General features: G+C 33.1%; 6 protein-coding genes, 1 long non-coding RNA gene and 1 pseudogene across 27 annotated transcripts; 4 read left to right on the top strand and 4 right to left on the bottom strand.

Annotated features, from left to right (window-relative positions):
* Positions 1-284: 284 nt before the first annotated feature.
* On the bottom strand, positions 285-3,020 carry LOC146942003 (14-3-3-like protein B). Its single transcript, XM_085755971.1, has 4 exons — positions 2,371-3,020; positions 2,166-2,288; positions 652-768; positions 285-510 (listed from the first exon to the last, which is right to left on the bottom strand). The coding sequence occupies exons 1-4, from the start codon at positions 2,866-2,868 to the stop codon at positions 490-492; spliced, it is 759 nt and encodes a 252-aa protein (XP_085612097.1). The 5' UTR covers positions 2,869-3,020; the 3' UTR covers positions 285-489.
* An 829-nt stretch (positions 3,021-3,849) lies between these two features.
* LOC146942002 (uncharacterized) lies at positions 3,850-10,655 on the bottom strand. 5 transcript variants are annotated; one of them, XR_015032542.1, is made up of 7 exons: positions 10,161-10,655; positions 9,489-9,697; positions 8,981-9,081; positions 7,929-7,988; positions 7,037-7,143; positions 4,734-4,789; positions 3,850-4,166 (listed from the first exon to the last, which is right to left on the bottom strand). It is a non-coding gene; the product is annotated as an uncharacterized LOC146942002 (long non-coding RNA). The 5 variants fall into 5 exon arrangements; XR_015032543.1 differs by having other exon boundaries at positions 9,541-9,697; XR_015032541.1 differs by having other exon boundaries at positions 9,489-9,540.
* A 9,128-nt stretch (positions 10,656-19,783) lies between these two features.
* Positions 19,784-24,142, bottom strand: LOC146942001 (rho GTPase-activating protein 7-like). Of its 2 annotated transcripts, none has more exons than XM_085755968.1 (8): positions 23,871-24,142; positions 23,687-23,723; positions 23,049-23,125; positions 22,201-22,259; positions 22,011-22,089; positions 21,660-21,753; positions 21,155-21,253; positions 19,784-20,477 (listed from the first exon to the last, which is right to left on the bottom strand). In XM_085755968.1, the coding sequence occupies exons 1-8, from the start codon at positions 23,898-23,900 to the stop codon at positions 20,131-20,133; spliced, it is 822 nt and encodes a 273-aa protein (XP_085612094.1). In that variant the 5' UTR covers positions 23,901-24,142; the 3' UTR covers positions 19,784-20,130. The 2 variants fall into 2 exon arrangements, with proteins under 2 accessions (XP_085612094.1, XP_085612095.1); XM_085755969.1 differs by having other exon boundaries at positions 19,784-20,417; positions 23,871-24,139.
* Positions 24,143-25,830: 1,688 nt separating this feature from the next.
* LOC146942000 (Pentatricopeptide repeat (PPR) superfamily protein) lies at positions 25,831-30,342 on the top strand. Of its 4 annotated transcripts, none has more exons than XR_015032536.1 (3): positions 25,831-25,996; positions 26,127-27,831; positions 28,998-30,342. XR_015032536.1 is itself a non-coding variant. In XM_085755967.1 (2 exons), exon 2 carries the CDS (start codon positions 26,195-26,197, stop codon positions 27,698-27,700), a length of 1,506 nt encoding a protein of 501 aa, XP_085612093.1. In that variant the 5' UTR covers positions 25,839-25,996; positions 26,191-26,194; the 3' UTR covers positions 27,701-27,927. The 4 variants fall into 4 exon arrangements, 1 of the variants encoding a protein (XP_085612093.1); XR_015032535.1 differs by having other exon boundaries at positions 25,838-25,996; positions 28,982-30,342; XR_015032537.1 differs by having other exon boundaries at positions 25,839-25,996; positions 26,191-27,831.
* A 2,735-nt stretch (positions 30,343-33,077) lies between these two features.
* Positions 33,078-43,851, top strand: LOC146941999 (rho GTPase-activating protein REN1-like). 12 transcript variants are annotated; one of them, XM_085755961.1, is made up of 24 exons: positions 33,078-33,309; positions 33,396-33,495; positions 33,835-33,915; positions 34,205-34,241; positions 35,051-35,127; positions 35,914-35,984; positions 36,084-36,162; positions 36,441-36,534; positions 37,029-37,148; positions 37,309-37,386; positions 37,793-37,848; positions 37,996-38,065; positions 38,208-38,292; positions 38,638-38,881; positions 39,054-39,257; positions 39,373-39,690; positions 39,870-39,919; positions 40,305-40,365; positions 40,456-40,539; positions 40,621-40,677; positions 40,804-40,973; positions 41,160-41,214; positions 42,467-42,580; positions 43,067-43,851. In XM_085755961.1, the coding sequence occupies exons 2-24, from the start codon at positions 33,466-33,468 to the stop codon at positions 43,412-43,414; spliced, it is 2,583 nt and encodes an 860-aa protein (XP_085612087.1). In that variant the 5' UTR covers positions 33,078-33,309; positions 33,396-33,465; the 3' UTR covers positions 43,415-43,851. The 12 variants fall into 12 exon arrangements, with proteins under 12 accessions (XP_085612087.1, XP_085612084.1, XP_085612086.1 ...); XM_085755958.1 differs by having other exon boundaries at positions 33,173-33,309; positions 43,013-43,851; XM_085755960.1 differs by having other exon boundaries at positions 33,173-33,309; positions 36,441-36,585.
* A 1,039-nt stretch (positions 43,852-44,890) lies between these two features.
* On the bottom strand, positions 44,891-46,438 carry LOC146941998 (mitochondrial uncoupling protein 4 pseudogene; annotated as a pseudogene).
* A 4,977-nt stretch (positions 46,439-51,415) lies between these two features.
* LOC146941997 (uncharacterized) lies at positions 51,416-53,473 on the top strand. The gene has a single exon (XM_085755953.1). It carries the CDS (start codon positions 51,989-51,991, stop codon positions 53,165-53,167), a length of 1,179 nt encoding a protein of 392 aa, XP_085612079.1. The 5' UTR covers positions 51,416-51,988; the 3' UTR covers positions 53,168-53,473.
* A 2,295-nt stretch (positions 53,474-55,768) lies between these two features.
* LOC146941996 (serpin-ZX-like) lies at positions 55,769-58,665 on the top strand. 2 transcript variants are annotated; one of them, XM_085755951.1, is made up of 3 exons: positions 55,769-55,891; positions 56,110-56,539; positions 57,678-58,665. In XM_085755951.1, exons 2-3 carry the CDS (start codon positions 56,114-56,116, stop codon positions 58,464-58,466), a joined length of 1,215 nt encoding a protein of 404 aa, XP_085612077.1. In that variant the 5' UTR covers positions 55,769-55,891; positions 56,110-56,113; the 3' UTR covers positions 58,467-58,665. The 2 variants fall into 2 exon arrangements, with proteins under 2 accessions (XP_085612077.1, XP_085612078.1); XM_085755952.1 differs by lacking the exon at positions 55,769-55,891 and having other exon boundaries at positions 55,943-56,539.
* The last annotated feature ends 2,283 nt before the right edge of the window (positions 58,666-60,948 follow it).

Genomic DNA, 60,948 nt, shown 5'->3' with positions numbered 1-60,948 from the left:
ACAACTGATAGTGGAAACATGGCAGAGCTACCTCGACGAGTATACTGAGACTGATTTTAGCATTAAAGTATCATTTGAAGATACCTTCCTCTGAATCAGTCCCACCGCCGCATAGGCTACCCACAATAGTAGATATACCTCCCTCAAGGTTCACTCATGTTTTTCCAGCGACAACATATTTTTCAAGAAATTACATTTTACCAAGTATGAGGATTAACCTTTGATGTTATACTCTATAAAATTGTCAAGAAAACTGTACGAAAAAAAGAAGATTGCGCCAGATATAATTTAATTGGATCTCCCATTCAGACAATATATCCAAATCATGAGACATAAAAAACAAACATAAAAAAGTCTGGTCCATACGACACTATATCACAAATTGCCAATCAATTTATAAATTAGGGTGATTCTTAATCGAAGCACAAATGACATTCATAGCCCACCTCCTTCAGAGGAAGAATACAACCCGTCAACCTATAAGGGATATCAAGGCTCATCTAGCTGGTCCTGCATAAGCCAAATATAGCTTAACTCAGATTATGATCAATTTGGAGCAATATTAGGAAGAGAGGCCAATGATTATTAATCAAAATGCTTTGACAGAAAAATGTTCTGAAAAGGGTGGCTTCTATGTTAAAAACATTTTACCTGGACATCAGAAGTCCAAAGGGTGAGGTTGTCTCTCAAAAGTTGCATTATAAGTGTGCTGTCTTTGTAGGATTCTTCTCCTAATGTGTCCAGTTCAGCAATTGCTTCCTCAAAAGCCTATCCAAAAGGAAAAGAAAATTGTTTCAGTTCAGTAGATTGTAGAAAAGAAAAGAGAAACACAGAAGGAATAACTTACGTCAATATAAACTTGATAACACAACCAGTATGGTAAACAACACTCTTTAGCATTATAAAATTAAACAGAGGGGGAAAAAAGGTCCAAATTTGTTGCAGATGAATAATCCTTTTTTTTTTTCCCTAGCAAGTGAACTTGAAGTTATCTATAATATCATTGCAGATAAATAACAATATTTCATTACCAAAGAGTAAAGAGAGAATTCTTGAGAAAGCATGTTTGTTAAGTTCGAGAAAGAGAGAGAATTCTTGAGAAGTATGTTTGTTAAGTTCCTTGCAAATGAATAACAATATTTCATCGCCAAACAGAAAAAAAAGAGAATTCTTGAGAAAGTATGTTTGTTATGTTCCTTCCATGTGCAATTTCCCCATTCTGAGTTAAATTCACTCATTCAAGTAAAACAATACCCAGCTTCATGAGCAAACTTTTAAAACCAATATAGATTTCTTTAATGCAGCATAACTCTCGCCAAACACAAACCTTTTTTAAAAAATTATAAGTTTTCCCCACAATAACTTAACCATGAAACTACCAATATCCATATATTTGCAGTTAGACTACTATGGGTTCATTGTTCATTCAGGTCTGTTACCACAGCCATGTAAAAGAAAGAGCGTATATCTATTTTACGGATCCAAATTTTCTGCAATTAGAATTATGCATTCAACGCCAACACACTGTGTAAATCAGAATCAATTATAAACATCCTATGATTTATATTTTAAGCTCGGTAAATCAGTTTTTTTTAAAAAAAACTCAGAATTTGAATAGTCAGATCTTCATTCAACTGCTATGACAGACCAACTCCAATAACTATGAAATTTTTTGACTAGGAGGGAAACTATAAACATGAGTTGTCAAGAAATTCACAGCATATCTAGGAATTTCCAGCTTTCACACATCCTTTCATAAGATACATAGGCACAAACACCAAAGTCAAACGGATTTCTTACTAGTCAAAATCTAGTCCAAACATGTCAATTGCTCATTCTTAGTGGTGAGAATGCAGCCCATTAGATTATAATAACCTCAGCAATTAGTGTTGAATTTTTCAACATAACAGAATCTTTGTGGCTTAAAATTGCTTGACCAAACAAGGTCAGAAAACTTCTTATCAAGTTGACCTAAAATTTTCAATATAATAAATAAATCACAAATTAAAGGAAGCATATAGGTATTAGTATAACTTCATAAATCATTAAAACAATAACATTGCAGATAACAGCATAACATTCATAGCTCAACTGAATAACACATAAACATGAACAAGTTATTTTCAACCAAACAAACAAAAAACCAAGATCAGATTAACACAAACCTGTTTGGCCATGTCACAAGCTTTGTCAGATTGATTGAGAATTTCATAATAGAAAACAGAGAAATTCAGAGCCAAACCCAATCTTATAGGATGAGTTGATGGAAGATCCGCAGCAGCAATATCCTTAAACACAAAACACAACAATTAATCAATCTTTCAAACATAAAATTAACAAAATAAAATAAAATTATGAAAAAACAAAAACCTGTGCAGCTTTGTAAGACAACATAGTATCCTCAGCAGCAGATTTTTTCTCATCACCAATCTTAAACTCAGCCAAATACCTATGATAATCACCCTTCATCTTATAATAAAAAACCTTACTTTCACTTGAAGAAGCAGAAGGTATAAGATTCGAATCCAACAACTCCAGAATACTACCACAAACATTCGTTAACTCTGATTCAACTTTGGATCTGTAATCCTTCACAAGCACAACATGATCTTCGTTCTTTCTACCTTCTTCCTTCTGTTCAATCGAAGAAACGATTCTCCACGCAGCACGTAGCGATCCGATCACGTTCTTGTAAGCGACGGATATGAGGTTCCTCTCTTCGACGCTAAGCTCTGATGATGGTGTGGACCCCACTACAAGCTTCTGCATGAAGGAGACCATCTCCTCGTAGCGTTCAGCTTGTTCTGCGAGTTTTGCTAGGTACACATACTGTTCTCTGTTTAGGTTTTCTGGAATCGCACCACCCATGATTCTCTCTTCTCTCTTTTTTGTCTCTGTGTGAGTCACGATGCTGATATATATATAGACTCGACTGAATGAACAGGGTCCAATAATTTTCGTATTAGATAAATTTTTTTTTTTTTTTTGAGGGAGTATTAGATAAATATTTATTAGAAGGAAAAAACAATTATAAGATGATATAATTTGGTTTTTTAATATGATATACTCGACAATCATGTGTGGTGTGGTGTACAACCAAAAAAGAAAAAAACAATCATGTGTGGGATTGAGCTGTCATGTTCCTTACTCTTTATAATCTACTCTGTTAGTCCCGTGAGCTTAGCTAAGCTGGTAAGGACAATGCATAATATATGCAAGGTTCAGGGTTCGAACCCCGGACACCACCAAAAAAAATAATCTACTCTGCTAGACATGTTTCTTAAGTTTTCGAAAATTGTTTGTAAGTTTTTTTATTTGTTTTTAGAGACCTTAAATTGAACGAAAATATTTTCAACGGAGTTTTTTTTTTTTGAACAAGAAAATTGTTGGAAAAAGAAATTTTCAATGGAGTTAAATATCGTTTGCTTGTCTACATTAGTTAAATGTTGTGTCTAGAACAGTAGTTAACTGTCCTATGCACCTACGGTAGTTAACTATCAATTCCAGAGAGAAAACACATTTTCAAGTAAGAACACGGACAAACAGGTATTCAAATACCATTTAAATTACATGGACAAAGGGGTATTCAAAGATGAAACAATGTTTCTGGTCATAATTGAATAATACCACTCAATCAAAACCCTTGCCTTTCCCATTATTGGTACAGAACTGTTCACTGTTATATGAATTTTCTCAGAATTTTCAATTTTTTTGTGTTAAAAATAATTTTTATAGGGGATGGCCCAATGAAAACTATAGCCTGGCTATAATAATAGAACTTAATTTAATAATCAACTGATTAGATGGTTTTAGTCTTTCAAGGTCATTCAGAATGGGGAAATGGTCCGCTAGCAGAATTTATTTTATTTTATATAGAGCCTGCTGCAGTATCTATAGCCTATGTTGTATTATAAATATGATATATTTAGTTCTACAAAATAAACAATTCAGATTTCTTTTGTACAATTGTTCCTGAAAAAAAAATTTACACACTATAAAGACTTATTTTGTTTTTATTGATTTGTCATATCTTCACTCGTCTCCCATAATCTTCATTGTGTTGGATTCAACATGTTTCCTTTTTTCCTTTCCATTTCTTTCCACTTGATTTTTATTGCTTTGTTGTATCTTACTCTTTTCCCATGATCCCATTGTGCTACCTTTTCCTGCACATTATTGTGAAGAAAGGGGAGATTATTAGAGAAAGAAGATGATTAAAAGTAACAACAAATGTGAACCAACTACACTATTCAACCACTTCATTCTATTATTTTTGCATATGCCAAGGTATTCATCGAATTTCTGCTATAGATCATTTTATGGTATTCTTTAAATCATACATAAAGCTGGATTTTTTTTTCTCTCTAAATCACTAAATTACACAAAGCTTAAACTGAAATTCAAACTCCAGAAATTAAAATTTACAGTTGGATTTCTTTTCTATAAATCATACATAAGTTATATTTAAACTCAAACTAGAGAAAGAATCATGCAAAGCTGAATTTTTTCACTGGATCATACAACAGTTACACTCAAACTCAAGAAATTATCATGTTAATCTGGTTTTTTCCCACTAAAATCTTACAAAAGTTGAACTCAAACTAAAGATATTATCATACAAAGTTGGAATTTTTTCTTCAAATAATGACTAAATCACAACATCATAATTAATCAGCAAAGAGCTTAATCACAACATCATAAAGATATTAACAATAAGAAATACTACGACTTACCCAAGTTCAAAGAGCTTTTGATGAGCCTCAGTATAATCAGCAAAGAAATCTTCATCCTGCAACAAATGAGAATCATTAGATAAGCATATATCATGAAATCTCAAATGAGAATCCAACAACACATAACCAAAATCAGCAGGCACAAACTCAAAACCCTAGAAACTTTAAATCTTGGAATTTTCAGAATCACAACACCACCAAATCCGAATTCACCAACATTCTCAAAACCTCAAAAAAACAAAACACAGCAACACATCCAAACCGGCCAAATCATAAAACTGTGCCAACTCAACGCCAAAAACCGAATCAAAGCACCAAGTATTAAACCGGAACAGACAAAAAACAAAGGTAGATTTTTTTTGTTTTTCTAGATCTAGGACCATAGGTATTTTTTTTAGAAATGTTAAGGCTAGAAACGGGAAGAGAAGGAAGAAATACATAGGAGAAGATGATTTTTTGTTTAAAAAAATTTTTTGGCGGCGGCGACGCCACCTTGGACGGCCAACCACCGCGTCGTAAGCTGTTCCGGCAGCGGTTCCGCCACCAGCCGGAACCCCACCGGAGAAGACGGAAAGGGGAGAGGGGAGAGGGAAGAGAGAAGTTAGAGAGAAGTGAGAGTTAGAGAGAAAAATGATTTGAGAAATGAATGAATTTGTGAAGGGAGTGGGTATATATACCCCTCTCTGATTCCACGCGGTATGCCTAAGCTATTGCTGTGCACCCTCAGATCCAGGTCGTCTGATCTTAAATCAGACGGCTATCATCACATCACCCGGTGATCAGATCAGGGTCGTTGATCAAATAAATGGCCCAGATTCAATCTCTGTGGCCCAAGCAAATTGAGAACAAATGATAGATCTTCTCTAAATTGAGAAGTTTAATCTATAACATCTTAATGAAGAGGCAAGTGTAAGGCTTTTTAAAAAAAACATGATATTATTTTCTCTAAAGAAAAAAAAAACATGATATTATTTTATTGGTAGTTCTTTTTGTATTCACCTCACAATTTACACAAAAAAGTTAGTAGTCTCCTCGCAAATGTCATTTTAATATTTGTCATACCAATTTAACCTTTTTATTCGAGTTAACCGGATGTCTAACATATTTAACCAACCAATATTACGGTATTGCAATTATAACCTACTCCCTCCGTCCCGAATTAATTGACCCCTTGGCTCATTTCACACTTATTAAGAAAAATGTATAAATAAAGGGGAAAGTGGAATATATTGTATTGGGAATGATGAAAGTTGTATTGAAAATTGAAATGGGTCAATTATTTTGGGACACTTTTTTTTAGAAAATGGGTCAGTTATTCCGGGACGGAGGGAGTATTAGTTTTGGCTTAATTGTAGTTTTGGTCACCCAATTTCAAAATCTTACTGTTTTGGTCCCTACATATTTTTGAACTAAAATTGATGATTTGATATGTTTTAAATGACATAGTATATGACCTAATGATAAAAAAAAATATCAATATTGATTTAATTGTAAGAAAATTTTCTTAAAAACATACTTTAAAACATGTCATATCACCATATTTTTTAGACAAAATAAGTTTGAGGAGTGACCAAAACTGCAATTAATAGTGTATCCTTGTATCAGAAGATAGTTTTGATAGCAAGGACCATGAGATTGGTATCAGAAGATAGTTTTGATAGCAAGGACCATGAGATAACCAGATAATTTGATAGAAGTAATTTATAATTTGACGCACATATGAAAGTAGATATTACTGACCAGAACTTAGAATGAAAAGACTAAAGAATTAAAAATGAAAAATGAGCTGATAGACATTATAGGGTATGGAAATATTTCACGAATGAGGAGGACCAACAAAAACGCATATCATTATGAAGTATGAAACGGTATCAAATAGTGTGCAAGTATAAAATGTAGACGTAAAATACAAGCATGAATCATCTATGTTTCATACTCTTTGCTAGCTTAGTTATGGTTATTTTTGTTTATCCATTTCTCTTCCACAATCAACTCATGGGACTCTTGAAGAAATCACAACAGTAACATGAAGGTACAACAAAAGAATATAATTATTAGAATATCTCAAAAAAGTTCAAAATTTATTTTGAAAGGAAAGATGATTAAAGTGTGAAAGAATAACTAATTTTTTTACTTTTTATGCAATTTGTCCAAGGTGTAGATTAAGTTTAACAGAGTTCTACGGAATTGGAATTTGGAAGCATCTTTACTGCATTGTTTGATGCTTTGAAAACAATTTACAATAACATTCAATAAAATTGAACAAAAGGTTAACATATGATATGTTGGGTGGGTATGATTACCTTGATTATGTAGGAGTTGATCTCCAAACAGGAAGAGATGCTCCATTTACGGAAATAATAGGTGCCATCTTCTCTCCTTGTCATTCTTCTCTCCTTGACACGACCTCCTATATTGTTACATCAATTTTCAGCAATGTATCATTCAGAGAACACTTCTAAAAAGGATTTTCAAGTGCTAAAAATGTGAGCATTTTGCTTTGGAACTTAATCTACAAGTAAAAATATTATGTATCAAATGTTTTACGTGTTTTTCATTATGTTTTTTTTTTTTTGAAAAAAGTAAAAGTATTATGTTCTTCGTTGTGTTGTTCAAATGTTTTACGTGTTTTTTCATTGTTTTTTTTTTAAAAAAAGTAAAAGTATTATGTTCTTCGTTGTGTTGTTCAAATGTGTTTCTTTTTCTCTTTTTCTTTTTTTTTTTTGATAAAATGTGTTTCTTTATTACTACTAATAAACAACTTCGACAATTTATCACAATTTTCTAATGATCAAGTGATCACAGATATAGTCGCTATTGTAAGGACATGCTAACCAATTTGGAACATGATTTCATCAATTAAAAGGTAGCTAATCCTATGATGAATTCCATATGGGACATGATTACTTGAATGTCCTAATTAGAAATATTATCTATAATTAGAACAATTTATTTTAGTGTTCTTCACAAGGTACAAAAGTTATCCAAATTACATTATTCTTACTACTATGCTAATTAGCATTTTGTTCCATCATATCTATTAGAACTGCTTAGAGGCTACAGATACTAAAAAATAAACAGTAGATTGATTGGAGAAGCAAAAATCGTTTGGTGTGTTAACAAAATATCTTATCAATTATATGAAAATAGTAGAAGCAACCTATAACTTCTATAATTAAAATGGTTTCCACTAACCTTCATTGATAAACTTCTCCATTAGCTCTTTCTCATCAATGGTTAGTTGCGTCATTGTTGCTAAAGGGGTATTTGACATGTATGTAACACACGAAAAGAAACCAATTAGAAAATTGATCTTTCAAACAATGGAGATACATTTTTGTTCTGTTATATCAAAAGTATTTTATATTGCTTTATATGGTAACATATAAATCAAATCTGTTACTAACATAAAACCACTAATTCTAATATACACCTCTTTGCATTTTTCCAAATTCATGGGGTCAATAAAATTTCAAGCAAAAACAATTCTCTCTTATAAGTACATTTATGTGTTCAACACAGTACATACAACTTTATAGATAAAAGCTAAATTTTGAGTTCAGTGATTCATGCTTATATTTCAGTTCAGTGATTCATGCTTATATTCTTTAATGACAAATCATGTGGTCAAAGCACTTCAAATACACCAATTTCAAATGGGTTCTGCTAAAGATTCAAGATTTATGTAGCATGAGGTAAAATTAATCACGCAATATTCACATAAATTTGTTCTACCAGAGTCAGTGAAATGGTAATGATGATTCAAATAAAGCTTTGCCTTCACACTATAATCGGAGTACTGAAGGTAAAGATAACGAGACATCAATCAAAAAAGACATGTAGATTGAACTAGAGAAATATAGTACATATTCAAATATTAAAAATTAAAAAATAGACCAAACTATCCTTAGTTTTGATGATATGGAAAGACAGAAATTAAGTGCTTAAACACTTCAACAGTATAAAAAGGTATTGGTGATTTTTTTTTATTGAGCAGTGCTTATATGTTATATTCAGGTTGGTGATTTACATACTGAGCACCTTAAAGCAACCCCGCCAGCAAAACATTTTATTCAAGATTAAATTGTCTTTTTAATTACAAAATTCAATCTATCTAACCACATTTAAAAAGAAAACAAATCACATGATTCCAAGCCATAGAACATATGCACACTTTCTCACACAAATGAATGCCATAAAAAAAAAACATAAATTAATATCTATAATTTGTATATTTTGGAGAGTACCTCTTAAAAAAGCCATTACAGATGACCAAAAGTCAAAAAGCCTACTTTTATTGAAAAAGTCAAAAAGCTTCTTCTTTTAACAAAGGGTGATGCATGCTAACCTGCAAATAAGAGATATTCATATTTATTAATGTGCAAATTAACTATAACCAGGACTAAATCTTCTAACAAATATAATTAATTTAATTTACAAAATGGCACCAGTTGAAAAAGGAATAGAGAAAGTAATTGTTTGGAATGCAATAAACACTGGTATAAAGTTTAGCTCATTCATCAACAATAGCATTGATCAAATGCATTTTATATCATATTTCAAAACAACTAACTAAATTTTACTCTATCATGGACATTTGAAATAAAACCATTTAAATGAATTGAGGAAAATTACTGTTTCTAGATCCTATAACTCAGATTGGTAGCAATTTCATATATTAAAAGGCTTAAGATATTCAAATTTACGATTAATTAAAATAAAAAAAAAATCACACACATAAATAAAATGGCTTACAATTATAGTTTGATAGTATTGCCTGTTAATGGAGTAGTGCAGCAAGATCTACCTGAAATAGGAATATTGAGAATGAGGACAACAAAAGGATGGCACAACAAAGCACCAAACTGCAGAAATATAAGAACCACTATTTTCTCTGTTTTGATTGTGTACATACAGTCATCATGAATACTTCCAGCAACATAACCTTTGCATAGTACCCAAATCTATAATGAAAAATAAGAACAAAACATACATGTAGGCATGACCTCCAAAAGAAATGCAAAAATTCGATTCATTCACTACTACAGTAATTTAAAATCATGTAGCTAAATTAAATTCATTACAAATTGTCATAGCCTCATTGTGTGTTCTAAGCAAGTCTTCCCCAAACTCAATTAAAATTAAATTAACTATGACGATCAAACAAGCAGAATTACACATTGTGTGTTCTAAACAAGTCTTCCCTAAACTCAATTCAAATTAAATTAACTATGACGCATAAACAATTACAGCAATTTCATTCATATCTCGGTAGCAAAAACCTTTAATCGATCATTCATGTTGTTACATCATATTATGTAACCTTGAATTAAATTCAAATTGGACTGGATATGAAAATGATCTTACAGTGGCCAGAGTATACATTTTAATACAAGACGCACAACAGGGTCAACATTTAGGCATTACCTTATATCGCGTAAACGACAGAAAGAATGAAGAAGCGGGAAAATGAATCATCAAGTGTCGTACGAAGATGACGATGATATACCAAAAACTTTTACTCAGCACAGTTCCATTTATTGTTTTCTATCAAAAACAAACCGTAGAAGAAGTTGAAGAAACGACACGGCAGCAGCAGCAACCATGTCTGAGCCAAAGGAGCAGATTCGAAACATCTGGATCTCTGGTCTCCTTGATCCTTCCAAGGTGAGGGTAACTGAGAGATACAGGTTATACATATGTGATCTCGAACAGATGGAGGAAGTTTCAAGGAGAACACCCATTTTTTCGATCTCCTCTTTTTGTGATTCTATTTGAATGAAAAGATAGAGAAGGTTGAGAGGATAAAGATGGTAGGTTTCTTTTGCCCAAACGTGGCCGATCGCGGCGGTGATTGTGGGGAAAAGAGTTGCCGGCGGCGGTAGAGGGAGAGGAGAAGGGATAAGCTTCAGTTAGTGTAATGAGGGAAAGAGGAGAGAGGCCGCGGGTTTGATTAGAGAGATTGGGCTTAGCCCAATTTTGATTAGTGTATGCAGAGTGTATGCTGAAAATAGTGGTGTAAATAGTCATATGTTCCAAATAAAACAATTTCTAATCTTTTTTTTTAATGGATAAACAATTTCTTATCTAGAATTTATATCATATAATTTTTAAAATATCTGCACCCTCAAATATATCGCCATGAATTCATTTTAAAAAATTGTAACATGATTACATATAAACACCGGTGTACCAACACACGTTGGCTCAGTTGGTAAGGAACGGGCCACTTCCTTGCAGAAGGTTGTGTGTTCGATTCCCTCTGCCGATGTGAGGGCAGTGTTGGTGGGTGATCTGTAAGTACCTCTATAAGTGCCCTTTGGGCCCGGAGGCGTGCCCTGACCCTGGTGGTGACCGGAGCCGAACCCACCTAAACTTTTTGTAACCAAAAAAAATATATAAACACCGGTGTAGAGCATTTCGTTGTATTTAACGTGCTTGATCTAAGGGCATTAATCATTAATAAATAATATTACTCATGTGATGTTATAATGAAGTTTCAATTAGATTATATTTAACAGACTTTTAATTTACTGTGCTTACCATTGGAGAAATAGTATATCCAAGACCAAGACCAATAATTGGAGAAAAATTATAGGGGGTGTTATTTTATTTTTTTTGAAATATTTAGATAAATAATTTTTTTTGGTTAAATGTATTTTTGATTCCTATAAATATGTCAACTTTTCGTTTTAGTTCCTCTAAAAAAATTTAACTTTTAGTTCTTAAAAAAAAATTCATCTTCACTTTTGGTCTCTCTTTTAAAGTAAATTCATATGTAGAATTCATATTTTTGAACAAAATTTTACAGAAAAATTTAGGGTTAATTATGTTTTTGGTCCCTATAAAATGGCGACCTTCTAAGTTTAGTCCTTACTTAATATTAATAGCTTTTTTAATCCCTACAAAAAAATTTACTTATAATTTTAGTCCCTGCTAAAATAAATTTTGTTTAATTATCCTTAAACTCTTAAATTTTTTAACGATTCTTTTTATACAAGTTTAGAACACTATGAAAGGTTCATTTACTAGAATCTATAATTTTTTAACATGAAATAAATTAAATATGAATTTTTTAAAACGAAAAAAGTTTAAGATATAAGTAACAAAAATATGGACGTAGAAATCAAATTTTTGCGATATTTTTTCGGTGGACCTTTTAATAACGTTCTTAACATGCCTGTAAAAAATTGTTGAAAAACTTAAGAGTTTAAGCATAAATTAAACAAATTTGGATTGAGTAAGGACTAATATTGAGTGCAGAAATTTTTTGTAGGGATTAAAAATGCTATTAAAATTAAGTAATGACTAAACTTACAAGGTCGCAATTTTGTAGGGACCAAAAACATAATTAACCCAAAAATTTATAATATTATAAGGATCTCTCCCAAAAAAAATTAGAACTTTTTACCAAAACATTAATTAAATGTGAATTTTTTTAATTTTTACGGTAATAAATTCATATTTTATTTATGTTTTGTTAAAAAAATTAACTTTTTTTAGTGATTTTTACAATATTATAAAAGAGATGTGGTCTTTATCAATGCATCGTTAGCATAACAGAGTACAGAAAAAGAGATTGTATTCTTCTTTGTGGATTTCCCCTTGATGGTTAATATTATGTATGTGTGCTTTGGTGGTTTTTGTATTATTGGTCTGCTCACATTTTCGAACTTAAATAAAAATTAACAGGATATTCCAGCCGTGCGTTGCACGGGTTCGTACACTAGTGTTCATGCAAAACAACAACAAGAACATACATTAGACATGATTTCAACAATATAATCCATCAACGTAAAACAACATAATAAACTATGGATCAATCAAACTAACTTCTCCATCTAGTTCCTTCATGTAAGCCCTTATTTCTTCGTCGGTACTGGACCGAATCAAACTTTTTTGAATATCTTCGAAAGATTTGACCAAGGAAGCATCAAACTCGACCGGTCCTTTGGTATTTTGCCTTTGATATTTTACTAACCAAATATTGAGAACATGGTTCTCATGTCGTCGTTGTTCCTAAGATTCGTCTGGGTTAGCTGAAGGCTGCCATCTGAGTCGGCCCATGGACAACGATACTCAACATTGCCCACCGTCATTGTGTCTCTATGATTGAGTCGACGGTTAATTTGGTACAGTTGATCCTTCAAGCCAAATAGTGTGACATCAACCTGAACCTGGAACAAATTGGGTTTCCCACTGTTGTAGTAAATTGCAGCTAACTTGGTTTTCACTCATCTACTAGATAAACGTACATGGTTCTTTGTTGTGTTTTACAAAAAATGAACCAGACATCGTCAATTTATATAAGTTTTCGTGCTTCGTGGATAATGATGACATGCTGTCATTACGTAATTTTTAGGACTTATTTTGACATTTTGATAGAGTTCTAAGCAATATTAAGTATCCAGGAGATGTTAAAAGCAACAAAATTGGAAGAACTGGAAGCTGCCAATCGTATTGCGATTATGCCTGTCGTAATACGATTTCTTGAAGTCGGAGAGCATGTTTTTGAAGGAGTTGGATCGCAGTACGATCCATCTAATCGTGATACGATTTCAAGAAGGGCTTTTAAGGAAATTAGGGTTTAAAGTACCAATCGTGGTACGATTGTGCCATCGTGGTACGATTTTGGGCGATCCAGATTTGCCTATTTAAGCTGAAGTCAGTCTCAAACAAAGGGGATTACGATTTTGGAGAGCTAAAGTGCGATTTTAACACCCAGAAGGCTGCAGCGGAGAGGATTTCATCATCTCTAACCCAGTTTATGTATGTTTTAATTCTTTTATTGATTATGCTATTTGTAAACTCAATTATGAGTAGCTAAATCTCTTAGAGATTAGGTCAGAGATGAATCTATGTAACCCTAATTGATCATATGTTGCTGTGAAACTCTATTGTTTATTAATGAATTTCTAGTCTTTATTCAATTCAATTGTTCTTAATGCTCTTTATATCCTGATCAAATATAAACATGATTTTGTGAGAACGAATGACTACTGACCATAGCTTTCGACTTAGACCTAATTGAATTGTTCTAATAAACATGGTTAGTCTAGGAATGGATAATCGTTTGTTAGTGATATTAGGTTAACGTTCATAAAACCTTCAAGGATTATTAGACCCCCTAAGGAATTAGGGGATGTAGTTTAAGAAGAGGGTCCTAACTCAAGGGATTGATTAGGACTAATTTGTTAACTATCGTGAAACTAGAGAATCATTAGTAATAATAGGTGCAGTAACCAATTAGGGGAAACATAGAGGATTCGACATACCTGATCTCATCTCTCTCCATATTTTCTTAATCAAATCTATTTCTTTTATTTGATTTCATAAAATCAAACCAAATCTACTGCCTAGTGGCAAACCAAAATAAACTTTTATACATCCTATTTTTATAACGCGATTGAATTATTGAAGTTAAAAACAGTCCTCGTGGGATCGATATTTTTACTACTTCGATAGTATTTGGTGCACTTGTCAAACGTCTATCAGATAACAGAAATTGTCGGTGCAATCTGAACCACACAAAAAAATCCCTGCAGCAATAGTCAACTGCCGCTCCTATCAATTACAGAGGCTACACTGCACAGTTTGACAAAAACTTGATTTTATGTTTTTTTTTTTGGCCATTACTTCATTCAATCATTCATTCATAAAATCAAACACAATCTATCGAAAAACAAATACATTCATTTAAAAATTGTTTAGGTATTAGTGACATTAAACCAAATTCAAATGCAACAAAAAAAACAAATTCATCATTTACAACTAAACCAAATAAATACAATGGTCTCAGTCACCGTGCACGGTGCTCTGGACTGCCTTAACTGCCTCCTTCTTCTGGAAACCATATATGTAGTGGCCGGGAACATCTCAGCCCTAATATTCAATAGAACATTATGCACGTATTTGTATGTTTGACCATCATGCAACCCTTCATCCATCCATGTTTATGCAACTCCTGATGATCATCAATGAATTAGGACTATCTCTAGCATGTTCATGCTCAATGATTACCTCTTCATTAGCCATCTTATGGGACTCTCCCTCGATAGGTTGTAGTACCTTCAGGTGAGATACCTAATAGAACCATGCCCATGTATCCTGGTGCATAATGCCATGTATCCCTCACATATGGACCCTTACCAACCTCATGTATGACGTGCAGTAAAAAATCTAGGAAAACCCAAGCTACCTGGGCCACACCAAGAGCAGGCACGTCTGTATGGGAATGTCAGGCACATGTTCATATTGCCTCTTCACCAATCTTGCAAGTGGTGGTACACCTCCCCTAATCGCACACAATCTAACTCTAGTGCTGGCATATCTTCTCGAATGGCATGGTCTCCCAATGATCGTCGTAGGGATTGAATTTTACGTCGACCACATTCATGCAATCAAGGATCAATTTGTATGCAGCATGGCCCCTCCCAAGAACGAAGCGAGAAGTGTGTGGTATGTTGGGGGTATAGTCTGGATGCATCTTATATGGAGATATGTCTATGAAATGATTCATAGCCCATACTTGAAGGAAAAAAAAACAATTATAACATATTGTAATTAGAAATATAAAATTAAAAACATAAAGATAAAGATCAATTCAAGTATTAAAGTATAATTAATTACATGTAGAAGGGTCATGTATTCGTTCAAGAGAGAAACACAACCTTGATCTTTTTCATGACTTTCATACACATTCAATATGTCAAGATTCGTGCAAATGAATAGTGTACAACGTAGTATACAGAAAAAAAAATGTATTTTTGTGCTATCAATCAATGGTACTCGCAAAATTCAATTTCAAATGAAGCATTTTGAAAAGTTTAGACCTAATCATGACTGTGTGTATTTGATATTGCACAAGCCGACTTCATATATTGTATATGTAATTTAATTAATGGGAAGGCAAAGTTAAAAAAAAAAAAAAAAAGAAGAAGAAGAAGGGTATAAGGCAAACTCGTATAATTTGGCGAGCTTTCGTTGTTGAGGCCTTCATTTTATATTTGCATTCCATACCCTTATCCTCTGGGTGAAAATAGACTGACCACGAACTACAAAAAATGTGAGAGAGTACATTTGTTGGGTGAATATATAGTGCTTTGTCAGACTATATGAAGTCAAAGAGCACAACCCCTTATTTTATTAGTTAATTTTCCTAGAGAGCAAGTGATTGAGACAAATTGCAGAATCCATAAATGTGTAAAAAAAATGTGTCTTCATTTCAACTTTGCAAATTTCAATCAAAATCGTCTTGTTACACTCCAAGCTTGCATAAAATTTTAAATAAAACTTAAATGACTTAGATAGATAATAAAAATAAAAAAAGTTTGGGTTGCCTCCCAACAGACATTTGTTTAGCGTCATTAGCTCAGTATCAGGTTCACTTACTCATTGAGATTATGGTTGTTTTGATGAACGACCTTTCTAATATCAGTGGAAACGAGTTTCCACCATTCATGTCCATAACCAATAATTTTATTTACCTACTTGGATATGAATATTCTACAGTTTGTCATAATTTTTTTATAGGATCCATCGGTGAACTGCACCTTGGTCTTGCTTGGATATAACTACAACAATGAATCATTCTTGATTGCCTCTAGGGAAAATACATTAACACTTGACCCAAGGTCCGTCAATTTTTTTGGGAAACTTTACGTAACCCACGGTGATGGGCAATGTTGCTTTTCTCGGTTCAACGCTTCAATTTTGCTTTACTTTAGACACTATGATAGCATGACCACAATATCCTTCTTTTCTTCTTTTTTTCCTCTTACTATCTTCCTCATTTATTCCTTTTTTGCTTCCAATTGTTGCCTTTAATTTGTAAATTTGTTGTGCTTGTAGCTAGGATAACTCATTCGTCGTGGGATGCATCACACTGCTCAATTCATTCTTTTCATCAGTTTCCTTCTTACCTGCTTCACATTTTCTTACAATCAGCATATGAGAACTTTCTTCAATATTATTAACAAGATCTTCATCCTCAAAGTCGTCATCGAACATGAAATTACACAAGTATCCAACTCATTATTGTATTAATCCTCATCACTTTCTATTTACCCTTCTCATCTTCTACAACGTTACACTGCTCCTTCGAATTTTTTACGTATTTGTTGTTAATGTACCTTTTTGGCTACGTGACATATCAACAAGTTGTCCTATTTGTACCTCCATGTTCACGATGGAGATATTTGTGTTCTTTCGGTTATTTGTGGAGGCTTGCATAAACTGATTGATCGTGTCTTCTACTTTTATTAGTTGGTCATCTTTAGGGTTTTGTTGATACTGTTGGTAGGGGTACCGAGGTTTTTTGAAAATGTGAGTTATTATCCCTTTGATAGTTGTTGTAGTGTCATATTGATTCTTCCTTTGCCTCTGGCCATATTGGTTGATAAAATTAACTTATTCCTTTGTTGGACAACATCCGGTTTGATGATTTCATAGATAAAGGTCACACTACAACACTTATCAAAACTCTGCACAATCATTAGAGGGTCCAATATATGGAGCTATAACCAGGTGAAAAAAGAGAGGTGAAGATGCAATATGCACTTAAAAGAAGTTAAAGAAGTTAAGCTCGATGTCAAGACACACGGAATGTCGAGCACAATGTCAAGACATCGTGACAACACAAATAACAAATAACCAACAGTAGATAAAAGCTGAAAGTAAAAGACACAAGTTATTTGTTAACCCAGTTCGGTGCAACATCACCTACGTCTGGGGGCTACTAAGTTAGGAAGGAAATCCACTATAATAGTATTAGTTTGAAGCCTGCATAAACTATCTTCAGTCTACTAGCTCTGCGGCTAATCATTACCCGTGTAATTTCTATGTAAGGCACTCCTAGATGAGAGACCTCCCTCTCACTTCCTCTCAATCACTCTACCCGTGATAAGGACAAATACAATGAAAATGGAGACACACTCCGAGAAACAAAATTCACTCTTGCTTAAAAGCTTTCAAGTGATTCACAACTTACAACTCAATAACAAGTCCAACTCAGGTAAGGGTGTAAGTGGTTCGGACAAAACCAACGAAACTGAAAGTCCAAACCGAACCAAACCGAAAAAATATCCGACCTTGTTTGGTTCGGTTTGAAACCGATCCGAACCAATCGAAACCGATGTAGTTTGGTTTGGTTCATGGTTTTTCATTTCGAGATACATGAAACCGATGAACCAATCCGATGATAATCACACTCCTTATTTTACTAATATTATCCTACTTCACAAAAACTTATGGTTAGACTCAAAGTTAAACATAAAATATTTTTTAATCCATTCACTTTCTCTCATCTTCATCTCATCAGTCAGACTCTTTTATTTCTACTAAAAAAGAAACCTAAGCCGTCAACTACACCAAACTCATTGTTCATCGCCACCGGTCATCTTTTGGTTAGTTTTATCATGTTTATGCCAGTGATTTATACTCATTATATTTCATTGTTTTCCATGTTCATTTTCTATGACATTGAATTATACACGTTACACTATATTTCATTGTTGATGAATGATGCATGTATGGATCATGAAAGATTGAAATATTTGAATTTGATGAAGTTGTTTTTGAAAAATGATGGATGAATGAATATTGGATCATATGTATGAAATATTAAGTACGATTAGTTATAAAAAGATGTTTGAAAAATAGAGAACATGAAGAAAAAAAATATGAAATACACTTATACAAAGTTCTATGAAATATTTTGTGAGAATATGAATTTTTTTTAACTGTATTTTTAAATAAACCGAACCAATCCAAACCGAACCAAACCGATTTGTTTGGTTCGGTCTCTTTTTTGAAAAACAGTGAAAACCGAACCAATCCAAACCGATGAAGGTTTCATCGGTTCGGACATTTTTTTGACTGAAAACCAATCCAAACCGAACCGTTACACCTCTAAACTCAGGCATCAAGGTGATACATGAGTGGCTCACAAACAACAATTGACATACTAAAAATCCTAAATGACTCTTTTGCAAATGACGGCTTCAGTAGTTCTTTAGGTCTTGGGCTTGATGAGCAAATCGGGCTAAACAAATTACAGCTGATCTAAAACGGTCTTCAGCACAATATTCCGGAAGCATATATATTGTTTCCTTAAATGATACAACATCACACTTAAGAAACACAACAAAGCTAAACTTCCTATCACTGCTTCTAAAAAACACACACTTCTTGGCCAACACTCCACGTGAATTAAATCTTCATAGAATCTTCTGAGATCCCACGTTTAAAACAAATCTCCAAGAAAGCGAAACAAGGTACACTATGACGTCGTACCAACATGTCAAGACATCTTGTCCAACATATTGCTATAACACTTGTTTTAACAAAATGTGGCCAACTATAGTCTACAAACCCAACAATCTTCCCTTTAACAAATTTTGGCTAAAACAACCTTTGCAAAGCACATCTTCAATAAGCAAAAAGCTTGCACGGATAAAAAGAAAAGGAGGGATATAGTCATACCTTCTTATGTTTTAACACAAGATCTCATATTGAAAGAAAGTAATAAAACAAAACTTCAACATTAATTTCAAAAGAAACATCTTCAAAACTAACTCACAATGGACATGTTGGGACATCATCCAGAACATCAGAGGCATGCACCAGCGGAAATAGAGAACCCAGCCTCACAGATACAAACAACATTATTGAGAAATAAACTCTCGCAGTAGCAACCCAGGGAGAAATAAACTCCCACAATCAAAGAGAAATAAACTCTCACAAGATAAAAATCCAAGAAAAATAAACTCCCACAAAGAAACATTTCAGAGAAAAATAATTTCTCACAACAGGATGTCAAGACATCTGGTATGACATTCATACACTATAAACACAACACACCTCATGCATCCATACATCAAGCACATAAACTAGCATTTTACTAACATGGCATCATCAGACTAGTAAAAAAATAATACTCCCCTTCAAACAACAGATCATACATGGAAACTACTCCCCCCTAATAGGCCTAAGGCATAAAATGGAAACTACCAAAATCATATCAATATCTACTCCCCCTTTTTAGCCAAAAATTCCGATAAAAACTACCATGCTTTCAGAAGCAGAAAAAGAACAGAAGTAGCAGAACATATGTGTATAAGGTTACATGCTATAGCCCTTAGAGTGCGCACAAATCTTTGGCATAACCCACAAAAGGGAAAAAATACAGAAGCAAAAGAAAAAAAATACGAAAAACAGGGCACATCAAATGTCTTCACTACCATCTGTTTTCTCATTATTTCCACCATCTGCATTAGAATTCCATGCAACATCATTACCATCAGCATCCTCATTGCCTTAAACCATGTCTTCATCTTCTTTATGTGCTGACAAGGCGTTGATCAAATTATCCACACTAATCGTTCTTTAAGTGCTGGACTTAATGGTTTCCTCTAAAGTCTTGGACATTTCCACCACCTGGATTAGAATTCCCTGCAACATCATTACCATCAACATCCTCATTGCCTTCAGCCATGTCTTCATCTTTTTTCTGTGCTGACAAGGCGTTGATCAAATTATCCACACTAATCTTTCTTTCAGTGCTGGACTTAATGGTTTCCTCCAAAGTCTTGGACATTTCCTTAAGCTCAGCAAGTATCTCTTCCTTAGAGGTAGAGCTACCAGCTCCCTGTCCAGATATCACGACAATGTCTGGGACATGTGTCCCTGCAAACAGCCTATAGTGAAGAGACATAGAAGATTCCCTCTTACTCACATCATTAGCACCTTCGATTTTAAATAACTTTATATTTTTAAATGTCATAACAACAATTTTTAGACAAAATTCTTATGGGGGACTATCAGATACAAAAAGAGGGTAAACTTTGAGGATTAATATCGAGTAATTGGAATTTGGGGACCAAATTCGAACAATTGTAAAATTTGGAGACCAAATTCGAACAATTGTAAAATTTGGAGGGTCAACACTGCATGTTAACCTATATAAAATATTGATTTAAAATTTATATACTAATAATGTATGTTTTTTTTTTCCACATGCTTCAAATCACGACATATAGATATTTGTGAAGATATTTTAGAAACTAATTTTTAAAGTTGTCATTACGGTGCGATCTGATTGAATGCATGTGTAAAAAAAATGTTAAAATTTTCCTTTGCATTTTGACCTTTTTAAATTTTCTATTTTCAAATTTAGTCTATGCTTTTTCTTACAGAAGTCCAGGTTTCACGTTCAAAGTTACTTTATTTGATGACATGTCATTGATAAGACCTTAAAATATCATTATGTTAATCATTTAAATATTTAATATTTTTTCTTCTTTTTTTATTTTATTTTTCAAGGACTTAGTTTTCTTCTTCTTTTTTTTTCCTTTCTTTTTTTCTTTTTCTCATGTAATAAAAAAAATTGTAATTTATATTGATGGATGTGTAAGAAAACTCACCAAGGTCTTCCATAAATGATGGAGTTTCATCATCATCCTCCAAATCAAGTAAAATTGGCGAATCAATTACAGTTGATTTGGCTGGTTCGTTATCCTTCACTATAGAAATCATTATAAATGGAAAGAAGAGTTATTGACTTTTAAGCATCAAATACAAGTATAATCACAAATGGAGAGGATCTTAACTCCATATTATCATCAAAGTTTACAACAAATGTATTTTGCACATGTCGTGACTTTAAATTAGCGAGTAAAAAAAAAAGGTTATCTCATGTATGGAAGAGACAATCAATCATATAAAACATATTTACCACTCTCTAGTGGCATTATACAAATTTTAAAGTAATGTCTATGAAAAACAAGATTAGAAAAGTATTGTATATCAACGATGAACAAACATTTGTAGTGTGTGCACCACTAGGTCCAAATTTTGAAGTCAAATGTCATATGTAAACATACTGGTCAAAATGAATATCAATTGAATCGTTATTTTTTGTAAAAATACCATTTTTCTCTGTCGTGTTGGCAACACTTGGTGCTTGTGCAAAAGCTTTTTCGAGAGCCGTCTTCCACTCGTATAAGTCCTCTACGGTTTCAGCCTACAACAACACATGAAATGATATGTTAGCGGCTAGAGAAAGAAATTCATGTTCTCTATTATGTGATATATTTATATTATATGTACATGTTTTGAACCAATGAAATATATATTATGCTGATAGAGAACTATAGTCTCGAGGGAAAAATTGACAAATAAACCATGATAAGAGGCTGTATAAACAATTTGTGTAGGAATACAATTTAGCATAATATCAATTATAACATCTTAACGAAAAAAATGAGAAGATTTAAACACCTTTAATGTGAAAGCACGTTCATTATAAGCATCTGAATATTTTACCGTCAAAAGTTTCTTATCTTCTTTAACAGTAACACTACAAAATTTAACAACTAAAGTTATCAGAGGTAATGAAACATCTAATAATAATAATAATAATAATAAAATAATAATAATGTGTAGTATAGTTATGGAAAAACAAGCAAACCTCCATGAATTATCGATGTCAATGCCACCAAGAGTTAAATTCACATCATTTTCCACATTCTGAACAACATTAAAAAAATGAGAAGAATATGTATAACAATTTATTTGCATAATAGATGAAACATGTGTACATAATTAGAGTTATATGTGTTGATGTGTGAATGTGTTAGTGTTTATATGGTTTCGTTTATTTGACATTTTGTGAATAAAATCAATATGATGAAAACAACCGATAAATAATCTATTTGAACAAAATATCAATGTTTCTAATCTCTCTTTAGGTGACAACGTCTTTTATAGAAATAACAAAATTGTATTACGAAAAAAAATATAACAAGAAAACTTCCAATTCTTGCATTATACATGATTAGTTTACATTATATTTATTGTTTTCAATTCTTAACATGCTCTTATCTCATAACCCGTGCCAACCTCAATCTTGAGGTTTACTATTATGACTAATCTTACAATAACAATGAAAATATGAGTGTGTAAATATGTTTATTCTCACCCATGAAAATAGTCATGGCTCATAGCAACATGAAATTTTTTAGTCCGAACATTTCTAAGTTAAATATCAAAGATGGTTGATGAAGAATATAAAGAGACAATTATCACTCATTCATATAAAATTTAATAAGCATGCCAACACATTATACCAAAATTGTTGGTATGTAGCATTTTCATCGGTATATAGTTGAAAAGAATTATGGTCTTTCAATAATGACGACGAGTTCATGAATATATATAATTACAATCATTCCCAAAAATATCTAGTCCATACTCCAAACAAATACAAGGTATATTTAGTTGTCTACTTTCAATTAGATGAAAAATAAATTTACTTACCGGATCTCTTTTGAAGAAAGCTAGTGAAGTTTGTGTTAAAACAAACCATCTTTTTTTCCAGAATGTCCATCCCAGTCCTATGCATAAAAAATAGGTACTATGCAATCATAATTTCATAAACTCATAAAACGTTCTAGTTCTACCAATATTATAGATCTAGTTTTTACATTTAAGGGTTAATACAAATATTGTAAAAATATATCAATAAAATTTTGGAAAGACTAAAAGAAGAATCAACAAAGATAAAATTTCAATTTTGGAAGGATTAAAACAAGAATCAACAAAGATAAAATTTCAATTTCATGGTTTGCTTTGATACGAATAGGTTATGAATTAAGTCATAGTGTATTATGTAAATATATTGAAAGGGAATTTAAGATGTTTCAATTATAGAGAATGAAAGGTTTTAATAAATGCAAAAGCCAAAAATACATGGAAAATTATTCTACCAACAGGAAAGAACTAATTGTTCATCAAATTCACACACATTACATTAGATATTAATTAAATGTATAGTTTCATTTATTTAACAAGCAGAAAGACGTTATATCTAGACTTGCTCACGATTGCATTATATATTATGTAAATATATAGTTTTCTTAGGATAAAAACATGTAAACGGGTGGATTGGAACACACCTCTGTCAGGTAAGAAAAGTGGTCCAGACTTTAAAACCTGCAAGATGTGGAGTTACATGAACTCAAAATGTGGCATACAATAAAGACATAGAAGTTGTATGGAGGTACACGAATTCAAATGAATTTTGCGCATTCAAAAATAAATGATGAAAGTGAAAATAAATAAAAAGAGGTTATAATCAACCTGAGATGATTCGTCACTTGTGTTTCTCATATCTATGATCCTAAAATCAAGTAGGTATATAGATAATTCATAAAAAAAATAAAACCACACTGATCAATTGACCAAATACTGCATCCTCACATTCATCAAAACGACAATGCATGATCAACATACAAAGTAATTTTTTTTTTTTGAAATAATGATGACTTTATTTTGAATATGGATGGTGGAATACTTGGTAAAAAAAATGATGAATGGAAAAAAAAGTATGAGAAGAGAGAACGAGAAAAACTAAAAGGAACGGAAGAGAGAATGAGGAAACAAGTGGAAGAGAAAAGAGTGTGTTGGGTAATGTGACGTGGTTTCCCTCGTTTTTAAAAAAGGAATGTAATGTGAGAAATATTTGGATGGTGCAGAAGGAAACCCAAGATCAATGTTGAACGAGTCTTGTTTGTTCCTAATATATGCGTCAACCTTTTAAAACAGTGTCTTTTGGTCATTTTATTTCAACATTTCATAAAAATGTCTATAAAACAAGCATACGTGGTTTGTGTGAGAACAAGTATTTTCTTTGCTTATCACAAACTTTGTTCTTTTATTCACTCTAATTCATATTATATGATTGTCAAATGGCACAACCACACTTCGTGCAAACCCAGGGTTATACTCTTTCTTTTTTCTCTATGAAAAAGGCCTTTTTTTTACATTTTATTATTTTGTTGATTTTTCATAAATTCTTACCATCGGATGTAACCCTATTTAAGACATGTCCGATATTAGATGCGAGACATCTTCGAACTGGATTTCAAACATTGATTCGACACATTGTGTGACTATATCCCTTCCATCTAACTCAATCTCTATTCGTCCATACTTTTGTACTTTACTGCATAATAGTATATGAAATACAAAATATGAAATTTTAAAAAATAAAAATAGTAAACGAGTGCAAGTTTTTTAAACATACAACCTAAACAACGATTGTGATTTTAAGATACTATTTACCGGAAGTTGAGAGTTCCTCCCCTCTCTTTTACCATGCTCATGGGTCGTTATTCGCTTCTCTCTCATTGCATTATGTGCTAAATGAACAAAATAAATATGAATAACAACACACGTCTATAGACTATTGTGATCTCACTCCTATTCTATTCATTTAGACTTGGATACGGAAGATTGAGTTGGTTAGAGACTAGCCTGATCATATAGTTTACTTGCCAGTCAAGTAATTATAATTAGTTCAAAGCTTTTGCGTTGTATTGTATTCTTTTGATTTGTATATAAGAGACACATTGGATTGTATGAGTATGTTACAAGAATAACCATTTTCCCCCTTTTGTCTTTATTTATCTCATATTTATCCCTTCTCTCTTTCACTCTGTTTTTTTTTTCTTTTATAATTTCACTTATAGTATGTTTGATTGTAAAACTATTACATAAACAAAACAGACTCTGGACTAGGAACATGACAGAAACTAAAATGTTTGTCACACTAAACCACAACATTTTTTTTTGTCCTGAATACAAGTTGTAGAATACCAAAATAACATTTTTTCCACCAAACATCGTATAAGACAAAAAATTATACAATATCATGAAAATTTATTTTGCGTTGTTTTGGCATATCAGAGTATCAAACACACTTTAAAGGTAGTAATTTATACTATAAACAAATAGAATGCATGATTTTGAGCTAATTTTTTCGCTTTTAATTATACCTTTAACAAATTAATCTATAAAAATGTTATTTTGTTGATGTCATTTAAAAAGAAAAATTTATTTTATACTTACTATATTGTTGGTAACGTTGAAAACTATAATTATACATTGTTACAATATGTCCCCGTGAGTCTAATGCATAATATATGCAAAGTGTGGTTCAAACCCCGCACAATTTTTTTTTTTTTTTGTTACAATATAAAATTACAAAATATTTATCATCTATACCTATAGTTTTAATTAAACCAATTTTTTTTAATCAAAATTCATACAAGAGTAGTATCAGTTCTAAAATTTCTTTTCAATATCTTCATTATCAAAAAAACAAAGATAAATTTTACAATTTGTTGTTTCGCGACGCCACGAGCACCGCCACCACCCGCGACGCCACAAGCACCGCCGCCGCACCACCGTGCTTGTTTCGTGAGGTTAGTTCTCTTACCTTTTTACCATGCTAGGGTTTTCAGATTTTAACTTCCTAATACTATTCACTCATTGTTCCAATTGAATCATGTAGTTAAAATTCATTCATAATCATATTTTGCATTGAAATGACAGGACTCTGTCTATAATCAATCATTGAATTGAATTTCATGAAATTCTCAGCAATTCACTGCTGCAGGCACATGCAACCTTACTGTGTGCCTTCAGCTTCTTCATTGCCATGGATATCACCTCTTAACTTTACAAAACCTTTAGAACCTAAACTTGACCCACCTCCTGAAATCATTGTCGCGGAAACGAGGAAGAAGAGTAAATATATTACTCATGATGTTGCTATTAATTTGATCAAACGAGAGAAAGATCCGCAACATGCATTGAAAATATTTAACATGGTATCTGAACAAAAGGGTTTTAATCACAACAATGCTACTTATGCGACGATTTTACAAAAGCTTGCTCAGTTTAAGAAGTTTCAAGCCGTTGATCGAGTTTTGCATCAGATGACTTATGAAGCTTGTAAGTTTCATGAGGGTGTATTTATTAATCTCATGAAGCATTACTCGAAATGTGGTTTTCATGAGAAAGTGTTTGATGCGTTTTTATCTATTCAGACAATTGTTCGTGAAAAGCCATCTCCGAAAGCTATTAGCTCTTGTCTCAATCTATTGGTTGATTCAAATCAGGTTGATTTGGCACGGAAATTGCTATTGCATGCCAAGAGGAGTCTAGTTTATAAGCCAAATGTATGCATTTTCAATATCTTGGTGAAGTACCATTGCAAAAAGGGGGATATTGATTCTGCTTTTGAAGTTGTCAAAGAAATGAGGAAATCTAAGCATTCATATCCTAATGTAATTACCTACTCAACATTGATGGATGGACTTTGTCGAAATGGAAGACTCAAAGAAGCGTTTGAACTTTTTGAGGAAATGGTCTCGAAGGATCAGATTGTGCCTGATCCGCTTACTTACAATGTTTTGATTAATGGATTTTGCCGTGAAGGGAAAGCTGATCGCGCTAGAAATGTTATTGAATTTATGAAAAATAATGGTTGCTGTCCTAATGTATTCAATTACTCAGCCCTGGTGGATGGACTATGTAAAGCGGGGAAACCGCAAGATGCAAAAGGGGTTTTGGCTGAGATGAAGAGTTCTGGTTTGAAACCTGATGCAATTACCTACACTTCTTTGATCAATTTCTTCTCTAGGAATGGACAAATTGATGAGGCTATAGAGTTGCTTAAAGAAATGAAGGAAAATGAATGTCAGGCTGATACTGTTACGTTCAATGTGATACTTGGAGGCTTGTGCAGAGAAGGTAGATTTGATGAGGCGCTGGATATGATTGAGAAACTCCCACAGCAAGGTGTGTATTTGAACAAAGGTAGTTACAGGATTGTACTAAATTCCTTAACTCAAAACTGTGAGTTGAGGAAGGCAAATAAGTTATTAGGCCTAATGCTAAGTAGAGGGTTTGTACCCCATTATGCTACCTCGAATGAATTATTGGTTCGTCTTTGTAAGGAAGGGATGGTTGACGATGCTGCTGCGGCTCTATTTGACTTGGTGGATATGGGGTTCCAGCCACAACTTGATTCTTGGGAACTTTTAATTGACTTAATCTGCAGAGACAGAAAATTGTTGTATGTTTTTGAGCTACTTGATGAATTGGTGACAACAAATTCTTGATATCTGCAATGCAAAATGATGTGTTTGGTTTCTCAAGCAATATCTGCTTGGAATCCTTCACCTAGGCAAATGATGATACAGAGGTGCATTCAGATAAATTGCAATGGAATTAAAGAATCACACACAATGTGGTAACTATAGACTTCTTTGGATGTAATTTTGTTTTTTCAATCTCTAACAGCTTTTGAATTGTTTTAGTAGCAATATCTATAGCCCGATCATCACTATCTGCATCTTTGCAATTAGTCACTTAAAGGATCTTTGAAATTGTGATCAAACTGTTAACAGAACTAAGAATAATAAAGAATTTTCAAAGCAATAGCATAGCATGCATTATTTGAAAGGGTCAAGTCCAGCTGAGTTAAAGTTGATTTTATGACAGTGAGAAGGATCAAAGGATCACCGGAGAAATATCCGCTGTACATTCCAACTTCCAGTAGGAATTGTACATCCAAAATAAACTGCTCAAGGAATAAAAATAATGGATGAGAAATTGAGAATCACTCTAGACATGTAAAAATCATAAAATATTGGTTCCAAAGTATTTAGCTACATAAATTTGGTCACACATCGCACAAATTAGCTTCAATGTTGCTTTTAACGTGCCATAATGAAGGCCAAAAGAATTAAAGAACAAACAGAAGGGAGGGAAATCAAAAACCTGTTTGGCTTCGTCAGTTTGTAAGCTCACATTCTCTTATGTTATTTCATTGATCTCCTTGTTCTTGGAAACCTAAATAAACATTCACACCATCACCTCTCTCAGTGATCCTGTCAACCAAACTTCAAACACATTTTCTTAAGTTTTTCAATTTTCCTCAGTTCTAGAAATAACTCCTGCACATGGCATAGACCAAACTTCATACAAAATATAAAATCTTGCATAATCATACATGGATGCAAAATCAGAATCAACTATGTCTCCACAGGTATTTGCAGCATAGGTATTTGCAGCATAGGTATTTGCAGCATTTTTTTTCTTCTAGATAAGAGCAGTTTTTTTACAAAGTTCAAAAGGAGTCTTTACTAATGAAACCATTGGGCTTTGATCTCTCATTTGTTGGATTAATCCAACGCTGACTATAGTTGAACATATACATACGCAATAAAATCTCTTTATGGCATCCCTTTAATAGTTTCACTTATGTGACAGAAATACCTATAATGTCGCATCTCTCATATAGTTCGTTTCATCTAACATTTGGAATAATAAGAGAAAGTAATTCGGAATCCCTTTCATGCTCTTTTTAGCTAGCTGATAGTTTTATTTATCATTTACAGCTGACTTTCTTTCCAGGATTTATCAAAACCATGTTATCCTTGGAGCTGCAACTAAAGCATTTTGGAGTTTTTGCAATGTTGTATCAATGCTTCTGGGGGCAATGCCTGTGATGTATTTCCTCTCTCAAATATATGTAAAAATAGCTAAATACACACTAATTGGGGTTGGAGATGTTAATCATTGCAAGCTTATCACTGGCTTGACACAAAATGAAGGAGGTCTAGGCATTATATCCTCGCGGCATGTAAATGAAGCTGCGGCTCTGCTTCTCTTATTCAATTATATTCTGCCCTGATCAATGAATTGCAGCATGGCTTATCAAAAAAAAAAGAAAAAAGAATCGCAGTATGCCTTCATTACTACTTTCAAAGGTGAACATAATTTGATTTGGAAAAATTAATTCCTTGTGAGTTGAATTTTAAAGATGCCTATGTTTATAATACACATGCTGCTCAAGTCATTCTTTGGGCCAAACAAATTTGGAATCAATTCATCCGTCCATTAAAGTCTTTGCTTTCCTGGAGATTGATATATAACAAAGTGCCTATCGATGAGAATCTATCTACCTGTGGCTAAACTCTTGTCTCTCAGTGAAGTTGAATCCAGTCATCATATTTTATGCGAGTGCCTCTTTACCATGAAGTTGTGGAGCTAGCTTAGCTCAGTAGTTTCTTATTCTACAGATACCAACTCCATCGTGTCTCCTAGACGCATGCAATAAAAATTGGTCTCCTCAATGTAAGGACGTAATTTTGCCAGCTATTATCAATATAGTGTATGTTGCATGGCATTGCTGCAACAATCTCATATTTGAAAATAAGAGCACACCTTGGCGATTTACAGTGAATATGGTCATTTTGAGTGTCTTCATGACTGGTAATTACACTACTGCTACTTCTTCGTCAATGCAAGAGTTATCTTCAAAACCTTCTCTGTAACCAGTCATCCCCCAAAACTTCCTCTATTAAAGAGGTGACTTGGTATCAAACGATTGCTCCTTGGATCAAGTGCACTATGGATGGTACGACAAGAGGATACAACTGGTCTGCAGCTTGTGGTGGACTCTATAGGGACAAAAGTACAACTACTATGGGTTGATTTGCAGTTAATTTAGGTAACTCTTCCGCCCTTCATGCTGAGCTTACGGGTGCAATTGTAGCTATTGAAATTGCCTCTAAAAAAGGTTGAAATTACCTTTGGCTAGAGTCGGTTTCCCAGATACTCGATCTTACTTTTTAGTCCCCTTCTATTGTTCCTTGGCAGCTAAAGAATGAATGATTGAGCTGTATAAAGTTGACCAGTTGTATATCTTTATTGTTTCTCATATTTAATGCGAAGGTAATCACTTTGTTGATCAAAATTGCTCCACCGGTCTTCAAATTTCAAGTTTCTTTTGGTGGGGGTACTATTCCACATGGTATTAGAGAAGATTTTAACCGAAATAGGTTAGGTCTTCCCATTTTTAGGCTCAAATAATTTCTTGCTGCGATGGTTTTAGTCTATGTCTCCCCTCACCTCTCTTTTTCTCTTTTCTATTTTTAATAATATTTTGGGAGGGGTGCTGAAAATCAGCAAGTAATTGTTGTTATCTAGGGTGCCAAAATTGCTGATATATAGATAGCATTGTGATGCCTTTGCACCCCTCCTTAGTTTTTTATTTTATTTTAATTATAAATTTTTTGGTTAATTTCATTTTAATCTTTTGACAAAATTAAAAAGATAGTCGTATTTTCTAAACTATTACGACCTTAATGTGTGGGTCTGTTGCAACTTGCATTAAAGCTTGCTAGTATGTGGTAATGAATCTGATGGGTCTGTCGTTCAGGTTATTCTATAGGGGTTTAAACAAAGCATTCCAAAATAACCACAGAGATCAAAACAAAGCTAACATTACATTTTTACAATTCTCAGTTTACTCTCTTTTCTGTAGTTCTCTCAGCTCCAAAACGAGTCCCCTTCTTTTGCAGATCATTCATTTAACTTAGCTTAAATAGTTATTCAGGAAAAAATTTTAGGTTTAATAACTAGCTACAAATACCGTTGGCAAAAAATGAATAAATGTTATTTGGTTTGCACTACACATTACGCACCAACCATTTGCGCTAAAAAGTTACCTGGAAGGAATCCTTGTGAAAGTGAATTTTTTATTATTTTAAAAATAGTGTTTTGTTTTTGAAAAATCAAAGGAATGCAAATCCAATGACAAGGTGCGAAAAGGTTGCAAAACAACAGCATATCTGACTACAAGATCCTATCACCAAATCTAAAAGAACCTGACACATATCAAATTACAATGCACCTACTCAGATCTAAAAAAATGACAAGGTATGAAAGATAGCTAAGAAATCATGAATGGATCCTGATCACAATTCTCCTCTAAGCCAACAAAACTAGATACTGACTACAAGTGAACTCCCATCAAATAGCCACTCACAACTAGAATTTCAACATTGTTGCAGAACAGGATAGAAACGCCTCCTGCATATTTGAAGCAATTAGACCCAAAATCTAAACCTGTCAACCTTCAGAGAAATGTTGTAGAAAAAATGGAGTAAGAAGGAAATGATAGAAATCACTACACCCCACAGGGTAATTTTAAGATCACAGTAGAATCACCATAAGTGTAAAGAGGTTTTTGATAAAATTTAACTTTGGTTCAAAGAACCCTACAGAGCATTCTCTAATCTCAATTATCAAATGTCATACAAAGAAAATGCATATATTGTCTAACACAAGGTGAAATGGTGCCTAAGCTACACAGAACTAATGACACAACACAACGTCTAAGACTCTAAGTTACCAAGTGTAGTTCCACACAAAAACTAAACTTGATTTCTAATTGAAAGTACGATTATTGCATCTCAAAATTAAAAGCAAGTCTCAAGTTAATTTTCTGACCAAGAGATTATTGCTACGAAAGTTAACAACTTGGTGCTTCAATTGTGTCTTTAGCTTCCTTTCCTTCCCTCTACGCCCTTCAATTCAACTCCTAGCTTTTGAAGCTACTTATCCTTCATGTAGAGTTGGTCTTCATTTGCTCCCTTTTAAGAGAATTTGTTTTCAAATTTAATGTGCAGACAACATATTGATCCTCATCATAAATTTTTTAATTTCTTAATTCTTACATAAAAACTTAAGCCAAGACTTATTTTAGGACCGATGGATTATTATTGTTGTTGTTATTCTTGAAAAAAAATAATTCTTGTTATTTTATACTTATTTAAGGATTTAATTTATATTTATATTTCATATAAAAAGTTTGGCCACTGCAGGTACAAGCTACGTAGGCTTGTGCCGGCACTAAGTTTTTAATTATTTTTTTTACAGTAGTATAATATAGTAAGAATTAATATTTTGATCATATAATCCACATATATCACAAATTTTTTCTCTCTTGGCCCACACATACAATCACATGTTACACAACAAGTAACAACACAACCACCTTCATATTTCCAAATATAAAAAAACAATAGAAAAATGTTACCTAGTCTCCCCGGAACACTAGTTAAAGAAACATGTATAGTAGAAATTTCTTGGAATTTGTATAATCAAGTATTAAAAAGTGTATAAAATGTAGTCTTCAATGTAAAATTCACCTTTTTTGTTTTTTTAACTCGTGTCCGGGGCACTATTTAGTATGACCCAAAACAATAACTTATTATAACAAAATAAAATTATCACAAATCATTCAATGTTTTTGACAATATCAACAATTATTAAGGACAATTATGATTTATATTTCTCTTTCTGGTAGTTTAATGGCTAAAAATTCATGTCACAATGACCTTAACTACAAATTTATACATAAGGTGCCCCCACTATTCAAAATTCCTGGATCCGTCACTCGTTACATGCAGTGGAATTGCACCATTTGGTAAGCGTAGAATAAGAATAAGAGTGAACATGAGAACAAAGGTTGTAATAAGCAAAGAAAAATACTTGTTCCATCTTAAGACATAGAATTTAGTTTGTTAGACAATGTTATGTTGTTATTATTAAATGAAAAGACTAAAAAAGACACTTGTTCATTCGTTGGACCTAGTGTTGTGTTTATTTTCCCTCCATCACGGTGGTTTGTTTTTTATGGTTGACACATATGTTGGAAGGAAGGAACAAGACCCGCTCTAAATTGAAGAGATGATTTTGGATCCAAACATTTCTCACATTACATTCCATTTTGAGTAGAGAGAGAAACCACATTATCCAACACACTCTTTTCTCTTCCACTTTCACGTTCCTCATTCTCTCTTCCTTTCTTTTTTGTTTTTCTTCTTCTCTCTCTTAATACGTTTCTTTCCTTTCTTTCATTCTTTTTCTTCACCAGGTATGTATATACCACTATTCATATTCATATTCATATAAGAATGATTATTGAGCTGCATTGTCGTTTTGATGAACGTGTTGATGCAGGTATTGATTGCGGTTTTGATTTCCGCTGGTGAATCATTTCAGATAGTTCTGTGATTTTTGAATCACAGATATGACCAACACAAATGCCGAATTGTCTCAGGTTAATTATAACATCTTTTTATTTATTTATTCACTTTGATCACTTACTTTTCATGCACATAATCTATTGGTTGTAAAAATAGTACATCATATACATGAGTTTTTATTTGATAATTGAAGAACGAGGATGGTGCTTCTGTCTGTAGTTATTATTGATGAGGGGAAGAGTCATATGGTTATTATATATGCTATGTAACACCGACATCTCATATTGAAGGCGTGTCCGGTGTCTCACACATGTTAGTGTCGGCCAATGTGATTATCGATAACAATGTGTCAATGACGTGTTTGATGTCCATGTATGTGTAGGTGCTTCATATGTTATGTGTCTATTTTGCAGGGAAATAATGGTGGTCCCCCTCCTAATCCCCAATCTGGACCACCAGAGCATCAGAATTCTCGAGGTTCCAACAACAATGCGGTAATTCTTTTCCTTTGATTCCAAACATGAAAATTTCTGTAAATTTGGATCAATGTGGCATTATCATGACCAATTCTATTTTGGCAATTGTTCTCAATTTTTCTTTTATCACTCTATTTTTTATTTTTATTTTTTTATAATATTTTATCACTCTGCTTAAATCATGTGATACAAGCGCGCAAATTGTAAAGAAAAGTCTTCACTGTTAAATTTAGATAACTTAAACGCAATACATTTTCCATAATCTTTTATACCTCATCTTGAATTCATGTAATTCTACATCTTGCAGATTTTCAAGAGTGGACCACTTTTTTTGTCTTCCAAAGGTGTGTTTCACTCCACCACCTTACATGTTTTCTTCAAAGAAACTGTATACATTTTAGTTAATTTGTAATGCAATAAGTGTAGATATTGTGTCTTTCTATCTTTTTAACTATTGAAACAATGCATTTACTTAATATATGTAATGCACTGGGTGTGAATGTGTTAGACTAATAGTTTTCTTTCCCTGTTTGTAGTATATCTGGTTTCCCATATATTTTGCATCTATGTCAACCTCTCTTTCTCCTCTATATCGCAAACATCTAAAACCTTCTTTTATATTTATATAATACACCATAATTAAATCCATAATCCATTCCACAATCATGAATATTTTGTGGTGAATTTCATTCATACTTTTGTCCATACCTTTGGTGTAACTTAATTTAAATGTTCAATTTGCTATCCGACCATTTGGATTGAATGCATTCTACAAATTGTCTAAAATAGAATTTGAGTATGAACAAGAAAGCCATTTAACGTAAAACATTCACGAGTTAATGGCTGAACCGACAATTTTGCTAGAAATGGCAACATTTTGGAGACATTGTAGTCAATGTTAGAAGAGAGAATAATCTACTAAAGAAAAATAGAACTTTATACGAGGACTTGAAGATAAATTTGTACTGTCTGATCCTTAAATATATATTGAACTTGGAAGAGAAATCTTTGATCTGAACCAATATTTGACAAGTAGGACATAAAGAAATAATTAAGTCAAATTGAAATATTTATATATGTTGATTCTTCTTTAGTCCTTCTAGCATTTTGTGAAGTTATCATTATTGCATAGTTTTTATTACTTGATGTGTAGGAATTGGATGGACATCTTGGAAGAAAAGGTGGTTTATTTTAACACAAACTTCTCTTGTTTTCTTCAGAAGTGATCCGGTAAGTAATTTTTTTTCTTTTGCCATTTGAAAGAAAGTAGAAATATTCGTATATCTGTCTGGAGTCAGCACTAGATATTTTTTTTATGACTATGAATAATTATGACTATATCTAATAATGAACTCATCATTATCATCATTTAGGGACCAAAATCATGTTCAACTATTTACTAATGAAAAGGCCACATAGCCAGAATTTTTGACATAATGAGTTGGCATACTTATTAAATTTTAGATGAATGAGAGATCATTGTCATTTTATAGTATCCATCAACCATCCTTGAATCTAGATTTAACTTAGAAAAGTTATAGCTAATATTTTAATTTCTTGGTTACAACAAATAGGAACAAACATAATCTCGACTCGAGTTTGAGGTTGGAGCTTTTTTTTAAAATAGGAGGTTGAGGTTGGTGCTGATTCTGAGACAAGAGAATGTTAAGAACCGGAAATAATGAACATAATATAAACTAACCATGCGCAAGGCGTGAATTTGCAGCTTCCTCGCTATATCCCCTTAGATGTTGGGAAAATAATTTTGATTTTTCAATACGAAATTGTCTTCTAAAGAGAGAGTATGAACATAGATACATTGCTCAAATAGATCCTTTACCGACTACTTTCATCATACCGGCTTTAGTTACACAATGTCAGATAAAAGAAACCTTAGCAACACTTGCACATACACACAGAAACACCTGTGACGCTAATGGGTCTGCTTGTTTCATATATTGTGGATCTACAAACTTGTTATCATAAAGTCTTCTATTACCATTTGATGCTTTTCAGAATGCCATCTCTCCGAAGGGAAATGAAGTGAATTTGACCCTTGGCGGCATCGACCTCAACAATTCAGGCAGGTTGGCTTGTTTTCCCTCAACTGCACGTTATTATCATTTGCGGGATTGGGACCTTTCACTTTCATTACTTCTTGTAACTTGTGTTGTTTAAATTTGTAGTGTTATTGTTAAAGCAGATAAGAAACTTTTGACTGTACAGTTTCCCGATGGTCATGAGGGACGGGCTTTCACACTTAAGGTACTTAAATCTTCTTTTACATATCCTATCATTCAAGAGATGCCTTTTTCATACAGATGTTAGAATTGGTATTATGTTAAATTGTATTTCAGCCCATATTGTTTATTCAATCCTCTAACTCTAGTTTCTTTATCTTCTTTCCCAAGACCTGGATTCTCTATGTACATGATATAAATTTCATTGGTTCAACATATGTACATATAAATATTGTTACAAAATGGAGAACACGGTAATTGTAATCCAGCAGCTAACACGTATTTAATCTGTTGATGTTGTAGGCTGAAACTACAGAGGACTTATACGAGTGGAAGATTGCACTGGAGAAAGCTTTGGAAAAAGCACCAAGTGCTGCCAACGGGACGGAGCAAAATGGTATCTTTAGGAACGATCAAACTGATTCAATTGATATTTCTTTGGACCAGTGTATGCTCTTGTTATAATCGTGTTTTGCACATGTCACTTTACCTCACAGTTTGGACCTAGTCGTGCATACACTATAAATGTTGTTCATGATCGATTTGCAATGTTTCTCGTAACAACTTAAATGTCAGAACGTAATTAATTTTTGAAATAATGATTGTTAAAACTGTAGCTTTTCTGATTTGATCTTTGCATGAGTGTTACTTATCCATTTGTATAATGGCACTTGAGAGTGGTAATGGTTACAAATTTGTACCGTCTGATATGATGTCTCTTTTTGTATACATGTGTTAAACCTGGTTTTTTTTCTTCTTTTTGCTCCCCTAATTTAGAGTTATGACATTTGCAAAATACATTTGTTGTGAACTTTGATGTGATTATACCTGTATTTAATCTAATGCTATAAAAGTCAATAAATTTTCTTTCCTTTGATATGATTTCTTCAGTGAATGAAAAAGAACCAGCCAAATCTACTGTAATTGGCCTACCAATTTTACTTGCTTTGGAGGATGTTGATGGAAGTCCAACATTTTTGGAGAAAGCATTGACATTCATAGAAGAGCATGGTGGGTTTTCTTACACATACTCGTGTGGGTATTGGGAAGGAGTTGCATTAGTTACTTAGAAGCAATACTGAGCCTGAATGGCTCCTTATGTAGCAAAAATTATTAATGTGTTTCACATGGAATAAAAATCTAATTGAATTTAATAAATATTACAAAATAGGAGCCAGAGTAGAAGGGATCTTGCGACAAGCAGCTGATGTTGATGATGTTGAGCGTCGAGTTCGGGAATATGAACAAGGTTTGTGCTTCTGCTCTTTAATTTTTTGGCTTGACTTTGCCTCCATTTTTGATTATATTGCATGCTAAAATAATTTTTTTCATGTCTAGCCATGAAAATATGTAACAATATTTTATGCTTTACCCCGGAAATACTCTGATAAATATATGGTGTTGTTTATCAAAGATAATTCCTTATCACATAGACCAACTTATATAGATCTTTATTTTGAATTAGTGGAATTTCCTTATATCTTGGAATGCATTTGATATGCAAAAGACATTCTTTCCAACATAATAACATGGGTGAAGATTATGAAATTTTGTAGTTTTCAAAGTGTACTTTTTGTTTTGCCTTTTTTTTGGGTCAAAGTTAATTGGCATGTTTCGGAGAGTTTTATGTTCTTGAATATTTCACATGGTTCCAGGAAAAGTTGTTTTTGCTCCGGATGAAGATGCACATGTCATTGGTGATTGTATTAAGGTATCTTCATGATCTATATAGCACCAATACTTTTCCGTGTTTGTGTCGTGTCCAACGTCCATGTGCTTAGTTGATGATAAACGAATGTGATGTTTCCTTCAGGTAGCTCATACATTATTATAACTTCATATTTCTATAAATTTGCAGCATGTTCTTCGGGGATTGCTATCTTCTCCAGTCCCTGCATCTTGCTGTAAGGCACTGTTAGAAGCTTGCCGTAAGTTTCATTCTAAATTTTCATATTTATCTACTTTAAAAGAAATCTAGGACCAGGCAACCCAAAATTTATGTCTTTTAATCAAAGTTCTTTTTCGATGAAATTTTAACTCTCGATTGTTGAAAATTGGCACAACTACTAGGAACTGATCGCAGTGTTAGGGTTGCTTCTATGCGCGCAGCAATAAATGACACTTTCCCTGAACCAAATCGCCGCTTATTGCAAAGGTATTTGAGCAATAATTTTCTCTTTCCCATTTCTTTCCTTTTGGATAACTTATTGATGGCTATCTTTTTCATGCCCATAAGTTATTTTCAGCATATTTCAATATGCCTCCCCCATGAGGACAGCATTTAAAACAACTTACAGCTTATGTGAAAACCGTTTAACCAACCTCTTTGATTGTAGAAATAGCTTATACATAAGCTCTTATACGATAAACAGTTTATTAATAAGCGCTTGATTAAGTTGTTTACCTAAACGCACGGGCTCTTTTGCACGATATGATGCCTTGACATTACTCAACTCATGTTTTTTTGGCAGTCTATATTAATGATCTCGTTCTTGTGCAGAATACTGTTGATGATGCAAACTGTGGCTTCACACAAAGCTGTAAACAGAATGAGTTCTTCAGCTGTGGCAGCTTGCATGGCACCATTACTTCTCCGTCCCCTTCTAGCTGGAGAATGCGAGATCGATAATGATTTTGATGTAGGAGGAGATGGTTCTATTCAACTTTTACAAGCAGCTGCAGCTGCTAACCATGCCCAAGCAATTGTTATAACTTTATTAGAAGAATATAACAGCATATTTGGGGTAATTACATCTCTTGATTTTACTTCTTGCATAGCGTCCATTCATAAAATGAAACCATGATGCATGCATCTGTTAGACTCTTGCATGCATCTGAATGGGATTATTTTTTATTATTGTTATTGCTATTTTATAAGCATCTCTTCAGAATCCTAACTTGTTAGTGTTGTAGCAGGAAGGCTCTGTGTCCCCTGATATATACACCGACACAGAAGAGAGTGGGTCTGAGAGTGAGGAAGGTACTGATGATGATCTATCCTATGATGAGGATTATGACGATGAATCAATACACGAGTCTGATGAGGATGAAGAAGATGATCTTGTCAGCGAATCCTACACTGAAACTGGAGATTCTGAAGGTGATGATTACAATGACAAGGTAAATGCTTTTTTGCCTTTTTCATCTTTCAGTATTCACGTTTTTATTTTACCCTTTGTGTATTGTACAAGCTATCCCCTTACCCTATCTAATACAAATTTTATTAAATGGACAGGATCATGACCATTCTAATTCAAGTACAAAATCTTCAGAAGCGGGTGAAGAAAACAAAGTCAATCAAATGTCATTGAAGTCACGCGAAGGCTCACCGACTCAACATGAAAATACCAAAAGCAGTGAAAAACTCATGAGTCCAAAGAAGACTGCTTATGTAGATCAGTCCAATAAGGCTGCTGATATGGTTGGAGAAGTTTCCACTGTTCTAGCTAGTAAGCATGATTCATCTTCTCGTAGCCCTTCACATATGAAAAAATCTGCAACCATGTCTAATGGCCCAGCACCTCGGCACCGAACCATGTTGGGGCGCACCTCTGTGAGTAAATCTTTTCAAAATTAACGATGCAATTCTTCACATTGTCAGTTCTGTATTTGTCGCTTGCCCTAAATTGGCTAAAGCTTATGCCATTAATGTTTCTTTCCTACGTTCTTTGAGAGTTAAATTGACTATGTACTAAAGAGTTGGTGGTTTTACGTGTTTCATTTTTTATCTAGGCAAGGAAGAACCTCTCCATGGAATCCATTGATTTTCCTATCGAAGAGGAGTAAGTAATTGACATCTATCAACTGTGTGTAATTCTCTAAGCCTCTAGTAATAATTTTGTAGTTCATACTTTTTCTCATTTGCTGCCAATTTAAGTTGATTCTTGATACTATTACCCAAGGTGAACATGGATTAGTTGTAAAATGTTTTTATTGACCAAACAATATTAGAGATAAACTGAAAGAAGTAAAATTTCTCTCTAATTCTAATGGTCCCTACAGCTGCAGCACCATACTGCAGCAGTAGAGGATGCAACTTCTGTTGTCCTTACCCATAATGGTTCTAACTGTTGACAAGACCTAGCAGTGATTTAATATGGAGGGTGTACAATGCTGCTATTAGTTTCTTCATGTTTCTCTGTCCACTAATTTTATGTTTAACTATAGAGATGAAATTGAAAAGCTCGAAGCTACCAAGACACAACTACAAAACGAAATTGCAGATGAGGTATCTGTATACTTCCATCTATGATTAACCTTGTTTATGAGTTTGAATTATTTTCTTCGAAGTCAATAGCCGTTCTACTTGCTGTTGTAGGTGAAAGCAAATGAAAAGCTGCAATCTAAGATAAATGAACGAAAGAAAGACTTGCAAGAGCGGCGATTGGCCCTTGAGCAAGATGTATGTTCATTGTGAAACGGATTTCCCTCTTTCTCGTAAAAATAAATTTAAGATTCTTTCTCTAAATTTTTCTTTTCACAGGTGGCTAAACTACAGGAACAATTGCACAAGGAGAAGAGTTCTCGGGCAACTCTTGAGGTAGGACTTTAGTTTATGATTTAACTAATGTTGGTATTGATGAAGAGTGCTGTCAAATTCACTCAAAGGTGGTTAATAATGTGTTTTGATCATTTAACAAATTCATAATCTCCACAATTTACACAGACCAGGGCAGAACTTGAGGAATTAGCTCTAGTAGAAGTGGACCTTTCCAACTTAGAGCGGATGGTTGAGGAGCTTGGGAAGCGGCTCAATGTTAAACTTGAGCATAATTATGGATCTACTTCAGATATCAGTAATCCGTCACGGCAGTTATCAAATAAAGAAAGAAAACTGTATGTTTTTCGTATCGCTACCCATGAGCTTGTTACTGCATTCTTTTCTTCTTTTATCCCGTATCTTTGTACTAGCCCTTTTGGCCCCTTGACTGTGAATATTACCTTCTTCGGTGTTTCTTTTTGGTCGATTGATTCTTTCAATGGTAATTAAATTTTACTCTTCATGGGGAATCTTTTTGACAGGAAATATAAGGGAGATGCCGAAGTTGCTGCCGCATCACAATCTGAAAGATCAAAGGTAAATCTAATAAGGCTTTGTTCCTTAGTGTAATCACTCCCTTATAATCTCCTCCCTCAAATAAATTTTATAATGATATTCTTAGAATTTGGATTGGGCCTAACTCAACCTCTCAAAATCAGCTTGTAAGGCGAATGGGATACTTCTCACTTATAAACATTTCTTAGGCAATATCACATGCAGTGTGATACTCAAGACACGCCATGATATCTAGGATTGGACATCCAGAGCGTAACTCAAATGGCCCGATAATGAGTGGCCCAACGAATCTAAAACTAGATTTGAGAGTGATGCCTCCCACTTATATAGGCCATATCACATCTAATGTGAAACTCTAGATGTGAAACTCTAAGTTGATGAATAAAGACGCAGAACTGCACTTAACTTGACAACTTACCCATTATCGCTTTATATCATAAGACTTTAAAGTTATATACTACTATAAATTAAAGTTTTACATTTGTTGCAATGCTGCATCCCACTTTCTACATTTATAACAAGTCTATTTTTATCCGTCTATATGTTAGCAGGGAGATAAATGAAATTTTGAGTAAGATTTAAAACAATATAATAAGAAGAATCATGAATAAAACACGGCTCTATCATGCGCAAGAGGCTAGGTATTAGGATATTTTAAGTTTGAGCAAAGAAGCATTCTCTACTTGTTATAAAAATCCTATAAAATTTATCTAGTAATTTGCTTCCTATCATTAGGACTTTTGTTAGAAAGAAGCAGAGAAATCAAATTAGTGTTGTGATAGAAGTTATGTATTATTAGTAGGCGGTTAATTTTATTATTATTCGATGTTGTGTGTGCACTAACTGCTATGTAACTTCTGTAGGAAGCCAGGAACTGCAGTAGAGAGTTAGAATAATAAATATAGGCTGAAAGGGAAAAGGGAGGGCATTTGGTTGTTTTATGTTTGGTTGGTTGTAAGAGACTAGGCTCTCTAATTTCTAGAGGTTGGATTATGTATTGCTTCTTCTTCTTGTAACCAACTCTGCAGAATGTTATTCCAGAGTGTTGTTGATTATAATTTAAGTTATATTTAGTTTATACTATCCCTCACTTAGCCGTAAATTATTTTCTATAGTTTATACTTGCTGCAAGAAAACAAATATCATAGTTTCTCAAGCTTTGTGCGGTTAAAAACCAAAGGTTGATATGCCAAAAAAATAATAAAACAAAGGTTGATAATAATTTTCAATCTAACATTTCTTAAACCATGGATGATTGGCAATGTCGCGACAGGATGCCTATCTTAGTGGAGCAGAAAGTGATACTGAGAGAAAGCCAGAGTCAACACCTTTTCCAAACAAACAGCCACCAACTAGTTCCAACAAGAGATCTAATTCAAAGGGTGAGGTAGGTATCAAAAAACCTACTATGAATTTACATAAAATTAAGCACCTTCTTCAAATTTTATATATAAAAACAAAAAAAGAACGGTTACCAGATACCACTGATCTATCCAAAAGTCGATAACAATGCCAAGTTTTTTCATGATCTTTTCTTTCAAATTGATTCTAGCTATTCTAACATTTCATAAAAAAATGTCTTAGGTTCTTTATCCTTGTTGTTTTTATCCTTGTTGCATCGCTTTCACTTACATAATATTGCTTAGTAATAGGGTGAAGAAATCAAATCACTCCATGCACGGTGAAATTTGCTGCTTGTTTTTTAACATAGCTCACTAATTTCTCTGTGTTCCAATAAGATAAATCACATAAGTCATGTTAAAACATGATAGGACTAGTGGAGTAGATAGACTTATTTATTTAAATGCTTTCACAACAGGGAGCAAATCCTTCTGCATTCACAAAACTGACATCCAAGCTGAACTTTTTGAAGGTGGGCCGAAGTCAAGCTGTAAATGAACTACATAACGCAGATAGAGGCCGAGAGTCGAGTAACTCGTCACGCAACCAGGATAAAGGGAAAGGATCTGAACGTCAAGGATCTGAACGTCAAGGATCTGATGTGGCAAACCCAGAAAAGGGTAGAGTTATGGACAATTCCAAGTCACTCTCGGAAAAAAGATCAAGCAAAAGTAAATCACATCAAAATTCAGAGAAATTAAAAAAGTCAGACAGTCAGCCAGGCTACCACTCAGAAGGATGGGATCAGCACCCGGCATACTTGGAAAGAGGAAGATCAGAAGGACATCATCAATCTTATAACGTGGATAAAGGTCGATGATTACTACGCCAGGTTTTTGTTACACATGAATTTGAGATGGTACTGGGCTATTGAAATCAGTCATTGTTTTTTCTTTTCCATGTAGCGGCATTGTTCATGTCTTTAACAATGTTTTGCGAGAAGAACCCCTCTTTGTTAAGGTTGGCACAAGAGCCTCTATTCAAATGAGAGCAGAACTGAAGTTCATTTACTACCCAAAAAAAAAGGATGTGCAAAGATTACATAAACTGAACTGTTCGAAGCCTAACATGCTGGTTTTTACCGACTCAGTAAACAGCATGATGATTTTGCAATTACATTATCGTATTTGTTACTGTGACAGCATTCAGTAGTCTGGCATAAGCTGGCAAAGTATTATTAGGCAGATAACCCCTTGTCCAAGTTTCTTTGTTCTGACATATTTTTCAGCAAGTAATTCTCACTATGTCTTCATATAATCAGATTCTTAAATTTAAATCTCTATGACACACACACAGATACAAAAATGGCAATGAAGCTAACAAGCATAGAACACTAAAAGAAATTTACGACTAATCCAATTTGGTGAATTACTGCTAACTGGTACTTGGCAGTTGGCAAGATATGATAATATGAACTTGTATTAAAGAAACCACTTAGAAGAACCTACCACTACAAGTAACATGAAGATAGAAATCTTTTATACTGTACTACTAATTGATTTTTTTTATCTTTTTTAATCAAACAAACTTAATTCATTTCATTAATCAACAGTGCGGAAACACGAGGAGGAACAAAATCAAAACCTTGGCAACTAGTATAAGAAATGACTGCTCTAACTACTAATTGATTAACTATAAAAGAAGAAAAGAAATCAAACTTTATATATGCATGTGTACAATACCTGTTAACAATGTCACTGGCGCAAATTATAGCTTGATCCACCATAGTCTGAAAATGCTCCAAAACTCAAAGCACTGTAATAGGGTTATGATTTCTTTAATATTATTTTCCATCTCCACAGTATATTGAACTCAAATGTATTTATTTCGGTGTCCAACATTTTCTGTTGTCAAAATAGCATTTATCTTAAAATCCAAAACAGAAATGATTTCGGATGCAAAGTTTGACATCAAACATCATATAAACATAAGATTTTAGTTTTTTATTAGTATTTCTTCTCTCCTCGGATGATGATGAGAAAAAGACACCAGCTGTGAGTGTATTTTATCCGGTGTCAATTTTTGTGTCCAATTTTTTAGTATTTCTTCTCTTATCAGATGATGATGAGAAAAAGACACTAGCTCCGAGTGTATTTTACACAGTGTCAATTTTTGTGTCCAAGTCCAAACAACTCTATATCCGATATCCATCAATAAAGTCCTCATATCTTCACCAGGATTCGAACTTGTAGGATCAAAACCAACCTACATTGGACAAGTTATGTGAAGTTTTGTCCCTTGAAATTTACTTACAAATGAAATAAACAAATGAAAATGTAAAATGAAGAAGAAGGCCTTTGAAAAGTTTGAGGATAGTATAAATTATAATAAGTGTAAAATATTGTGAACATCAAAATCTCCTAACTTATACTAATCCCTACATAAAATAGAACTTATTCATCAGTTAATCATCTTAGAAAATCAATAATGAATAAAAAATTCATCAAAAATCCTTAAGCAGCTTCCTAAGTTGTTCAAGCGTGACAAAAAGAACAACAGTAAAAGGACCCTGTCTTGAAATTGTAGGAATAAAACCCTTATAAAGAGCCATAACCCCTTCAGCACGAACAGTCTTAACAGCACAATCAAGTGCACCTTTATACGGTGCACCCTCCCCACCAGATCCCACCTTCATACTCATAACCCTAGTCTTTATCACATCAATTGGATTCGACGCAACCGCAGCCACAAAACCCGCCGCAAAACTCGCTACCACGTGAGTCCCAAATCCATCTTTCATCCATCCTTTCTCCAGAATCATCTCCTTGAATGTATCATACGAAGCTAATTGCGAAGCCGTTACGATCATCGCGCGGTTCACCGTAAGCGCTGAACCTCGCCACAGAGAACCAATCCCTTCTTGATTCGCCATTCTCCGAATCGCATCAAACACGCCTTTGTAATCCCGTCGCTGATTCACCGGAAGTCTGCCGTCAGCTTGCATACGAACCATCGCCACGTCAGCAGGGTTTCCCACGGCGGCGCCAATTCCACCGGCGATTAAACCCGCTGTAATCTTTTTCGTTACCGGCATTGTTCCGATTTCTGGATCGGTCCAGTTTTGTTTGAGAACATCGTAGAGACCCATACGAGTGGTGGAATAGAGTGTTTGACGGAGGACGGTGGCGGATACGCCGGAGAAAAGAGCGGTGATACCTTCTGATTGAACAATGCGGATTCCGACGGAGATAGGTCCTGAAACGGTGGGTTTAGGATGAAAGATTGGTGGAGAATGTGAAGAGTGATGAAAAGCGTAAGCAGGGCGAAGAGGGAGATTCTTTTCGCCTTGAAGCTGCATTCGGACTTTGATTAGGTCGAGTGGGTGAGTGGTGCTTCCGGCGACGATGGAAGCAATGCCACCTTCAAGAAATGCTTTGACACCCATGATAGTTGATGTTAGTGACTGTGAGAGTGATTTGGTTCCGGCGAGGGATTGTAGAAGAAAACGCGCCGCTACCGCGTTTTCCAAGTTTTGAGGAAATGAGAAATGTAGGGAAGGTATATATAGCCTGCTGTTGGGGTGGGTGGGACCCAACGAAACCTTTTTTGTATTTTTTGGACAACTTTTTTTTTTTTTTTTTGGTTCAAGTTTGAACAAATATTTTTATTTTATTTAAATAAAATTACATTGATAAATTTGTGTAAGTTTCTCCCTAAAAAATTGTGTAAGTTTTAGTGATTTCCTCTACAAACTATAAAAACTAGTTTTTTTTAGAGGATAAAAAAATCATATTATTAATTCAATAAATAAATAAAAGATCATACAATTTTTTAAAAAAAACAAACAAAATATTTTCTTTAACATAATCAATAATAAATTAACTAACTGATTGACTTCAGTGATCAAATAGAGATTACAATGAATAGGGTTTGGGTATGGTATAGTACATGTCCCATATTCACAATTTGAAAGAAAAAAAAAAAAAATACTTGTATATGTGCCTATACCCGCATGAGCAACAATATATGCACACTTCGTCCATTACCCTGATTTCTACTTAAAAAAAATGACCAATCCTAAAATATAATTTCATTTTAACACAATTAAAACTTGGAAGATGATTTGTCCATATAGGAGGCAAAAGGATTATGTCTAGTCGAGCTTTGATATGTCTATTATCATTTTGATTGTTGGATCAAGTGTAGTACCTTAACATGATTTTTTTTAAGGATACCTTAACATGATTTGATTACTCATCATTTGTTTTATGTGTTTGACGTTTTTGATGGTGCACATTGTTTCATAAGTCACACGTTGATTAGAGTCTTGAAATCTCCTTTAGAGTCTTCTTGAAGATTGTAATGTTAATTATATGAGTTGACATTCTTACTTGATCGACAAACTATTGATATTCTTTATTAATGCATTGTGAGTTTGAAAGAAGATCTTTATTAATGCATTGTGAGTTTGAAAGAAGAAGTTAGATAATACTATTATAGTTTTATAATGACTATATGAATAGGGATGAGAATAGGTCAGGCCGACCTACAGGGGGTCTATGGCCTAGCCTACAACAGGGCAGGTCAGGCCAGACTTTTTTCTTAAATAGAGAACTGATCAAGGCTTTTTTAAAAGCTTATTCAGCTTAATAGGCCAGGTCACAAGCCATTCAAAAAGCCTCTTAGACATATTAGGCCGGCCTATTTAAGTAAATATGAATAATATTATTTATTATTATATTACATTTTGTACTTTAAATTAAAATAAAAATGTGTTAACTTTTTCAGTAATTTAAGCTTATTAGTATACATTAATTTTTGCATATTTAAATGTATTATTATAAACTAGAATTGAAATATGATACAATATATAGTCAAATTCCCTAAAAACTCATGTTGATTATCAAAATAGAGTTTAATCTAATTGATATAATAGTTCGCTTGTGTATTTAAACTTAGATCACATTGTTAATTTAAAGATGTTCATATGAAATAGGCTTTTAAACAGGCTAGCATATCATATCAGACTTTCAGAAGGGCAGACTCAGGCCTAAAAAGTAAGCCTATGACAGGTCGCAGGCTTAGGCCTTCTAAAAAATTGGCAGGTCCGGCTCAGGCCTTACAAAGCCTAACTCGGCCTAGCCTATTCCCGTCCCTACATGTGAATGTAGTTTAGTCTTTTCTAACATCTACTATTTATGTTGTACTGTAACCTTTACTCTTTAAGTTATGGTATCATATGATTGATACCCTAAGCTAAATGGTGTTCTCTTCTTCTTCATCTCTATTTTTATATGTTCATTATTGTTAACCGACTTTAACCATAGGGACTAAAACTCCGTGCAAGAAAATTTAATATGAACAACAAAGTGTCACTTTTTATGGGGGCGAATGACAAAATTTGATAATTTTATATGAAAAAAGAATATGTTTAATTCGATATTTTATTATGGATAGAGTAGTTTGCAAACTGTAATGAAAATTCATAATTATTGCTGCAATGTCATAGCGACATAGAAATGCCATGTAGTTGGATTATTCAGGTGACAAAGTATGTTGCAGTGCAGTGGAGGCTAAGGTTATTTTTTGGCAACACGATGATTCATGACATTTCAGTTATTTTTTGGCTTTGGCTGAATCTAACAAATGAAGATCTCTAGTTATGTATCACTTTTATGATCCACCCAACTGTCTAGTGGGACAAATTGATTTTACTATTCATTTAGTAGTAATTTTATTAGCCATACAAATTGATTTTTTTAGGAGATGCAAATTGGATTTTTTTAAGGGCCAAATTGAATTGTTAATTAGTCAAAAAAAATGAATTATTAAACTATTTTTCCTGACTTTTTATTAAGTAATGTCACATAGACAGAGATACATATATACAAACAACAAAGAAAAAATAAAATAAAATGAGACAAACTAAGGAATTTAGATTGTGTTCAAGGATTCTACAATATTCCTTGAATTTTGAAAAAAAATTGTATTAAAATGAAAAATTCTCAACTGTGTCTTATTGAGGAAAGAAAGGAGCATAAGAAGAAATGAAGAATCACACGATGCACGTCAAAATAAAGGATCGGACTATAATTTGAGTAAATTTAATAACATTTGATAAAAAAAAATTCACCAAAGTCCAAAAATTAGTGAAAGATATGTGTATTATATGTCTTCACTAGTCTTTTATCGTTTTTTTTATTTATTTTATCTTTTATCGTTTTTATTTTATTTTATCGGAGAAGACTACATGAAGATTTAAGACCCACTTTCTTGTAGCAACAGTATAGGATATTTGAAATTGAAGTGATAAATTTGAACATAAGTGACTAAATTAATTGACTTTCTTCAATGGGAATGTTGAGTTAAGAGCATTATTACTAGAGCATACAATGTTGAGTTTGTTTTAATGGGAATTTTTTCTTTAATGGATAAGTAATATATATATATATATATATATATATATATATATATATATATATATATATATATATATATATATATATATATATATATATATATATATAACAAAAAAACTACAGCATAAGTTTTTTGTTTTGTTTTTTTTTTTTTTATCAAAAACCACAAATAAGTTCAGGAACAATCTACATCAGAAAGAGGAAAAGAAAAAACACCCGAAATCCCACAAAAACACCAAAATCTCCAAACACATCCCTCCAAAGAATCTCTTATCCGAAAGAACCGAACCAACTGAGGAGAGAGCGAGCAAAGCAAGCTCACTAGAGTCAAAGTTCAAACAACCACTTTGGATTATCTGTTACAGTCATTTTAGAAGTCATGGTTGGACCAACACAGTCCCATTCCATACAATTAGGTTGTGCGGTAAAGATTGTCACCACTTGTAAACATCTTGAAATAAATTTTATAGGAAGAGGTAAAAACAATTTTCATTGGAAGTTGATTATAGAGAAAATGAAAAAACCGCAAATTGAATGCATTTGCTATATAATTGGTGTATGTATGAGTAATAAGGGGGTGCAATTAATTATTTCAATTAATACTGCACCGCGTAACTTGTGTCGTGTGATATGTGTCATGTTGCAACTTCTTAAAATTTGGTAGGACTTAATCAAGACCTGCGTTAGTTAACTAACACAAGTCTAAAAATGTGCGCAAGTTAAGTTATGTAGCGTGAGTTAAGTCACGCAGGGGTACTACTTTTTTTAATTTATTTACTATATTCAAATTATTTTATTTACTTTATTCTAATTTATTTGTTCACTTTATTCTAATTTATTTATTTTCTAAATTATTTGTTCACTTTATTCTAAATTATTCGTTCACTTTATTCTAAATTATTTATTTGCTATATTCTAATTTATTTATGCACTTAAAATAAATATTTATTCGAATTTATTCATTAAATGAATACAGATATAAATAAAATGAAATGAACTAAATTAATATTTATTCGGATTTATTCATGAAATACAAAATCAGAAAATAAAAGCAAATATAAATAAAAAGAAATGAACAAAATTAATACATATAACAACATCTTATTTATTAATAGAATTCATACAATAATTGATACAATAATTTATTCAAATTCACTAAATCTACTTATTTTCTTTTTACCCTCTTGGGGTAAAAAGTAACCAGCCTTCTTGGGGTAAAATAGTGAGCAGCCTTCTTGGGGAAAATACATCATCAACCTTTGGGCTAAATTTAAATCTGGTTCTTTTTATACCACAAGAAGATTCTTTTTACCCATGGTAAAAAGTTTCTGGGGTAAAAAGAAGCAAATTTAATCTTATCCCAATGGTTGATCACTCCCTCAAGTCGGCTACTCACTATTTTGCCCTGAAGAAGTCTGATCATTTTTGCCCCCCAAACAGACTATTAAAAAAAACAGAGAAATAGAGGGGGAGAGTGAGGAGGGAGAGAAAGTGATGTGGTGTGAGGAAATAGGGAAGTATGGAGGGGTATTTTTAGGTGGGAATGGTAGTATAAGTTATAAATACCATTAAAGTGGTCAAAAAAACGTGTAAATTTGGTTAAAAAAACATGTAGATTGAATGTTGAAAAACTGACCAAAGTCCAAAAACGTGTGTTATTCAGTTCTCACCACCGACCAATGTCGTGAGTTAACTCGCGCACAGGCAAGTGGTGCGTGGCTTAAGTCACGCAGAGCTTATAAGGTGCGTGAGTTAAGCCACGCAGCGTGACTTAACTCACGCAGGGGTATAATTGTCCAAACAACTGGGCACGAGCAAAAAGTGCAGGGAGATAAGCAGAATTCTTAAATCAAAACCCCTTCGAAGATCATCTTATAGGGTAAAAACGACTCCACTTATAAATTTATGTTACATATTTTATTTAATGTATGACTCATATGATACATCTTACAAAATTAGATTTCTATCTGTTATGTCATTTATTGATTACGGACATACAAGATTTATGTTGACTTTTTTAACCAACTAGTTTATCTCAACATAATATTATTTTTGAAGAAGATAAAGATTTGGACATACAATCTGTTGAACTCAAAACTAACAACGATGTATATTTAGCAAGAGTGTATAAAGCAAGTATATAAGGTGATAGACATGTCTGATCTGTAAAATCAATTCATTTCTATCGTCACTGGCCATTGATCCATTTATAGTATACCTTATTGTAATTCTTAGTTATAACAAGCAAATCAATGTAATTACCAAATGCCAACCCAAATTTACATGTCCAGCTTTTTGATAGGACCAATTTCCACCCCATACAATGGAAATCCAAAAAAAGATACAATTTCATCTAGAGAGAAAATCTTTAGCCAAATAGTGAATGGTTTAACTCAAATTTCGCGGTGCCAACCTTTTTTCCCTCAAAAAAAAACAAATTCACCATCTATTCTAATCCACTCCCATATAACCCTTCACATTCCCATACATCATTTTCATTCCACCAAAATTCATATCAATTCCTCCCAAAACTTCAAACCTCAAAAAAAAAAAACAAAAAAAAACTCAAAATCCCAAACCCTCCATACATTGGTGATTGATGAAAAGGTGACATTGTGTGAGATCCAGCACTTTGTCCCAACCGTGTCACTAACACGGAGGGATAATCATATCATATTATAACAATTTCATAACAAAATGCACATTACTACAACCCTAAAATGAAATAATTTCAAAAACCATCATCGAACTGGGCCCCACTTTCAATAAAATGGAGTTTCAACGTATGAAGGAATTAATGACACTTTGGTCTTCTTTGCAAATTAACCGTGTTGCTCTTGTGGGTGGAAACCACACTGCCTCTAGATTTTGCACTCGCTAAAATTCCCTCTTTACCTTCACTCTCTCAGCCTCTCCCACAATTCCTTCTCTTTTTCTTCTCTACCAAATTACACACAATAGTTCATCTAAATTCTCTACATAATATCACCATTAATTATTCCTTTTTTAAAAATTAAATACATACCCCAATAAATATGGTTATAGACTTCAGTGATGCTATCTTAGAAAAATGCTATTGCAATAAAAAATGCAATAAGCCGCTTCCTATATGTCATCGCTTATTGCTTCTCATTTTAACTTTAGCTTCCTTTCAACTCATAATCAATGCAGAAAGAATCACTTCTTCATATTCCATCGATGACTTCACAATTGACACAGAACAAACATTGTCCATTCTATTCAATGACTTAAAAAACGAAGGTCTCTTGAAGAAAACACAACAGAAAATGGTTTTTGTCACAAACGACGAGTCTTCCAAGGTTGTAACCGATTACAACAATGAAATGGAATATGTTCCATTAAACGACATTGAGAAACAAAACTCGGTCGTCGATAACACGGTTGATTTTATCATCACAACGAACTTTCCTGAAGCTTCTAGATTCATTGAGAGGGTTCTAAAAACTGAAGGTATTGTAACGATTCTTATAAACGACAACAATCCAACAACGTCATTTTATAAATTACCCAAAAATTACAAAATTGTTTATGTGAGACAGTTTGACTCTGTAGTGGTGGCAATGAAGAAAATTGCCACCGCTATTAAAGTCAAGTCGAACCATGTTGCACCGAGAAAGCTCTTCGGTTATGCATCAGAGGCAAAGAAAATTGCATTGCAGAATCTAGAAGACGTTTTGTTAGAGCCACCAAGAGCTGCATCGGGAAAATCACGAAAGTATTTGAAGCGAACAAGGTATTTACCTGATTTGATGGGAGATTCCCTTGAAAGCTACACTCGCCATGTTTTCATTGACGTAGGGTTACCGGAGAAAGAAGGAGGAAGTGGAACAGATTGGTTTTATAAGAATTATCCAACTAGGAACAAGAATTTCGAGATGTATAAGATAGAGACGAGGGTGATGACAGAGGAGGAGTCTTCAAGGAAAGAAGAGTCGTCGAAAATTGGAATGTCGGATTGGTTGAATAAGAATGTTAAAGAGGAAGAGTATGTTGTGATGAAAGCTGAAGCTGAAGTTGTTGAAGAAATGATGAGAAGTAACAGTATTGGTTTGGTTGATGAACTTTTCTTGGAGTGCAAGCCACGACATGGTTTTAAAACTCGGAATAAAAATAGAAGGGCTTATTGGGAGTGTTTGGCTTTGTATGGCAAGTTAAGGGATGAAGGTGTTGCAGTGCACCAATGGTGGGGTTAATCTCTCCAATAGGATTAGCTCTGGAACATGTGAAAAGAAACAGTGAATTGAAGAATAAAGAATGATGTGTTAAGTGTTAAGAGACGTAGATTATGTGGTGTGTTCATATGTAGGTTTAATTAAGAGAAGATTTGAAAAGAGATTGGGATTTCAGAGACAAAGAGGATCGAGAGTGTATTGGTCCAGACATAAAAAAGAACAATTTTTTTTTCTATTTTTCATTTTGTTTTGTTTTTTCTATCTAATTTCATGGGTTGCTGTAATTATGCATTTGTTTAATCATATTATATCAGTTTGTTTGTTTGTGTGTTAATAATGTGTGGTTGTTCATGAAGGGAGATTACTATAAGAGTGATGTTGTATAAACACCTCATCCTCCCAATCTACATCTCGGATGGGTCTCACATTCTCACTCTCCAAAACACAACAAAGAGAGATATGATAAATCAAGAGAGAGAAGGTGTGTATTGGATGGGTGTGGTGTCTATCAATCTTTTCTCTTATGAAAAAGAATGAGTTAAACGATTATCACAATGTTGCAATGGAGGGATGTATTCAAAGGAAATTGTTTTGTATGCACCCTTAAGGGTATATACACCTTAAAATAATGAAAGAGAAAGAGAAAAAGAAAATGATGTAATAGTTTAAGGGTTAATTATGTTTCTAGTCCCTATAAAATAGCGATCTTGTAAGTTTAGTCCTTACTTAATTTTAATAGCATTTTTAGTCCCTAATTTTGTTTTTTTGCCCTGAGTATTAGTCCCTACTCAATTCAAATTTGTTTAATTTATGCTTAAACTCTTAAATTTTTGAACAATTTTTTGCAGACATGTTTAGAACATGACTAAAAGTTTCTCCGCAAAAAATTATCGCAAAATTTGATTTCTACATCCAGATTTTATTACTTTTTATCTTTAACTTTTGTCGTTTTAAAAAATTCATATTTAATTCATTTCATGTCTGAAAATTCTAAATTTTAGTAAACGAACCTTTCATAGTGTTCTAATCTTGTCTCAAAAAAATTGTTCAAAAATTTAAGAGTTTAAGGATAATTAATCAAACTTTGTTTTAGCAGGGACTAAAATTATAAGTAATTTTTTTTATAGGGACTAAAAATGCTATTAAAATTAAGTAAGGACTAAACTTACAAGGTCGCTATTTTATAGGGACTAGAAACATAATTAACCCATAGTTTAATGATGTGATAAGGAGATTGAGAAAAAAAAAAAGTGATGTTTAATGCTGTAGAAAAAAAATAAAGAAGGACTATTTATCACCGTCCCTATTCAAGTAGACGTGATATTCGACAAATGAGTAAATGTTAAAGAACGAAAATAAGGTTGATACTTTCCTTTATATCATTGTCACTTTTTGTTACAATTCAAAACATATAGTAGACATAAAGCAATCATAGATAGAAACATTGTTAAAATCATGTTTTAAAATGTAAGATCGTCAAATTTTTCTATTTTTATGTTTTATGCGTGAATTTCGTGTCAAATTAGTGATGAAATTGGTATTTAAACCAATTTCATAGCGAATTAACTCATGTAAAATCGATAAAATCAATTAAAATTTATGTTAACCGATAAAATACTTCCAAGACATTTGATTATCATTCATAAATTTCTATTTATAATTAAGTAGTAACTAGGCACGGATTCGGTAGGGTTAAAAAATGTAAAATTGATTAACTTTAAACAATTTTAGAATCTTATGAGCCTCTTATTTTTTTTATATATTACCTTTTGGATTTTTAATGATTTGGTAGGGTGATTTATGTATTTTAATACAAAGTTATGTGCATCACACTTTATTATAGTTGTTTGGTATATTTTGCAATATTTTGACTTATTAAAGTATTTTTTTTGACAAAGACTTATTAAAGTATTTAGAATATTGTATTAGTGCAAGACCGTTTTATGATTTTGTGGGATAATTTATGTATTTTAATACAAGTTTATGAACATGATAAATTTAGTATTATTTAAATTTTAGATAAACTCATTATTTATGGGTCAAGTTTACAAGTCAATTCTACTTAAGTAAAGCAGTTGAGGTAAAACTCTAGTCCAACAATTTTGACAGATATGAGTAATTTTGTCCATAATTGAAAGTAGCATGAGTTGAAAATGCTTGGATATAACATACCACATGTATTGATTCAAATTCTCAATTGTTTATTCATTGCTTCTTGAAAATGGATTTTCTAGGTGAATTTGTTTCGGTTTAAAAAAAAATTGTGCCAAAAAGTCTAAAGATTTTGTTTTATGTTTTTGAAAAAAAAAATTGAAGTTCAGTTTGCCAGCATCCCATATTTATTTATTTTAATTTGATGTTGAATATGTTAACCTCTTTGTTTTTTAAAAACAACGAGATTTTGAAAAAAAGTTAATCGTAATGGCTTTTTACTTTGTTAAAAAATTTAAGCTGCTTTTGTTTTAATAAAGTAACCAAACTTAGGTCAGTTGCGGAAATGATGAATAATATAACTAAGGTCGGGGTTGGAATTCTACCAACCAAAAAAAGGAAAAAGACAAAGCCTTTTCTGTCTTGGGCCTAAAGTGTGGGTCAGATATGAAAGATTTGTGTCAGTCTCATATCAAAAATTCCTATTACTATTTAATAGGTGAGGGCAAACGCAAAAACCCTAGAAGAGAAAGACTTTGATTCTGCCTCCACCCTATTCACGTTGCTGCCACTTCCATTCTCTGCTTCACTTTTGTAAGTCAATTTACCTCTTTATTATCTGATTTCGTTTTATTTACTTCACCGATTTTCTTAAATATCTTGTTTGTTTTTTCTCTACTGGTTTCTTATTATGCTCTTTGTTTGTTTGTTTAATCATGTTTTAAGTTACTTCACAAATCAAAATCTTACATCGTTAATTTTCACTTATGCATTATGTTTAATTTCGATAACTGCGGTGTTGTAATCATCAGCACAATGGCTACCCGTGAATCAATCAACAAACGGAAAAGAACCGTCCTTCACGATGAATCAACCACCAACCAAACCAAAGTTTCCCTTACCATGGTCAAACATCTCTTCTCAAAAGAATCAGACAAGAACGTTGTATTTTCACCGCTGTCACTCCAAGTTACGCTCAGCCTCATGGCTGCTGCCTCTGAGGGTCCCACGCAACAACAGCTTCTGGACTTCCTCCGATCCAAATCCACTGACCATCTCAACTCCATCGCCTCTCATCTTGTTTCCATCATCCTATCTGATGCTGCTTCTTCCGGCGGGCCTCGCCTCTCTTTCATCCAAGGTGTGTGGGTTGATCAAACCATTTCTCTTCAACCTTCCTTCAAAGAAATTGTGGCTAATGATTATAAAGCCACTTTGGCTTCAGTTGATTTCCAGAACAAGGTATGTTTTCATATCTTCCTATTTCCACTCCATATATTAATGCCCTCATGTTATTTCATGTTAATTAATTAATTAAAAGTTCTACCTTAACAAACTATTAGTTTTTTTTTTATATATTATTATTTTATTTCATAACCTGATTTAGAGCAAGTTCTACCTTCACAAATAATTAGTTTTTTTTATTATTATTATTTTATTTCATAACCTAATTTGGATCTAACGTTATTCTACATATGAAGCACAAATAATATTTGTGTTGGTTAATCTTAGATGAAGTGTGTGATTCATGAACATGAGACCTTAATGTTTTAGGTTGGTTGGTGTGTGTGTGTGTGTGTGTGTGTATATAGCATGGTTTAAGAGTGACTTTTTCAATTCCAGCGCTTAAACATATTTGCATATTGGTGTATTAAAAAAGATAAATTTAGTTTGTTACGATATGAAAGTGCCAAATTTTTATAAGTATAATTTTAATCAAAATAAAGAAATTGGACAGATGGGTGGACACCTGTATGTATAATGTTTTCCCATCATTTTGAATAGTGTGTATTTGGAGGTATGAATTTGCTTTATATGCGGAACACCCGAAAACAAACTCCAACAAAGACACACCTACGATCAACACCCATAAAGGACAACACCCATCAAAATAAATATCACCCCCTAAAACCACCAACTCCTATACTTACCTGACCACTGAAAAAACGACATCCATAACAATCGTCGCCACTACTCACCCCAAAAGAACACCCTTGATTGTTTTATATTCTGATAGCACACCTTCATGACTTTGGTAATTACCAGTTCTAAATTGATCAAAGCAATTCCATATATGTGACAAACCTTTGTTATTGAAACGCCTCTTCAAATTTTATAGTACAAAAGGCATAAACTTTCCTGCTACTTTAGCATACGCCTCATCTAAAATAATTTTAGAGCAACAAGCATTAACTTCTATGAAAACAATTGAGAAATACAACTTTCCTATCCTTTCTGTTTTCTAGATCCAACTAATTTAGCATTGTATTATGTGAAAATTATGTTAACAAAAGGTTAATTTTTTCTATTGAAATACTTGTGAAAATAATTCAACTTATCTATTTACATAACTGATTTTTAATTTGATATGATTTTAAAGGCCAGTGAAGTGATTAAAGAAGTGAATTTATGGGCTGAAGAAGAGGCAAATGGCCTTATTAAAGAAATTATTACTCCAAATTCAGTCAACAACCTAACCAAACTCATATTTGCAAATGCAATGTACTTTAAAGGAACATGGACTGAGAAGTTTGATACTTCGGTAACGGAAGACAGTGATTTTTACCTTTTAAATGGTAGCTCCGTCAAAGTTCCCTTCATGACCTCCTATAAGAAACGGTTTATTGGAGATTTTGATGGTTTTAAAGTTCTTTGTCTTCCTTATAATCAAGGCGAAGATGAGCGTCAATTCTCTATGTATATTTTTCTTCCAGATGCAAAGGATGGACTGTCAACTTTGGTTGAGAAGCTGGCTTCTGAATTTGAGTTACTAGAACACAATCTTCCTCTTATTAAAAAAGTGGAAGTAGGTGAGTTCAAGATTCCAAGATTCAATATTTCGTTTGGGATTGAAACTACTGATACGATGAAGGAGTTAGGAGTGATTTTACCTTTCTCTTCTGGAGGTTTTACAAAAATGGTGGGTTCTTCTTTTGTGGGTAAAAACCTATATGTTTCCAATATATTTCACAAATCTTTCATTGAAGTAAATGAAGAAGGCACTGAAGCTGCTGCATTCACTACTTATACAAATCGCAAATCACACAGAAAGTCATGTCCACATCGAGAAGACTTTGTAGCTGATCATCCTTTCCTATTTCTAATTAGAGAAGTTTCGACCGGAACAATCCTCTTTGTTGGGCAGGTGCTCAATCCTCTTGTTGGATGATCTTAACTTTTCAAACACGAATCAATTGGATCACGCATATATAATTATAGAAACTATTTTTTTTCTAAGTAGGAATACATTTTTATGAAGATAGTTTCTATTTTTGATATGACCTAAGTGTGGGTCGAGTACGTTTAAGATTGTCTTATTGGTTGTTGTTTGAGTTTTGAGACTAATTTTAGTTTGTTCGACACTTTAATCCTTCTTTTTTTTTTTTTACAAAAGTTAGACACTCAAATCGTAGGATTTATAACGTTCTACTATTAGTCCAAATAAGCATTAATCTGACAAACTTGTAAAAATATATGGTGTCGCCGCGTCGGTCTCTATTTAGATTTGCAAGCTTAAACTTCTTCGGTTCTTCTCATTACACACATTGCAAGCTAAAATTCTATTCTCCTTTATTACGACTCAACTATTAGCTTAAACTCTACTATTAGATCTTTGTGATAAACTTACTACTCTTTTATTTAATTGTAATCTTTTTTGGTAGTTAGAAAGATGAAGAAGGAAGGAAGCAGGTTTGAACCAAATGATAAAAATGATCAAATATCCGGCACAACAAAAACAAGGAAAAAATTCAATTTTGAAGGACAATAAAGATAAAGTGATAGATTATTTGGAAATTTCAAATAAAGTGTGGGAACTAGGCACATGTCCGTGTGTGGGAAGAGACATATTTATTTAGGAGTTTGGAAGGGATGGGAAGAGACGGTTTTGGGGTTGAAAATAATATACAGAAAATTTGAGAATTCTTTCACATTTTTGAGAAAATATTTTTTTAAAGAATGATAAACTAGTGCTTATAATTAATATATATATTTAGTTTTAATAATATTGCAAGAACATAAATTAAATTTGAAGAACTACCCTTCAAAATCTCCAAAATCCTTCTCCAATACAATTTTTTTAGTTCTTCGAAATAAGGAGGATTTGTTATTATAATGAAAAATCTCTTTCCTATCAATATTCTTTATTTATTCCTCTTGCTCATTTCTTTTTCCCAGAACCCTCTCCTCCATTCCCTAAGTAAGGATTTTCTCCATTTGTTTAAAATAAATGGAGAATGTCATTTTATGAGAGATAGATACAAAAAAGTAGATAGAGGGTCCCACACTATTAATTATTTATTTATTTTAAAACTCTGTTGTGTCTTTATCTCTTCAAATCGAAGAAATGAATATAACACTAAATGAAAAGGATTCTAACTCTCATTCCCTTCCAAACTCACAAACAAAGCCTTAAAAGTTTTGTATTACCAATTTTCTCGAAGCCAATACTCTTAATGTTATACATGTCCTTGTGTTGGACATGTCTTGTTCGACACTCATTATACGTGTCAAACACTTCAAATGATTGTCCTAAAATAAACTTTTTATTCACTTCAACACCTATACTCTTCGAACATACCTCCTAAACAACTACATTAAAAGTTGACATGTGCTCTAGTTTTAAAATCATAACACAAAACTTTTAAAAGTAATACAATTGTATTTTAATTAGACATTTATAAGTTTTGGCATACGAACGTTTTTTACTTCTTCAATTTTCAATGATAAGGATCAATTTGGGGTTAAAGACGACTATAATATTTTTAACTTTTTGATTGTAGATGGGTCAATGAATGAGGAAGACTAGCATATTTTGTTTTAATTTTTTATTTGTAATAAAAACAAATTGCTCAATTTAAATGATTAATATGTATAATGGGATTCACATATTTGATATGTTTTTTTTTTTAAGAAGAGAAAATGGATTAAATTAGTCAAAAGAGCCCCATGGTCGCATAAGAAGTGCTACACCAAGGACTCAAAAGTAACAATCACATACAAAGAACAAAATCAAAACAAGCTAGATAAACATACATGAACTAACTCGTGATAAAGGTAAAACATAGGCTTAATTCAATAATTGGTCCCCTAACTTAATTGTTGTTTTCATTTTGGTCCCATAAGTTCTAAAATGAACGATTTGGTCCCTTTGCTTTTGCTCCGTCTGTCAATATGGTCCCATCCGTCAAATGCTACTCTTTCCCGTTAGTTTTGCACACGTGGACGATCCTATGTGGTTACAACGTGGCACATATATAAGGCTTTCATTCCATCTGAAAACCCAAAATTAGGGTTCTTCCTTCCCTCTTCATCTTCAATCACGCCTCTCTCTCTCTCTCTCTCTCTCTCTCTCTCTCTCTCTAATTCAATCTCTCTCTCTGAAAGGCAAATTCGAATTTGAATCAATCCTGTGGCCCTGTTGTGTCTGCTTTCTTCCTTCAATCCTTCAATTCTGAATCAAGTCAAATTTGAATTCAAACCCCAAAGTCGAAGCAGAAGCAATCCTGTTGCAATACATCTGGGTCGAAGCAGAATCTGAGGTATGTCAAATCATCTGGGTCAATCAGCCATGTCTGTAGGTTCGAATTTGAGAAAGAGAGCAATTACGGAATGCAGGTGTGGAGAAGAAACAGTTGTTAGAACTGTTACAG

The sequence above is a fragment of the Medicago sativa genome, chromosome 3 (genome assembly GCF_051527215.1).
Source record: "Medicago sativa cultivar Bolivia chromosome 3, Bolivia_mono, whole genome shotgun sequence".
Classification (NCBI taxonomy): domain Eukaryota; kingdom Viridiplantae; phylum Streptophyta; class Magnoliopsida; order Fabales; family Fabaceae; genus Medicago; species Medicago sativa.
Note: the sequence above shows the minus strand (reverse complement) of the source record. Positions and strands in the feature narration are given on the sequence as shown.

Excerpts from the sequence above, each read along its gene's own strand:
- LOC146941997 (XM_085755953.1), top strand. The coding sequence starts at position 51,989 with ATGGTTATAGACTTCAGTGATGCTATCTTAGAAAAATGCTATTGCAAT.
- LOC146941996 (XM_085755952.1), top strand. The coding sequence starts at position 56,072 with ATGTTTAATTTCGATAACTGCGGTGTTGTAATCATCAGCACAATGGCT. Across the intron at positions 56,540-57,677 it reads CAGTTGATTTCCAGAACAAG|GCCAGTGAAGTGATTAAAGA; the intron begins GTATGTTTTCAT and ends ATGATTTTAAAG.
- LOC146942001 (XM_085755968.1), bottom strand. The coding sequence starts at position 23,900 with ATGAGAAACACAAGTGACGAATCATCTCAG. Across the intron at positions 23,724-23,870 it reads CAAGTGACGAATCATCTCAG|GTTTTAAAGTCTGGACCACT; the intron begins GTTGATTATAAC and ends CACATCTTGCAG. Across the intron at positions 22,260-23,048 it reads CTTTCTTCAAAAGAGATCCG|AATGTGGAAAATGATGTGAA; the intron begins GTAAGTAAATTT and ends AATGTTGTTCAG.
- LOC146941999 (XM_085755954.1), top strand. The coding sequence starts at position 33,466 with ATGACCAACACAAATGCCGAATTGTCTCAG. Across the intron at positions 34,242-35,050 it reads ACTTTTTTTGTCTTCCAAAG|GAATTGGATGGACATCTTGG; the intron begins GTGTGTTTCACT and ends CTTGATGTGTAG. Across the intron at positions 40,678-40,803 it reads GTTCTCGGGCAACTCTTGAG|ACCAGGGCAGAACTTGAGGA; the intron begins GTAGGACTTTAG and ends CAATTTACACAG.
- LOC146942003 (XM_085755971.1), bottom strand. The coding sequence starts at position 2,868 with ATGGGTGGTGCGATTCCAGAAAACCTAAACAGAGAACAGTATGTGTAC. Across the intron at positions 2,289-2,370 it reads TGTCTTACAAAGCTGCACAG|GATATTGCTGCTGCGGATCT; the intron begins GTTTTTGTTTTT and ends TTTGTGTTTAAG. Across the intron at positions 511-651 it reads TTTGGACTTCTGATGTCCAG|GACCAGCTAGATGAGCCTTG; the intron begins GTAAAATGTTTT and ends TGGCTTATGCAG.
- LOC146942000 (XM_085755967.1), top strand. The coding sequence starts at position 26,195 with ATGCAACCTTACTGTGTGCCTTCAGCTTCTTCATTGCCATGGATATCA.